At 36.3% G+C, this 72089-nt stretch overlaps 1 protein-coding gene across 4 annotated transcripts; it reads left to right on the top strand.

Moving 5' to 3' along the window:
• Window positions 1-31864: 31864 nt before the first annotated feature.
• On the top strand, window positions 31865-58905 carry GABRA6 (gamma-aminobutyric acid type A receptor subunit alpha6). 4 transcript variants are annotated; one of them, XM_049829331.1, is made up of 10 exons: window positions 31867-32218; window positions 32464-32582; window positions 32922-32989; window positions 34317-34537; window positions 34644-34726; window positions 35337-35480; window positions 35912-36064; window positions 40437-40696; window positions 51932-52192; window positions 57053-58905. In XM_049829331.1, exons 1-10 carry the CDS (start codon window positions 32181-32183, stop codon window positions 57101-57103), a joined length of 1398 nt encoding a protein of 465 aa, XP_049685288.1. In that variant the 5' UTR covers window positions 31867-32180; the 3' UTR covers window positions 57104-58905. The 4 variants fall into 4 exon arrangements, with proteins under 4 accessions (XP_049685290.1, XP_049685288.1, XP_049685287.1 ...); XM_049829332.1 differs by lacking the exon at window positions 35912-36064 and adding an exon at window positions 36145-36297 and having other exon boundaries at window positions 31870-32218; XM_049829333.1 differs by lacking the exons at window positions 35912-36064; window positions 51932-52192 and adding an exon at window positions 36145-36297 and having other exon boundaries at window positions 31865-32218.
• Window positions 58906-72089: the final 13184 nt, after the last annotated feature.

Here is a 72089-nt window from a genome sequence, read left to right as displayed (position 1 = left end):
ATAAATAAAGAATGAATGAAAGAATGTTTCATTTGTTTATATGTCCATTATAAAGACTGGGTAACATGAAAAATAAATTGGAAATTCTCACTCATGAGAAACAAATACATACATAATTGATATTATTGATACTGGTGGTTACTGGAATTGAAACCACTGATTACAATCCATTTACATTAGTAAGCAGATAGAAATTCATCAGTTGTTTCAGAGGTCCAAGAACCTCAAAATCAGAGTTATAAGGGCGTATTTCATGCTCTAATAAGCCCAGGAAGTCTCATCCCTCAGTCAGCCTACAGAACAGGAAGAACTATTTCTTCAACACACATCTGGAATGTATGGGTTCAGCAGCCTGTTAGGAGAACTTAATTATGGAAGACTGGCCAACAATCTCATGCAGCCAGAGTAATAAAACATTATTAAGTTTTCAAAACACAGAAAATACTGCAACTGATGCTATTCTGGACTTTGGTGGTCATTTAGAGACTAATCATCCTGACCAATTTCTTTCAACATCAGCAAACAGGCAGCACTCCCCATCTTCCGTGCTTAAGAAGGGTTTCTTTCCCTCAAAATAAGAAATCCATTGGCCAGCAAAAAAAACTTAGAAAAATAAGATTGAAAAATCAAAGGTTTCTAAAGACCAGAATACTAAAAGTTCCAAATCTGTGATAGTACTAGAAAGAGACAACTTCATTGCAGTGATCAGGTGAAGGTGGAAATAGGATTAATAAAAAAAAAAGCAAAGGAGATTGTAAATAATATAAATTAAAAGTTATGAGGCATGGAAAATTGATCAGATAAAGTAGAGATAGTGTCTTTAGCCCAGAAAATCTTAAGACATTTGAACATATTATTATTTTTCAAATTTGATTTTAGGATTAGTGGTACAGAAAACCTTTAATAAGTTCTATTCTTCATGTTTCAACACGAAATATAGCCTTCTCAATCTATTCTATCTCAATTTGAATTTAGGATACTCTCACAGACAGCTAGACTGCTAAGATTAAGTCAATTCAGTCATTTTTAATTTGGAATAAATTTCAAAGGGTTTTTTTCCTCCTAGGTACAATCAGCCTTAACATGCTGTTTTAAATAATTTACTGTAATTTTCATGAAAAGTAGAAAACCCATATAAAGGAGAAAAAATAGCTGTAGTATATAAACAATACCAAATTATATAATTCACAGCATAATAATTAGGGATACAATAAAAAAAAGTACAAACAGTAATGCTTTATATGAAAAAACAAACAAACAAACCAAAACAAAACAAAACCCCAAAACCCAGGATAAGTTGTTGCAGAAGAAGATAACAAAATAATTTGTTGACAATTAATTATTTGGAAGGATGCTAAGGAAAGCTTACCAAGGATAAATATTGCAAAAAGCAGAAAACCTAGAAGAAAAAAAAACCCAAACCCACAAACAAACAAAAATCCCCAAAGAGTGCTAAAGGAGAGGAAGCAGAGGAAATCTCTTGTCTGCTAGTGTTAATTTTCTAATAAATCATGGAAAACTGGAGAAACTCCAGAAGATTAGAAGAGAGCCAATGTTGTGCCTATACTAAAAATGCCAAGAGGGATGAATCAGGTAACCACAGGCCAGATGTCCAACTTCAGTTCTTGGCAAAATAGCAGAAAGCTGCTGCAACAGTCTGACAAATTAAACTGTAGAAAAAAACTTAATTCCCAGCTACATGATTTTAGAGACAACTGGTCTGGACAAAAAGCTTGATTTTAGTTTTTCAAAAAATTACAAATTTTGTTGATGAAGGTAATTGTCTACATGTAATGAACTTAATTTTTGTGGGGCATCAAAAAATGAGTACAATTCAGTATTGTACTCCATCCACACAAAAATGTAGCTGGTTGGTCTGGAGGGTTAGCCCTTGAATTCCTGGGGTTTCCTGCTTTGAAAGAATGATATAGTTACAGTGGAGCTGAAAGATTGGAGTAGCCCTACAGATACCTGTGTCTGGCTGTCTATGCTTAACATCTGCCTGTCCAACTGGTGAGCAAACTTGTAAGAAATGAAAGGAGTTGGCTTCTGATCCCTTTTTCAAAATAAATAATAAAAAAATTTGCATAGAAAATTATTTGATCAGAATATTTCTGATTCAGAGCTTTTTTCAGAATATTTTTGACTAACTTGAAACAGGAAGGAGGAGGAGACTTCTGCAGGCACCACTGAAAACTCCAAGGAGAATTCTGCATCCAGCTTCAATATATGTATTACAAAAAAGTTTAAATATTTTTGGCCTATCCTGTCCAGGGCAAAATGGAGCAAATTACTTACAGAATAGATAAATTAAGTGTCTGTCTAGCTGCTTGTCTTGAAATAGACTGAGAGGGAGTTTGCTTGTTGTATTTAAGTATTCACTCACAATGAGAGAGGCACTAAGTACAAAAGAGTTATTTAACAGGGCAAGGACTAATGGAAACCAATAGCTAAAAGCTACAGACAGATAAACACTAGCTGGAAATAAGTCACAGTTATCATGGGGATGGTTCATAGCATAGGATAATTCAGGCTGGAAGAGACCTCAGTGTTCATTTAGCCCAATCTCCTGCTAAAAGAAGGGTCAGCTCTGATGCCAGAGAGGATCAGTCAGGGCTTTTTCCAGTCAGGTCTTGAAAACTTACAAAGGTGGAGACTGCAAAACCTCCTTGGGCAACCTGTTCCATTGCTATTAATTACTATCGGGGTTGAGCATAGAGGTAAAGATGTACTTTAGCTATACATTATTTTCTGAATTGAAAAAATGTCTATGAAAAAAGTATTGGAGTCATTCAAGAATGAAAATAAAATGCTACTTCTAAGAAAGTAGCAGCTGAAAAATAAAGATAGTAAGTATATCTCTAAATGGTATAGTAATTTTACTTTACTCTCATTCTTTCCTCCTAATACAAACATATAAGCATCCTAGAGTAATCTGGGACATCAGCTCTTCATAAGGTGATATAAACTCTTCGCTAAGATCAGATATTCGACTTTTTTGACAGACAATGATGATCAAATAACATTAGATACTGAAGACAACACTGATGTATAGGGGAACTATATTATCATCCATGACTTTCTAAATTGTCTTGAGACAATTTTTTTTGCTTTATACCATACAATTTGCCTTTTCAATAGTAACTGAGACAATCTGACATAAGGAGGCCTTAGTCACCAGTGAATTTTTGGTTGAAAACAAAAAAATGTGTTCCCATACTGTTGAAAAAAATGTAAGCAAAGCACAATCAAGGATATTGAATGCATCACTCTGTAGCCTATCAGTATTCATGAAGTCAGCAATGTGAGCAGCACAGGCTATTAAATAATTTTGACGTAAATTCTTAAGACACAAAGGGGAAGAATATAAGCAGCTCAAAGGATGTGAACTACTCCTATTCCTCTGACAATATAAAATATAACACTATATTTTGTAACAGTAAATAGTTTCTTACAAAGATCTGTCCTTTTTTCAGTATGAGGTTTTGGGATTGATTGGGGGCTTTTTTTGTTTAGTGTTTTGTGGGTTTTTTTTACTCCTCCCTCTTAGTGCCAGAAGCATGTCCCGTAGTAGATACCACCAGAAAAAAATCAAGGGATAGCTCTAGACATATAATGAAGAGTCAAAAGTGTCGGGGGGGGGGAGGGAGGGGGGGGAGAGAAAACCCCCAAAACACTATAGCTTCAAAAAAGATGAAATTTTCAATCCATTACTCATTCCAATCAAACTTTGAAGGCATTACAGATGTACTGCTTCATGTGTCTTACTTCAAAATGAAAGAATCTTAAATTGTGAATCATTTAGTGCTACTTACTTTGTGCAGCCTATGAGATGTCTGCCACTTGAAACTGCCCACGACTTTAATAATCAATAGGAGAATGCAGCCAATCAAATTTCACCCCATGATAGTTTCCAAGGTAACCAACAAAGATACTGACATGGACTGCATGCAGTGGAAAAAAAATGCACAAAAAACGCTGCCGCATTTCCACTTTTTTCAATACTTTGGAATGTATATTATAAAATACTACAAAATCTAAATCAGTATTGACAAAACCAGTAGCAAGAAACAAAGAAGAATTAAAAGACAGTGATGAAGCACTTTTGTCTTCAGTGACTCGGGCTACAGAGCCTTCTTGAAGCTCTGCTTCTCATAAACTACAGTATTGACCCCACCCTTCACTGGTGAACCATGGAAAATGAGAGCAGCATTTCATTACCTCAGTTAGGACACCTTCTCTCTTTTACCCTGTAAATACTTTATTAAATTGATATTTGTTTGTCAGTGTTCTATGCAGAAGTGAACCACCTATGTCATGATGCAGTATAAGACACTGATTTTTACACAAGTTACCAGCCAAAAGAACCACCAAACCCAAACAAAAAAGATCAATAGTATTTCGGTGTAAAGGAGTCATCAAATTACTCATTAGAAAAGCTCTCCCTCCCGGTCTCTTTTCTCATCCCATCCTGTCATTCAAAGCAGAATATGGAGGGGTAAAATACTGGGGTTTTTTGCTTGTTCCCCTCCATCCCGCCCCTTGATGCTGACACCAGAATTTCAGGTCCTAGTTTCTTTTAGTTAAAGTACCTCCGAAAATTGTGATCTTGGCAAAATGAATCTCCGAGAGCCAAACTGAGCTTCTATTACTTAAAGACTTAAAAAGGGGATTTAGCAATACACAGGTTCTGTGACAATAGCACCAAGCATCATGCATACTTATATTGGGACCCTTTTCAATGGTTATGATTAAGAATAAAGCGCTTATACCCAATAATGGGCTCTGATACAGGAAGGTTTTCCTGAGAAGCATCTTGACATAGCCTCTCTAATTTTGAAGTTTTCCTGATCAGAGATTGTCAGTCATGTTTCTTAGTACAAAGCCACATAGTGGATAGACATCACATTCCCCAGAATCTAATATGATCCCAAGGCTTGGTTTTTCTTGTGAATTCATCAAAAACTGAATCGTTGATCTCCAGAAAAGAGGAATGCATTCTGCATCAGGAAAAAGCTGTTTTGTCTACGAGGGTGCCTTCTACAAAAAACTGCAACCAACCAATCAACCAACAAAAAAACCCCACACCCAAAGAACAACAACAACAAAAAAACAAAACAGAAAAACCCAAACCAATACACAAACACACACACCAGACTCTAGTCAGTGGAACTATTTCTCTCTGCCCTCTGACTATCATATCTTACAGAGCAATTCTGTGGTGGTTACAACAGAATATTTCTTGTTTATGAAGACAAATCCTTCATGAAGGCATTTAATTATCTTCTATTTTATAAAGTACTGAATGACACAAGCTGTTTGGTGATGCTTGTGAAACTGACTCTTCAAGCTCACAGATTGATCTGAGTGGTTTGAAATACTAGACTCACATGATTTTTAATGATTTTAGTCAAACTGTTTAGGTTATTAAATTTAACAACTGTGCAGTAGTTGCTAAATATTTTTAAATGCAATAATACTTTTCAATTATTGGAAAATTTAATGCTAGCACTCTCTAAGATAACCAAATATATAAGCATTAGAGTAGATCAGAAGTTGGCAATCAAGTTCTAATTTTAATTAGATGTACTTCATATTAAATCTTGCTGTAAGATAAAATGGCTAATGTAAGATAAAAAGAACATAACCCTAATTCATTTATATTCTGCAAGCCTTGAGAAAAAGAGGCACAGTAGAATCAACTTCCTACATTATTTAATAAACAGCTCTGTAAATAAAATGAAGGCCAAATTTTGAAAGCAAGGTGCAGGCAATGAGACTGCAATAACCTTTGTTTGCACATGCAGACAGGATAACTACATGCTTAGCCATCTGTCTGCAGAAATAACAGCTTTTATTCTTTGACTCAGAAAATACAGTTTTGAAATTGTATCATGAAACTTCATAGAATACAATAAAAAGTGAGATTTATTTTTATAGTCCTTATACTATATAGTAGTAAACAATAACAACATTTCTTGGAAATATAAAGATGCAATTCTTCAGCTTGCCCATTTGCTTTACATTTTCCCATCTATTCAGACTGCATGGGAGGGAGGAAAAATGTGTTTATTAAGAATTTGTATGAGAACAGATTGACCCAAATGTCTGTTACCAAAATAGATTATATTAGCTAGAATGGAGCGTGTTGCTTCCATGCAACCGGCAACAGCCTTATGAAAATGTCAACTCTTATATATACATTCTGATGCAGGATAAGTCAAATTCTTTTTCAAGTCTGTAAAACAAATACATTAGAAATACTGTGCTTTGTACTATAAGCACAGAGTATAACTTGCCTAGAAATACTATTCCTGCAATCAGATTCTTTCAACACTTGAGTTTTATTTATCACTCTTGGTAGACTACCAAAATGAACCAACAAGTTTCAGACAGTCCTCTCAAGTGATTAAACATTAAGATTAGCAGATAGGCAGCTGCTATGATCAATAATGTCCTCTGATAGACCAGTCTAGAGCTCCTTGCATCTGGTCAAATCACCACTGAGCACGAGAGTACAGCAGCTCATCTTTGTAGTTTCAGGATAATATATAGTTGTGCTGTAAATTGCAAAGGATAGGACAAGTATTCTGCTCTGAAAACCACTGCACTGCTTACATTTCATCTTGCATATCACAAGGAATCCCTGGGTACCAAAGATGCCAAAACATTTAAGTCTATGAAGACATTAAACCTGAAACATGTTGCAATCTGCTCTAACAAAGATGCTGCAACTTGCTGTATTCCACTTTAATTTTTTTCTTAACCATTTGTCATTTAGGTTTTCATTTAAATGCATCTCTATAAGGGAGCACATAGGGGAGAGAAAGGCCTATTTAAATCTCAATAAGTTACAGCTATTTCACTTCTATCCACAGTCTTCTAATAATTAGCTAACATAAGAGCAGCAAAGCTGTAAGATCTGGGATAGATAAAAAGTTACTGTAGAGTTGAGTATCATCTTATTAATAATGATCTCCAGAATGTTTCATAGTGCCACAGAATCATTGGTAAACTAGGAAATAGTCATTCAATTCATGTTAGAAAAATATAGCAGAGGAAGAAACAAAACAAAGAGAACCTTTTGGGCATAAGCATCTAATAGCAGCCTCCAGAGTTAATAAGGTCACTCACTATCTCTGTGTATCATCCATAAGCTATTTCTCTCGTTAGACTCTCCTTCACACTTTTGTTTGCAATTGGTAAATCATTTACAACTCTACATTTATGTGCAAGTGATCAATATACTGTTATTTCCTTCTAATAAAATCTTTTTCCAAGTCACAATTATTTAATCACCTTTTAATTTGTTTTACATATTTGTATGAAAAAAATTGCTACTGGCTCACTTATGAACTAGTGCTGTTGCTTTATGTGTTCACCTTTTACACCTTTCAGTTAATTTAGCTACATCACTTAAGTTACCTGATACTCCTTTCACTTCCTGAATAGATTATCCCAAAACCTACTGGGAAGCATGCAAGTATTTACTGGGCATGCTCACTTGCTTGCAAATTTATGTGATACCTTTTCTTTAATAATCTTGCAAACAGCATTTCCTTACTAAAACACAAGTATCACGAAGACTTGGATAATGTTGCAGCAATGTTCTGTGTTTTATACGAAATTATATCTTCAGACACCCTTAATGATTAATAAAAAAAAAAGAACTCTCTAGCCTGAAAACTCTACATTAAAGTATGAATATGTTTTTGTAGGTTATAAGCTTCTGGTTTATATATGAATTGATTCATTATAAGAATAGGTGCTTAAAAAAAGAATAAATAGTATTGGCCTGAGACTATACTAGCACTCTGACTAATCTTATCCTTCAGTCATATCTACCTTTTTTACAGTGAAGATTTATATTTATTATGAAGTCATGCATATTTTGCACACAGATTTATCATATTATATGATGCATTTGGAACCCTCTTCCATGCATTCAGTCAGATAATATCAAGAAAAACAAATGGTAATATCAATTGAGACTAGAAAAGAAAAACACCTTCCATTCTCCCCTTCTGTGTTCTGGCATAGCATCATAACAGACGGTTGTATATGAAGATATGTTTCCCATTGTGTTGGTTATACGAGTCATCTGTTAAATGAACCCATCAAAGGATTTGGATGCTTGTTTTAGAATTGAAACATTGATAGTGGGGGCTTTGCTCATCCCTAGTCCATACTACTCTGGAAGCTTAAAGAAGTAGAAAGCTTAGTATATGCATTTAAAACAAAACAAAACAAAAAACAACACCAAGCACTGTAATTTATGTCTCCTCTTCTGTAGGAGTTTGTTACTTGGAAAATTAACAACATACTATTCCTACAAGGAAACAGCTATACTTACTTTGACTTATGATTTGTTAATTTTACAAAATATTAGCATTGGTATTCAGCCAGGAATGTTTAATCTCTGAATGAGAAGGAAAAAGAAAGGAGAAAAAGGAAAGCTGATGAAAGTACTGCAGTTGTGGTTACATTTCTTACAAAATTAATTATGTTAGTGAAAAGTAATAAAAACAGATGTTTCTAACAGGTCACACTGACTAAATGTCACAAACAAACAATTTTAATACCCCCATTGAACAACAGTTTCCAAGATTGAAACTGTTATTAATTTGAGGACTAGTCTTAAAAATGTGATTCTCTTCCAGTAGTGGAGAAGAGAAGTCTGCTCATAGTTTTAACAGATTTCAGCTATTCAACTGCCTTTGGGCCAGATATTTAAAGTGCGTAAAAATGCAGAAGATACATATGGGATTTACAGAAGTGACTAAGTGAAATTTAGTGGGAAGTAGATGCTGCTGTCTAACTTGCCTTTAAATAATTCTGTTAAACATCTGACTCTATCGTCAAAGCACCTAAATAGATTTTCCCTTAGTAAACCCACCTCTTGGTCTTCAGCATTGCTGGACAACATGTCTAGTTGTTATAGATCTTTTCTTTTTGTCTAGCAATGTCCAGGTTTCAGCTGGGATAGAGTTAATCATCTTCCTAGTAGCTGGTACAGTGCTGTGTTTTTGATTTAGGTATGAGAAGAATGTTGATAACACTGATGTTTTCAGTTGTTGCTCAGTAGTGTTCAGACTAAAGTCAAGGATTTTTCAGCTTCTCAAGTGCAGCCCGCAAGAAGGCTGGAGGGGCACAAGAAGTTGGCACAGGACACAGCCAGGGCAGCTGACCCAAAGTGGCCAACGGGGTATTCCATACCATGGGATGTCACATCTAGTATAGGAACTGGGGGTAATGGGGGAGGGGGGATCGCCGCTTGGGGACTAACTGGGCGTCGATCAGCAGGTGGTGAGCAATTGCATTGTGCATCATTTGTATATTCCAATCCTTTTATTATTACTATTGTCATTTTATTAGCATTATCATTATTAGTTTCCTCTTTTCTGTTCTATTTTTACTTCTTTTCCCAACTCTCTCCCCCATCCCACTGGGGGGAGGTCGGGTGGGAAGTGAGTAAGCAGCTGTGTGGTGCTTAGTTGCTGGCTGGGGTTAAACCATGACAAGAAATCACACCAGCTTTGAGATGTTAAGCACCGGTGGGTCATTTGGAAACATTATTTGAAGTAACTAAAAAGTACAGTGTGTCTTGCAACCTGGAAGTCATATTCCATTAAAGTCTATCAAATTAAAAACATTTTCAAATTTTGAATATGTATCATGCATTGTACAAAATGAAGTCTTCATTTAGTTTCACTACTTTCAAAATAAAGTATCTTTTACAATTATTTAATCAACGTTCATATAATCATCACTTTCTACTGATAGTGTTACACTAAATGATGTCTTGGGGCTGGGGTGGGCGGGGGGAGGAAGAGGTGAAACTATCATAACATATCTGAGAGGGAAATTTATTTTCTGATTTCTTAATTCAGATTCAATTTATAGTCTAATAAGAAAGTTATTTTGTTATTATTGGACTTAGTTTTTTGAGAGAAAAATATGTATTAAGGCATCTTTCTTATCAGGCTCTGCCCTGTGAGCTCTGACTGGCTGATGGGATGTGCACAAGGAGAATGGCTTCTGCATTCCTCCCTCTCTGCTGCAAGGACTAGATACCCATCACTCACCTCTTTACTTCCCACTTCAAAGTCTCCTTCAGATCAGAAAATGATAATGTAAAGCAGGAAACAAGTAAGGACACGTGCTCCTACCACAGATTTGATGCAACAGGAAGGACTTTATTTTCCTCATTAACAGTACCCTCTGCCTTGTGTTACATGACCCAGCTGTGGCCAATTACATTGGGATTTTCTGTCTCCAGCCACTGAAAACTTGTTTGAGAGCTTGAGATCTAAAGCTAGGACAAATACAGCTGAAAAAAGCATAAGCATGTACATGGTCACTCAGAGTGAACACTTCATAATAAAATGGTATAAAAAAGAATCAAGTGTGTTACCCAGAAGACCTATTTGCAAGACAGTTAAAATAAACACTTAGCAATGAGTTGTGATTAACAAGCTTACTAATTTTCAAAAAGTCACCTGCCCATCAAGTTTTGATAAAAGAGGTCAAATTTGCTAAAGGGAGTTGAAGTTAAGAGGAAAAGGCAGCAGAAAACTATTTGGAACTCAGTAAGGTGGATTTTTCTTTTTTTTTTCTTTTCTTTTTTTTTTAATATTTTTTAAAAGATTTTTTAGTTTTATAAAAGCAGATTCTAAAATGCATACCCTTCAGGTACTCTAGTTATAATGCACAGCTTTCCCTTCCAAGGATTTTCTTATTCTTCCTTGGAGATAGGGCAAGAAGTCTTTTCTAATGCTCTCTGAAACTCCAGAAGAAAGTGTTAACCATTCAAAGTTAGGTTCTAGCCCTGCACATTCATCCAAAAAGCCCAGTTTTTTCTACTCAGCTTTCTCAACCATAGATACTTCTGGCAGCAACAAATGGAATTTCTGCTTCCAAATAAGTTGCTGGCCATCATTTGAGAAAAGGATGACTATATAGATCTAAGGAAATGTTTGCAGGTTTTGTGTGCTACTTAAGTAATTCCAACAAAAAAATTACTTCCGAGAAGCGGTGAGTCTATTACAGCTTATAAAACCAAATGTGATCAAGTTTTGCTGTCATAGATGAATCTCTGCTGTCAAACTTTCCCATGATCAAGAAAAAGATATCTGCTGTAAAAATGGAAGTAGTAACAATGTTTCAAATAAAAGACCTTAAAACAACCTATTATGCACCAAAGTACTGGAGAAGTCTCCACATACTCACATTCCATGACCCTATCTACTGATGTAGATAAACAGTGTTGTTGTTTACCTCAAATACTCTTGTGATGATATAATTGCAGCAGGAATGTAGTAAATCTCTGCATAATGCTCATCTTGAGCCCATTAATGAGGTTCATTATTAACGTGGCACTTTTAGCAACTTACAAGTGTGCTCCATTCTGCTCATTCCAGGGAGAAAAGTGACACTTGGAATTGGACAGTTTTGAGTTACCACAAACTGGGGAAGGGAAGGATGACAATGAATCAACAATCCAATTGATTGATACAAGAATTGGAATTGTAGTTCTGGAACCCTAGAACTTAGCTTTTTTTTTTTTTTTTTTAACTTTCAAAGTCATTAATATAATGGCAGGATAACTACGTGCACAAAGCATCTGTAGCTTAATGTTTTTGTAGTACTAAAGTAAGAAAATAGACCAGTAGGGGAAGTGTTACCTCATTTTTTCTAAGCAACAAATTTAGAGGTTTTGTAGTGATCAGGAGACTCAAACTGGAATCTTGAACAAAACCTTTCTAAGATGATAGAGTTGAGAACTACAATTTAATTACTGTAGGGTAGTTTTCCCTTAATTTATGATTTATGAACTTATCCCATGTTTGCAGATCTATAACAACTTTAATTGGGGTAAAAAATCTTAAACAAGAAAAAAAATATTTCTTCTCTTAGGCCAAAGTACTTGGTAGCAGTCAATGTGATTAAACAGTTAACTGGCATCTAAGATATGAGTGATATTTAATTTTAATTTCCACATCCAAATACCCTTAAACATTTAGAAACATGTATTAATTAAAGTATTTTTGAAACCTGAAGGCACTCAAATTGTTGCTATTAGTCTTCAGGGTACCTGAAGACAAAACAGTATTCTACACTTAAGAGTGAAAAATTCCTGTGTTCAGGACAGCATATCTTACATATAAAATATTCTAATCAGTTTTAGTTCCTTTATTGTAATGCATTATGTATGCAATTTGGAGGGCAAATCCATGAATTATCAAAAAATAGATATTTATCACATTGATAAATAAGTTTATGTACAATATTTACTTAAATTCCCACTTCACTACACTATAACTCAGGGGCTTAAGCTCAACAAAGCTGTTTTGGTTTGTCTGGGAACAAAGCAAAAGGCTTTAAGCTTGTTTGCAGTAAAAGAAAAAGGGAATTTGGGAAATTGACTTTCATATGATATATTAAGGGTTGATCTGTATTCTCAAAAGGGAAACATTTCAATGGGCTTCAAAACAGGGTATAAACTACTGAACTTTCTAAAAACCTTATTTCCTGGAAAGTTATTTGCAATTCAATTGCTAATAAGTTTGTACATGAGTTCTTCCACTATGCTCCGTTGGAGATAAGAACATTGAGGAAAGGAGGAATTTTGGTATGAGTTTAAACAATTAATATTTTTCCAGTAATTAATTTCTTTGTGATGCATTATGAAAATGCTTCTTTTATTTGGAGGCTAAATTGTTAGTCTGAAAAATACATGCCATTTAAAAAAAATTGAAGAAAATCTTCCACTACCTATCTGGATTTCTTCTTCTCTCCCTCCTCCCCCTTAAAAATTTGGGATTAAACTCTCCATATATATAACAGTAAACAATAAGGATTTACCTTACCACCTCCTGCATTAACTCTGAAAGAAAAGTGAGAATCAGATCACATATCAGATCCTACATAATTCCTTATTTATTAGGCAGAATTATAGTCTCTTCTTTGGATTTTGGTTTGCCAGTTACCCTTTCTAAAATGCAAACTCCAAAACCTTAAAAACTTTTCTTAAAACCTTTTCCCAGCTTCCTGCTTTCTCTTGAATAAGTCATATTGAAGGGTTCATTACTCGATAAATATTTCATAGTAGTTTGTAAGTTTGCTTATAACCACAGAAAAGCTGTGGACAGATTTTCAAAAAAGTTACCTTTCACCCATTGTTAGAAAAATTCAGGAGTACTGAACTTGTGTACACAACCCCTTCACATTATGACTGAGTTTCTGAAGATACTGAGTTAAGCTAGAACACTTTTCTGAAAGTGACTGACCGTTCTCTAACAAAACCAGACCATTTTAGCTTTCAGATTGGACATTTCAAAGCAGAAGACAATTTTGATAATTCAGGTGATAATTATATTATTGAATTCCAAAATAAAAGCAATGCTAGCATCCAATGCTTGCTTTCCTACCCTAACAAGTTTTCTCATAGGTGGGACAGTCATTGTTTTAGGAATGACGAAGACAGAGATTTGTTAGGAGAATTTGCTTATGTTGCAAAGGCTCCTGAATTCTAAGTGTTCTCACATAATGGAGGTGTTCTTTAAATAATGAAAAGTTAATCTGAGTTTTCAAGTCTTCTTTTGTCCCATTAACACGGTTTTAGGTGTTAAAAATCTCTCTCATTTCCCTCAAGAATAAAATTTCAGTACCTAAACTGTATTTTCTGACAAAGCTGACAAATTCATCACTTGCAAGAAGCAAGAAAAGACCCTAAGCCTGAGATACTGAAGCCATGAAAAATCAGTTGAATACATACAAGTATGCGTCACAACCCAGACTGGACAGAGCAGGGAGTCCTCTAACTCGAAATTCCCTCAGGCTAAATTAAGGTGAAAAGACACCAAACAATCAGTTAAAGATTTTATTCATGACAGAAGCAAACTGAACTGGGGAGGCGTGGTAGTAGGTGGCAGTGTTTCTCACAACAGGAATTGGCATAAGACTACTTCTGTAAACCATGCAACCCGTGGTAACCATATACATCAATTCAGGGAATAAGGAGATCCCTCCCGTTGAGTCATGAGGTTCAGAGCAGACCCCCTTGCTTTCTAGACTCCTCCTGAGAGAAGGGCGCAGGGGCAGCTGGATCCACTCTTAATCTCAGACTTGGTCAACCGTTTATGTCTTTAAATGGATGAGGTGTAGGGATTGTGGAAAAGGAAAAGAAAAGACAGAAGACAACAGAGAAAAAGGAAGAGAGAGAGATTTCACCGGTCCTGGGTCCAGCGTTGGTTCAGTCAGATGAGGGGTCCAGTTCCAGTGGGCTTACACACCTGGGGCTTCAGTTTGTGTCCTTTTATCATCCTTGCCCCTCCTTTGGGCAGGCACCCAAACTTGTCAGGCTAATGAGCAGTTTGTGAGCCTTTGGGCTTGGGGGTTTTTGTGGAGTAACTTTTTCCCTGCAGATATGGCTATTGTTTGATCTTTCTATCAGAACAGGGAGCTGTGCACCCTCCAGCACGCCCTCTCCCTCCTGTTGCTGAGGTCTGAGCTGATGGGCTTTTCACCTTGGTTCCTTGCTGTGCAGGGTTTATCTTTAAGCAGAACATTGCCCCACCACAATGTTTGAGATATTAACTCATTTCAGTGTCTCACAGTACGTTCACCTGTATTGAACATAAATGTATCAGCGTGCTGAAAGAAGTATCTGTCTTTATAGGCACTGAAGTATGCATGTTGCATAGGTGTAACTGCAGAAAACAACTACTAAAGATATACCAAAAAGGTCATACATTTTTCTTCTAGTCCACCTGCAACCTTCTTTTAGTTTTAATCATAGTTTTATGCACTATCAGATCTATTCCAAAATATCTGATTTTATTCCTCAGTCATCATTGGCATTATTCAAGAAATGTAGGTATTTTATGCCCTAATCATCACCCAAATAACTGGAAAGACTAGGGGAAAACAAAAAAAACCACCCCCACCCCCAATTCTCTTGGTAGAGTTGTACCAAAAAAGATAAGGTAGTTCCTAAAAGGACTCCACAGATTCCAAGTTAAAACTTTATCATATCATATCTCTAGTGTAGATCAGCTAATGATTTTATTGAACCACTTTTAAGCTCTGTGTTTAATGTTTCATTAAATTGAGTGATTTATTTGTGCTATGATCCTGGAAAAATTTTAAAGACCCACTTCTTCTTGGAAAAATTTGAGATGGTAATAAAATTTAGAAAAAGTAGAAAGATCAGAAAAGCTTACTAAAAACATTTTTGTTAGATTATTTAAATGTTGCTAGCAAGGTAACCACAGAAATGAAACTTCGTTTGCTGAATGACATTACAGGATTTTAGGAATTACGCAAAGACAGTTTCAGGTTTAGATGGGGCAAGTCTTGCAGAGAGGGAGAAAATTGCCCACACATTTAGTATACACTGAATAGCTCCTAGAAATGGGGAATATACAACAGATTTTTATTAGGATACTATTTTGAGACTTCTACATAAAGAGAGATATCTGCTAAAAATAAAATTACTTTCCCTAGTGTATACAACTCTGCTATGTACATAGATGCTGCTGACTGACCCAGTCAGAAGTTCAAGCTGTCAACAATTGCAGGTAGGACTTTCAACATAACATGCACAAATTACTCTGCAAAACCCAAAAATCAATCTATAAAAAGCACCTTGGAGAACAGGAGTACTACACGGGCATTTTCCTTTCATACCTTGCTGATTTGCATAGGGTTCAGTTCTCAACAGTGTTATAAATTTTGTAAATACATAAATTATATAACAAAGGTAATAATTGGACTTGAAAACACAATTCATGCTTTGCATTAGAGAAGGGATGAGCTGTCCTTCTTTACTGAATTCCTGAACAAAGTTCTAGAAAAGCTGTTATACTTCAGTGATATATTACTCAGCTGTTGAATACCAGTTTCTGTGTATTATAACAAGAACAGTTGCTTTTTGAATACCAATTGGTCATTTTAATCTTTTGTCTTCTGTGTTTGCATGAGTGAGATTCTGTAACATTATCTAGAAAGAAATCATCCATCATAACTTAAGTCATTGTCCTTTAAAGGAAAGCCCCATTTTAAGGCTCCTGCTCAGTCAGTAGATATGTAATTCTTAGATTTAAGGCATGGTTATCCTTTCCTTAGGAAATGACATTCTGTACTTCAGAAAGCAAAATCTACAGACTTCATAGCACTTCCATACATAGTCATATTTTTGTATCTGACTAGGGCCAGCTGAGGTAAGCTGTAATATTTGCTGTGAGTTCTTGAAATACAATAGAATTTTAAACTCAATTTTCATGCACATGGAATTTTCTGGCCTTGAAACAGTCTTTATTGCTGAGTATATCAAGAAACACATACACTAAGACAATCTGCATTTCAGTTGGGTATATAACATCCATCTTTTTTGTTAAAATAAACTGCAAAATTCAGCACAAGGCAATTAGAAACAAATATAATTTTCTTCATATCATAACCTTCTTTATACCATTGTTACTGACTTTGGATCAAAATTAACAAATTTGTACGTAATGAATGCAGATGAAAACTTCTTGAAATAAGTAGTAAAATTTTCAGAGTCTGTTCTGATTTAAAAAATAAAATAAAATAAAATCAGGAGCAGACCTCATAATGAGCAAGAGTTACTCATGTAACCATGTTCAGATAAAAGTAAAAATAAGCTGGGAAGTTCAAGCAAGAGTTGAGTCAGATAACTGGGTGGATTCACATGCAGTTGAATGAACTTCTGTATACATACTCAGATAAAAATATTTTAGTAAAATATGGCACAGAGTAAAGGCTGGGCATAAAGATATTCTTCTTGAATAGCACTCTACACTTAGTCAAACTGAGCTTCTGGTCTACCCCAAAAAAGTAAACTTCAAGACCAGCAGCTGCCCTGCTAGGAATTTCTAGTACCTCCAAAACATATGATCAGCAATAATCATGCAGAATAGTCATCTAAATCTCAATTGGTCCAATGAGCTAAAGATGTCAAACCCTACTTTCTTCTTTACTTACAAGAAGGCAGTCAGCACATTGTGGAAAAAGAAATGAGATAACATGACCAGAAAATAATGGCCAGAAAAGGTAAAGTAACTTTGATGAGGGTATGGAAGATAATACACATTTTATTAAGGCAATTTTTAAGCACTAATGTCTCTACTTTTAAAGAATTTACCAGTGGAATTCCACAAGATTTGCTGCTGTAGTCATAACCGAACTGTTAAACTTTACAGACTGTTACTACTGCAATAAATTAAATATTTTTGTAAATGCTTTAATAGGTGCATGTTACTACTAATACAATTAATTAGTGCTATGCACCAAACACAAATTAATAAAAATCAATAATGCCTTAATACTCATGATCAATATATTTCATTTCTATTGCTACTCTCCAAAACCTTGTGCCTATGAATTATAGGGCAGAGGAAGCTGAAAATAGGATTACTAACAATATTTTCAAGAAAAAAAATTCTGATTCTCATGCATATTATCTTAATTGGTTATTGCAGTCGTTTAATATGATGCATAAGATAAAAATTCAGCTGAGTGCTGAAGTAGTCTTACAGTCTCGGTAACCATACGTCATTGCAGGCAATTGTGTAATATAGCCTCCTGCCAGTAGATGGAGATAGGAAAACAAACGAAATTGATGTATAGCAATCATCTTCTGTTCAACTTTCGTTGAACTTTCATTGTTTTGTTAGGTATCTGCATTTGTCAAAACCATTGCAAAACCTAGCTAGATCAGTGTGATCTTTTATTAATGTTATTTCTAAGAATACTTTCTCTCCCTCAGGTACTCGGAGTACATCCCATAAGAATACTTTTGAAACTGCATTGTGATAAAGCGCTGCCAGCTAAAGAAGGCTCATTGCTACTCTGTCATTATTACACTCCATTCCCCTCCTTTCCCATTTTTATCTACAATTTCACATTCTCTGTTTTACTCTGTGACATAGACTATTATTATTTCCTGTTCTTCACAAACAGTGTCAAATGCTGATTATGTAGTTGTATTGCTTACTGGCATTTCAGCTAACTTGTTCAGGCCGCCGGCAGCAATATGTGTGAGGTAGATCAAAGGGAGTGGGGAGGAAGCTTAAGTTTCAAACACAGTAAGAGTTTCACTGATGACAAGACTAACTTTTGATGCAGTACAGGAAGATTGAACCCAAATCACACCTTTCCTCCCATGTCTAGATAGGTTTTGTGTTATACACTGAGAAGATTTGGATTGTTTCTTTACTTTCTGGTAAACAGTATTAATGCACTAATATAAAACAGATACAGATACAAACTGCAAGAAGGGAAATTCCAGCTAGATAAATGGTAATAAAAAGTCATAGGAAGATGGGCCAAACACTGGAACAGACTACCCAGAAAGGCTGTGAAATTCCATCCTTGGAAATACTCCAAACTGAGGGGGATTTGACCTTAAGCAAATTGATTTGACTTTGGAGGTGGATCCAATCTTTGAGCAGGGGACTAGAACAGATGACCTCCAGAGGTCCCTTCCAACTGAAATTATTTTATGATTTTATGAAAGTATATTACTCCTTATCTCAGATATACCAAAAAGAAATGTATAAATATCATGATATTAGCAAAAGGAAAAAGTAAAGCAACTCGGTATTTTTTAAAGTTTTTAGACCATAATAGGAAACAATCAGAACAAGGAGGACCAAGGTCTGAAGATATTACTAACATTTCTTCTCAAGTAAAAAACTAATATTTTTGTCTGTTGATAAGATGTTACTTGTCAGACAACGATAACTGGAATCATTCAGTAGTCTTTGGTTGCTGAAACTGACAGACATTCAACAATACTCCTACAGAAAGAATATTTGACTCGAATTTAGCTGTTAAATCTGCCGTCGATTTAAAAAATACTTTATTGAGGAAAGCTGGCAATTCCCATGAGGTACTTTAATTAATAATTTTCAAAGCTTCAGTAGATAAATGTTACCCTGTCAATAAAGGCTGTCATGCAGTAGCACCACAAGATCCAATTGTGCTAGGCACTGTAGAAACTAAGATTATCAACAGACTTCTGCAAGCTAAATAATCTAAATCAGTAAGGAAGACACATAAGAGAAAGGAAGGATGAGGAAGGCAGTATTATCATTACTCTTGACTAGGAAAAAGCAAAGTTTTTTTTGCAATGGATTTTAACATTTGAATTTATGATGGACAGCAAAATCCAGAAACACAGATATTCTCTGCAAAACTTGCACTTCTTTGTAGCCTTCCAAGAGGGCTTTCCTGATGTGTGGGTAATGGGAGCCCAGATAGTAAGACACAGCAAGTGGCCGCTCTTTCCAGTGCTGTTGGAAGGACAGCAGCCCTAAGACTTAGATCATGCTTCTTGATTTAGCAGACAGTGTGACTGCTGAGGACCTGGGTCAGAAAAACTTCAGAAGCCCACAGACATTCTTCATAGGAAGAAGCCCAAGGTTCTCTGCAGCTGAGACAAAACTTAAAGTGTTCACTTAGAGTATTTTTTTTGACAAACATATTTCAATATGAAATTTTCTTATCATCAGAATTTTTCCATCTGGCTATTACTATAATTTGTCCTTCAACACAAGCGTGGACTTTTATAGAAAGTTGTACACAGAAACAAATTTTAGTAAGACCTGGGCCTTTATGAGACTATCCCATCTTCTTGTCAGCTGTAGTCTTCTCATGAGGCAAGATTTATATATGCTAGATCTCTCATGTATCAGTATTCTTGCATTTATATGAGCTTAAACATACATGCTTGTAGGTTCACACTCAAAAATATTTAATTAGAATAGTAAACGCAAATAAGGACAGTACTAATAATTTCAGATTTTTGGGGTAGCTAAGCTAAACTAGAAGTAGCTGAGGCTTCAAAGACATGAAATGATGTGTCTGCAGAGAGCCATTACATTTGGCTGACATATATAAAGGTGGACAGAACTCATTGGACACAATGAAAGCTGGCAAGAGTTAAGAGTCAGGTAATATAAAATTACTGCTGTAGCATTTTTCAAACACTATTTTTAAAGGAAAGGCTACCTGGGAAAAGTTTAGAGTTTGCTGACAGAGAATGCTATTCACTTAAATTTGGGGTAAGAATTACACAAAAAATAGGCACAGTAATACACTGTACAGATAGTGGAATTGCCTTCTCTGTTGAAAAATTACTGGGCAGAAGCTGTTCTTTATCCAGTCTAGCTCCCATACATGTCATATAGCAAACACAGTATTACAGTCTCATCAGTTCAGAAATTATACACAACCATTTTCATCCACTGATCATCAGTTTCATCCATTGATCTCAAGGCATTTTAAAGGGAATCAGTATTCATCTCCCCATATACTCAAGCACTCAGACTTTAGAAAGCTGAATTTACCTTAGGACCTCAAGGCCACTATGACCCAACACACCGATTAAACTGAAAAGAATAGCTTCTGTATCTTATTATCTACAACTGTAAAGTTTGCATAGACAAATCATGTTTAAGATTCAATTAGAAATACCAATGTTGCCAGAAAGAAAGGGCTGACATGTCTAAATGGAAATACTATGCTTACAACATATAAGAATTAAGCAACATTTTTTTTTTAAATGCTATGAATGCTTTTGTGAGAAATGGAGAAAGGGTAGCTATAAAAATTGAGAAAAACAAATGAAAAGGACACATTACAGCAAAGGAAAAAAAAAATTAGTATATTCACAGAAGCCTGCATGCAGAAAGGAGGACACTGATCCAGAAATAATTATACTGGGAAATAGGATAAAGAGGATAAAAATAGCTGCCATTAAACTGTTATTTTTCCTCCAGTTGTCCTATAACATAATGTTTTTTGTCCACTGCCTAAACTGTTTTGTCTCTTATGTATTACATATATTAATACATATATGAAAAGGTGACAGAGCTGATTAAGATTATATATTTATATGGATATATATAAATATATTACCTACTATATGCAAGACTTAATAAACACAAAGTTGCCAAAATAGTGGAAGAAATGGAAATCTTTTAGGTAAACCAAATATATACTTTCAGATGGATCTAATTTTAAGTTGATAGGTTATTTCACTATGATCAAGTTTGAGGCTATGGAAAGTAAAGTTACCAATGTTGAGGTGGAAGGAGATGAATGTACTGGGAACAGACAGGCACCACCCCATGAAACTGTAGGTTTGATAGCAAGCATTCTAATAAATCTGCTAAACTACAGCCTCACTTGATTGGAAAATAAAATGTCCATGCTTGTGCTACTACTAGCCCCTATACAAATTAACACTGTATAGCCTGTGGATAAAAGCACATGTTGGAGCAGGGGTGGGGGGGATGTTGTTGCAAGTAGACATACCCATTATCGTTGTGTTACTGTCTGTCACATAACACAACTCCTGACTTTTAGACTTTCTTTCTCCAAGGTTCAGAGTAAAGTAGCAACCCAACTCTTTCAGTCACTGTGTACCTGGGGTCTAGAGCTTTTCTGCATAGGAGAGTTCACTGCCATCTCTTCATGTTGTTCAGCAAAACCAAGAATGATGTATTACATCTCTCCCTCCATAAGTCTATACATAAGAGCCAATGTTCAGGACCAGATTTCATAAACTTTGTCCATGTTTCTTTATTTGCAAGAGTCCTGATGATTATAACATAAGATGGGAGAGTTCACTAAGTACAGGGCTGGAATATTTATCTGGAATATCATCTATACACAAAGAACTAACAAAAATTCACTTCAATCCAGCTCTTGACACTGTGTTCATTTATGCATCTTTCTATTTCAAGACAGAAAAGAACAATTTTTCATTAAGATATAAGTGTTAGCAACTTGAGAAGCCCCTGAGTATTATATCTATTATAATAAAATTGTTCTAGAATATATTTAATTCTTTCACCATATATCATGTCAAAGAACATCTGGCAAGTATTTGAAGCAAATAATTTCTCTATCTTCTCTCTGTGTATGTGTGTCTTTCATTTCAGCCCCTTCCAGATCCCCTTTCTAGTAAAGTCTATAAATAACTAGAAAGCACTTATTCTAATTAGTGTTTCTATATTTTATAACCAGTGACAAATTACTGATTCTAAGATACTCATCTGAGAAATATGATTTTATCCACTGTAAAAATAGTAGTAAGAATAGTATATACAGTACCAACAAATCTTTAAAGACAGAAAAAATCTGCAATAAATTACAATTTTGAATGCTGTTGTAAAAAAGGGGCAGATTATTCAAAATTCTTAAGAATTGCGAGACTGTTAAACAGGAAATGATTAAAATATTAATAGATCATATGGCTTTTCTGTGAAATGCATAAAAAATTATTTCAGGTTACATATGTAGCAAATACATGAGCAATCTAATAATCTTTTTGATTCACATAATTTTCTATATACATAATTCAGCATGAAATTTTTGAAATAAACCTGCATCTTTAATTCAGAATTTCATTGGAAGAGGGTACTTGTTATACTGGAAATAATTTGCATGTTTCTGTTGTGTTATGGTGTTTGTTTGGGGTCCATCCCCCCCCCCCCCCGCCAGTTCACACTGTTTGGGTTGTTTTTTTTTAAATATATACATATAAATAATGTTTACATTTTATATTAGGAGAAGGTGAAAAAACAGATATAAATTTGTGTCCTAAAACTGTATTATATTAGGTTTCATTTGAAGCCTTCAAATACATGTGTCAATTGACCGAGATAGCTAGCTAGCTCCTGTTTATAGTGAGGCATTTAAGGACAATCATTACAGAAGGATACAGCAAAGTAAATGAAAGTTTTATGTTCTCCAACAGGCCTAACAACATTTGTTAGAAAAGAAGTAAATGCAGCAGCTTGGATGTAAATATATAGTGATTTAACCGCAACATAAGAAAGGACATATAGATTTTTGCAGTACAAGCAATTAATAGTTTAGTGCATTCATTTGCTAGTCTGAAATGTTTGCAAACAGGTAAGCAAAATATTTGAGTATAAAAATACCTCAGAAGGATACTTACAAAAAGCAGCTACATTTTTCAAGATATTTGGAAGGTTAATCTTTTACAGTACTGTAACTTTGATGATGCTCCAATATAAGATTGATGTAAAATAACATGTACATTTCAATACTATTATGATTAATATGCAGATTAGGGGAATACAAAGGTTGAGAGAGAGAAAAAGCTGGTAGCTCCACAGGTAAAATCTGTGATAGTTACCATTTGTATTGTTCTTAATATGTCAGGAAAGTTGAGAATAAAACATTTTTCTTATTCTTTTTACTAATACAGAGCACAAAACATACATCTTACTGGTTTCTATAAGGCAACCATATAATCTTTCCTAATAACTTCAAGCAACTGTTGAGAATGAACCTAATTAAGGAACACTTAACTGGTTTATCTCTGTTTAAGCAGTCAACAAGAGGGAAAGATTCTCATGTCAGAAGGTGTGTTTTATGCAAGCATACAAAGTAATCATCTCCAACATAGGGGGTGAAAGAAATTTCAGTATTATGAAACAAAGGAAAATAAGGAGAAAACTAAGGTTTACCAAATAATCCACAAGTAATAATTTGAGAAATAGTACTTCTTCCCTCCCCCCCCCCCCCCCCCCCCTTTTTTTTTTCCTGGGAGGGCATGGGGAAGAAGGAAGGGAAAGACTAACAGTTATAACTACATGAAAATTATTTGCAACACTAAAAGGGACAACTAAAACTTTTAATTTCATATTTTTATCTTAACAGATTTCTTATAAGTTGTGCTCTATAGTACAATATTAAAAGACAGTTTAACTTGAGACCACCAAACAACTTACATGAGGTGTTTGCTTTCTGTTTAACTGAGTTCACAGCTAATAGCGCGTTCTTAAATGTACAAAAATACAAGCGCATGACTTTGGAACGCATGCATTTAAATTATGTATTTCAATTATATAACTGTTTCTGAGAGAATATATAAAACAGAGACAAATATAGATGAATTAATTTTACTCAAGTGCTTAGGTGAGTATCTACAGGGAAGTGACATAAATCCAATCTCTGATCACAGTCAAGGAGTGTGAGCTAGAGGGGATAATACTGGTTATCAATGTATTCCACAGTTACTCTAGAGTGAAATATTAATGTGTTTAGTATAATAAAATAAATATTTAAGACATTCAGGATCTAACACGTATTCATCTTATTCAAAGCTACTGCAATAAGTTAGCACTTCTACATTAGTCCCTTAGCTAACATACAACCAAAAATCAGTGAACTGTAGGATTCTGAGAGAAAAATATGGATTCTCTAGACACATAAGAAGCCATCCAGGCAACATAGTGGTTTAAGTGACTCTGAGTAAGAGGCAAACAAGCTCTCTCTCTCTCCCCCCCACTCTCCTCTTTTTGTTGTGTTTTACTCTTGTGTAAAAGCAAACACTGCCTGCCCCACCCCCCCCCCGGCCCTGCCAATTAAATAAGAAGTTCATTATTTCACCTTCCTTCAGGTCTAAAATGAGTTGAAGGTTTTTAATCATACTTTTGGAAGAAAACTCAAGTATAGAAATATCCATATCTGAGAAGTAAGTTTAGAAGAAAGTTAACTTTATCCAAAAATTATGTGAAAACAAATTAAATTAAATTTAACCCTAAATCTCTACAACAAAATAAACCTCATTAGGTAATAGTTGGTAAAGACTTATTAAACACACATACGAAAAGTGGGTTTGTTCATTTAGTTTGATTTCTAAATGTGTACTCTTAAGGGAATATGCTCAAGGAGAGAATATTAACTAGCCTATCACAATCTTTTGAATCACTTGTCTAACTTCTGTATCTTGTGCAGGCTTACATATTTTTATCCAGACAGCTTTATCTTTAAATCAAAGGCAATGATATTAACATGACTACGCTCTGCCTGTAAATCCTTGATAGTCTACCATCTACGTGACGGAATAGAAACCCATTTATCAGCTACCACACAACTAATAAAAGTCCAGCAAGGATTTACTGGGCTTTTTTCACTGTGCATTTGGGCTTAGCATTCTCTCTAGACAATGTAGAAAAGGACTGACCTCCAAAAAAAGCAGAAATCTTGAGACTTAAGAATCTGTGTCCACTGATTCCTGAAATGTGAAGAATGACAGACTAGAAACCATCTGTCTCTTGTCAAAGAGTTCCTGTTCACTGTGAAGAAAGAATCACTACTATCATTACTATTATATAATCACTGTAACTGTAATTAGTTAATATTGTTGAATTCACTAAGCTTCACACCAATTCAGGTGCAGTGAACCTGCAGTTGCCAGGGCCTCCTACCCCAGGTGCTGCTGCTGGAGAAGTGTTTCCTTCTCACCTGGAGCTTGCACCTTACACCTGTGCTGGAAACATACCCAAATGATCATAGGACCAATGTGTGCTAGGTTGACAGTCACACACAGGGAACTTGCTTCTTCTAGATTAGGACTGGGACACTTGCCAATGCAGTCAAGATGGCAAAGTTTATGCAAGATTCAGAAAAATAGAGAATATACAGTAGAACCTGTTTCTCTCCTACTATAACTGTCTGTCCTGAGACAAAGGATACTATTCTCTTCCTGATAAATTAATGCTAAGCCTTATTATTTAGTTGTGAATGGCTCTGTAAAGGTTACCTATATTGAAATAATAATGGATGATTAACAGCAAGTACAGTTAACGTAATCTAGTGAATCAGATTTTTGGTTTCCGTATAGTATCTCTGAGGTACAAGAGAACATCCTCTTTTAAAACAGGTCTATCTTTCAAACACACACTACTGAAATAGCATAAGAAATTTGAGAATCTGACTACGTAGATAAGGCCATCTGGAGAACCAGCAAGGTTTCAAAAAGTAAAGCATTCTTTCCCTTATTCACTTACAGAAAGATCACTCAGCCATCAGCTCTACTGTTGGTGGCTGTGCTTAAAAAAAGGTAACTGAAGCACAGGATGACACAGACTTAAATAGTATTGTTACCACTCCCTGATTCCTTTCCCTCTGCAACTGAGAATAGGAAACGGTTGCTGCCATTAACTAAGAGCCCTCTTGTCAGTCGATATTGAAAGGTGGCTGGTATGGCAGATGGCAATAATGCTAACAAAAGAAAAGGTCTTTTGAATACTGAAGCAAGGGAGAGTTACACAGCTTATTCCTATGTCGTTCCTACCATGTCTGTTTTGCAGCGTGTCATGTCTATACAGCAGGGAAGGAGCCTATGGGCTTCAGTGGTTTAGGTTAGTTGTAGATGGCAGGTGTATGAGACATCTAGAGAGAGCCATCAGCTTCCATAGAATGATTCATGGATGCTTTGCATTTCCCAGAAAGCTTTAATCATTATTATGACAGATAGAAATCGCTAAGAAAATCACAAAACCACACAATACTTGTATTGATTTATACACTACACAGCCAGTTCCATCTGTACTTTGAAATGTCATTTATATACCTGCATGGTAGATGGAACAAGTACTAACAACTGAACAGCAGTCTGTCCCATGTCCTTCAAAAATATTTAAAGAAGAATTTGTTTAATTTGCTGCCCAGTAGATCTGCCAAAAGCAAGCTTCCTTTACTGAAGTGTTTATGCTAGACTGCACATTGAAGAATGTCTGAGAATCAACCTGAGATTTGGAACCATTTGTTATGGTTTCTGTCTGTTTGGACCTTTGATTTTCCTGGACATAAAAGCAAACTCAAGTTCAATCTCCTATGCATGCAGGCTGAAATATTTAAGCATTTATTATGGAAAAATAAGAATGTATGTTTGTATATGTGTTTGCAGGTGCATAACTCAAATTTGTTTGTATGAATTAGCAAACAATTTTTCACTATGGTCAAGCTTTGTACAGGCCAAGAATGAGTAGGGCAAATGCACCTTTGCCATAGTGTGCTCCCTCAGTTTTGAAAGCTGCTCTGTCCTGTGCCAGCTCCCTGTGTTGCAAGGTACCAATAGGCAATCTGTGAGCAGATGACTCATCCACACTCAATATTTTCAGTGGAGGGTGGGGTGAGCAGCATAGGTAGCAATATGTGAATACCTTCTCCCTGAAGATTTCTGAAGGCAGAGGAAATATACTGAAAGAGTAAACAGAGTAAATAAACACTGTCCTGTGACAGAATGATGACCATCAAGGAATAGCAATCTGGCATGCATCTCACACAGAATTGTACAAGAAAATCTATTTTTCCTATATCTCCACTGTATATCATCTACAAAATTAATTTATTCACTGGGAAATAAATAGAGCTGGTAAAAAACCAAAAACAACAGGGCACTTTTTAAAGAAAGTTTCCCTATGTCCCTTCAATTAATTTAGTAATCACATCCACATCATAAAAGCTTATTTCTTCTTACCTAGTATGTATATGCTGAAATAAAAGACATGGAGGGGGGGGGAACACATCTCTGTCAGGGGCTGAACAGTTAGCATGTATCAGATTAACTGCAAATACTGGAGACTTAACTGCAGTCTTGTAGCCTTTGTGCAAAATTTGACATATTTTAACTTGCTAGGTGCCACAGAAACTTTTGTCAGAATATCTGTTTTCATTTCAAAATTCCTCAGTTTCAAGAAGAAAACAAACACATTTCTCAAGAAGTTTTCAGCTGTTGCAAAACTCATCTATTTTTCAGCAATAGTATTCCCAAATGAATTAGAAATATCATCTTTCATCACAGTGCTAATGACATCCTACAAGGTGATAAAATTAGCAGCTGGAAAGTGTAATCTTGCCACCACACTTCTCAATTTGCCATTCACTTCTTCCAAGCTGTTGTCCAGTTCATGCCACTTTCTCAACAAATTTCCAAATCGTTTGTTTGCTTAAATGCCCAAAGCATATGTTGCTGACAAGCCTTTTATAAGATAAATATTTCATTATCCCCACGAGAGCTTTGTCTCCCAAGAAGCTTCTCTTCTTGTCTCTATGATCACTATTCCCTTGTAAAGCTTGCTCAGATCACTTATAAAATTATGATTTCCAAATCATTTTCTCAGCTATGTTTATTCTCAAACTGGCCTGATAACCACAGTCTCATTAAAATTTGCTGGTGGTTTGATCTTTTCTGATAAAGGAATATGTACATTTGATAGTGTGAGCATTTCTCTTCATAATGAGAAAATAAATACAAGAGTACACAACTTCTTGGTTCAAAGAATTTCAAAACTGCTGAGAAAAGGAATATAACTGTTTCACTCCTGAAAGTTCCAAATTCCAGTACCTAAAGGGGCCTACAAGAAAGCTGTAGAGGACTTTTTACAAGGGCATATAGTGATAGGACACGGGGTAATGGTTTTAAACTGAAAGAGGGTAGATTTAGATTACGTATAAGGAAGATATTCTTTACTGTGAGGGTGATGAGGCACTGGAACAGGTTGCCCAGGGAGGTTGTGGATGCCCTATCCCTGGAAGTGCTGCAGGTCAGGTTGGATGGGGTTTTGAGCAACCTGGTGTAGTGGAAGGTGTCCCTGCCCTTGGCGGGGCGGGGGGGGGAGGTGGGTTTGGAACTAGATGATCTTTAAGGTCCCTTCCATTCTAAGAACCCAAACCATTCTATGATTCTATGAATTCCACAAAAAAATAAAATATTAGCTGAAAGTTCAAAATAGATTAGATTAAAATATCTATCCAAAGCTTATTTCAGTTTATGATACCATCTAGCTCTGTGACAGACAGTAAAGTCCCTTCTACCACCTTTACCATGCAAAGGCTGATTTTAGCATTTTAGAAGGCAGGCTGGAATATTTTGAATGGATTTGAGATCTTTTTGCCTGTCTCTGACTCTTCTCTGCAAATTCTTTACAAAAAATATTATCATGTCATTTTCCTGCAGGGAAATCCCAGACTGAAATTATATGACTCATTCAAACCCTACAGTCCACTTGCCCAAGTTATCTGCCTTGCCATCAGAGATCCATGCTCTCATGCAAGAATTGCTAGACTAGACTCAGAAGTGAGATAATAATAGACAAGGGAGTCCAAAGAGTGTTCAAACTGATGCACATGTATGCCTTCCTCTAGCTGCTTCTATACACATACTACACTAAACTGGATTTGCTCTAAACTCTCATTGATTCACTGCACTTGGACTCACACTCAGCTCCAACTTGCAACTTGCACTCCTTTATTTACAGCATTCATTAATTAATTCCAACAGAGCAAAGCCCAGTGCTGTGTAGCAGTATGAAAGCTAGCTCAGGGACTGAAAAGGGAATAGCTGTGTAGCACAGAATCCAATGCTAATTTACTTTTTTACTCCTGTAAATTATCCTTTTCAGCAGGGCAAGCTGGCATCAAGAGGTGTGCACTATGCTCCTTACAGTAGCAATACTAAGGATAACTGAACATGTCACTGCTAGACCTTGTTTAACTGTTGGCTGGGATTAAACACAACTGTCCTGTTTGAGGGCAAGCGTCATTATCTATATTTTTATTTTGAAGGCAAATACTGAATTGTTTATCTGTCCAAATCACCCTTTAGCTTGCCTTATCTTAAGTGAAAAACATAACCAGAGCACAGTGAACTCCTAGAACATTTAAATTCATAGTGTTTCTGTTCCCTGTTTTCTTCACAAAGCACCTATTTTTCAGTCTAAATAAGTTGTGAAGTAGGCTTCCATGGCTGGGAATGTATCTAACCCCAAATTTCTTAAATTCTGTGCTTACATAGATGCTCTATCTATAACATCATCACAGATGTCCCAGAACAGCTGCTGCACTGGAGGTCCAACCTGGTCCAAAAAGTAAATGTATTAATCTTCTCCCCAGATTCCAGGGGGAAAACCCCAAATATTTTATTTCTCTGACTCACATCCTAGTCTATGCCTAGTGAATGAGACAGACTGTTGTCTTTTTACACAATAGGAGTCTAATTTGGAACAGGGTTCTATTGAACAAAAGGCAGTTGTAAATTATATGATTAACAGAAAATGTGTTCTTGTTTAATTCACAACAAAGCGAAGTGAAGTAAAGGAAGTAAGGAGTGGTTGGTGGCCCAATATAGCACTGGGCTTTTAATGCCCAGGAGATGCTTATTAAAAGAAGCTACTAAAATAAACCTTTTTAAAGAAGACAAATTGGATGTGTGCAGTTAAGTGGGGGGGATGCCAATTGGACAAGGCATGTGCTTAATTCTAAAAAGTGTGCTCCTTTTGCACATTTTGTGAATGAAATTAGAATGCTTTTGCTAATATTTTGCCAAGACTTCTTTTTCCTTTCATTTGAAAAGGACATTATTCCAAGAGGAGGCGTAAGGTAAGCCACAGAACACAGATCTCTTAGCAGTGAATGAAGTGATCCAATGGAGTCAGAAAAAGAAATTAAAAAAACTTTAAAATGTGTTTATGTATTTATTACGAATGGAAGCATATTTGCAAAAATGGGCATCAGTGGCATTTATATGCTAAATGCAGTTTTAGTGTTCGGAGTGATGCACACAAAAGCCTAAAACATGTCAGTAAGATCAAACATATTTGAAAAATGGGGTAAAGTTTCAAATTGGTAGGTTTTTACATCAGGACCAGATAGAAGAACATAATCCCCAGAAGGTTCTGATTTGTTGATTTCCCTTTTCTCCTTTTCTCTTTTCTACCTAGTAGTTCATACAAGCCTTTGATTTTTTCATAGATGCAGCTATTGTCTGTGAATAAATTCATGTAGATAGATGGTTCTGAGTATCAACAAAAATACTGAGCTATACTAGCTCATGATGAATTCACAGAGATCACATCTTTGGTGTATTCATAGAGCCTCTCAGGAGTCTGGGTTCACAGCTGTTGAAAGGCAGAGCTAGAGCTCTGGCTGTGTGCAACCAGCCCATCTATGTGGATTATATGATGCTACTGCCCATGACAACAGGGAAAGGGACTCAATGACAGAGGATACCCTGTATTTTTAATCACATTCTTATATTCTTTTGGTTTTGTAGCATCACAGTCTCTCTTAGACACAAAACGAGCACAGAACCCCAGTGTTGGACTTCATCTAGTCTTACTGTTGAATACATGGTTCTCCTAGTTTCATGCAATTACTTACTTTCCATTGCTTGATAGTTAAATACATTTGCTTAGAAGCTAGTAATGCAAATGTGGTTTATGCAACAAAATTTTATGAAAACAATTAATTTGCTTTGGTCTAGTTATTTGTTCCTCTGTATTACCACGAGGACAGAAAATTGACCCAACTGCTTTATTTACAGAGTTGCTAAATGACACAGGTGCTACATCATTCATTGGCTTTGTAAGAAGTAGTAAGGTCACAGGAAAAGCTGGAGCAGCCTGAGCTTGTTTTCCTTTAAGGCTGACTATGTTAACACACTTAGTGAAGGAGGGGACAATAATGATCCAGTCAGTACTTATCAGGACAAAATTAGTAACGATATACAATCCCAGTGGTTTAAAAGTAAGGAGCTCCGATTCTAACAAAAGTCCTAGTAATGCCCTGGTTTAAAGTCTGAGTGAAATCTGTGTATGTAACCCTCCAAAACAGCTTAGTATTAAAAAAAAATTAAAATCCAAAAACCTGAAACAGTACCAACTTTTACAGTTTGATGTTCGTATATTAAGATGTTTAGATAGTCAAACCCTCTATACAGTTTTGAAGGACTGATCATGAGGAAATCCATTAAGAAAGGTCAAAAAACCCAGTAAATTGAAAACTGTAGGGTTTGTTTGGTTTTGGTTGGGGTTTTTTTTTCAAAGTTCTAATGATGCAGAAGCTGCATAATAATCTCCCTGTGAACCATAAACATAATAAAAGCTGAGGCCATTTCTAACATAATCTCTATCAGCAAGATGCCAGCGCTTTTCCAGATTTCCTAACGGGTCCCTGCTAATTCCATGCCAAAACTAGCAGTGGATTTCTTCCTTTTAATCTCCCCTAATGCCTTATTCGATTATTGTCACTGCTCTCCGACCGCGCACCGTCCCTTCAAACCCTAATTCCTCCCCTGGAACAGTCGGATGAGGCTGAACGGCGGTGGCGAATCCAAAGGACACACAGGGCCACAGACAGCCCCCGCCTCCCCACCGCGGGCAGAGGGCTGCCGAGGACCACGGGGAAGGGGGTGAGCCGGCCGGACTCTCCGATCTCCTCACCCGGCGGAGCCCCTGGCCAAGAGGGAAAGGAAGGATGAGCACCGACGCTTGCTCCAGTTGACGGGTCTGAGGGCACCTCACCACGTCCTCGCACGTACCTGAGGCATGGCTCTGCTCATCGCCTGGGCATGCATCGCTGTGAGGTGAGTGAGCTGCCCCCCCCTCGACCCCCCGGCCCCTAGCCCCACCGGCCCCCAAAGCCTCCCTCGAGCCCCTCCGCAGCCCGGAGGAGCCGGCGAGGGGGGGCCGAGCCCTCTTCCCTCCTCCGCGCTCCTCTGGGGGCCGGTTTCTCCACAGGGGCGAGTCCGGCGGGAGGGCTGAGGCGCGGGCACGGGGGCGCGAGGGCTGAGGCGAGGGGGCTGACGGCGGGACCCGCATCTCCTCGCAGCATAGAGAAGGCGCTGGGGGGCCAGGGCGACGCGGGGGACCTCTACTCGGAAAACATCACTCGGATCCTCGACAAGCTGTTGGACGGCTACGACAACAGGCTCCGGCCGGGATTTGGAGGTAGAGGGAAACTCCCGTCCCCTCGGGGAGCCTGAGAGCACGCGGCTCGGTGAGGGAAGGCGAGCGGGAGCTCTCTGGCTCCCGGTGGAGGGGCTCGCCTCAGCGGGCGCGGGGAGGAGGGTCCCGCCCCGGACGCGGCGGGAGGGAGGCGGTGGAACCCGAGAGGCGGACGGCGAAGGAGGAAAGTTTCCCGTGCCCGCCAGCCCCCAGCCCGCCGGCTCTGGCGGGGCGGCCCCGCTGCTGCGCTCGCACCGCGGCCCCGAGGGAACCCGCCGCGGGGAGCCGCGCCCCGCCGGCCCTGAGCCCGCTCCGCTCCCAGCTCGTCTCCGTGTCCCGCAGGCGCCGTGACAGAAGTAAAAACGGACATCTACGTGACCAGCTTTGGGCCGGTGTCCGACGTGGAGATGGTAAGGGCCCAGCTTGCCACCCCTGCTCTCCTTTCCTGGGATTCATTACGGTGGCATCCGAGTTGACCGTCATTAAAGCAGATTACGAGGCTTAATCTTTTTGACAATCTCTAGGGCCCAGCAGAGCTGTTTGGCTGGAGCTGCATATAGCTATTTCCCCAGCAGAGTCAGCTGGGGCAGCCCCCGGCCCAGGGCTCTTCCTGGCCCAGGGCTGCTCCTGGCCCAGGCCCGAGGCTGGGCACAGAGGGCAATGCTAGCCTGGGGTGAGGGCACGGATGGGAGGTTAAAGATGCCTCTTTAACTTCGTTAAGAGGATTGTAAGCATCAGTGGCCCAACACATAGGTTTGCAGGAAGGCTGCGTGGTAGGAGACAACCTAATGAGCAGCTGCAGGGGAACTGTGCCATTTATGAGACAGCTACGGCTTGTCGTGCTGGGTGCCCCCAAATTCGGGTAGCTGCGGACTTGGATGGAACTCCATCAATTACAGCAGCCGCCCCAGGAAGATGTTAAGCTATCAGAGTGAGGATAGCATTGCTGTTCTCATTCTGGAAATTGACTTTGATTGCTATTTTTGCCCTGGTACACTTCCTCCGATACCTGCTCACCTGAGCCTGCAGTCCAGTTTACAGGCAAGGAACTGTGCGCCCCAATATACAACCGAAAGTTTTTCTGCCTCTCTTCATCAGTCAATCTAAGATAAGGCATAACCTTGCCTTCTTACAGAATTTGCCTCTAGTCAAGGTTTATCTCCATTTGCTAAGCAACTTGTGTAGAGAAATCATTCTGAAGGTTTGTGAGAATATTACTAAGAATCCTTAAGAAAAATAACTTACATTAATATTAACTTGACACTGTAATCCTACTGTGATGTGACTCACTCACATCAGTCCTTTCTTTGTGAATATCCAAAGTAAGCTGCAAAAGAGGCACTGAGCATGTCTTTTTGTTCCTGGCAATTAAACATTGATAGTTTGTTTTTGCACTTTGAAAGGATGCTAAATTAGACATTTGTATTTCCTTAGACCTCAGTCACTTTGAATTAAATTATCTCTGACAGGGCTACGAGGTTTTTTGCCTTACTTGTGTCAAATTCTATGTTCACTGATTAATTTGTAACTATTCTTTAAATAATAAGAAAATAGGATATGTTTTCATAGACTACTTTTTTTTTAGTAACTACTTAATGGTAATAGGATTAAGTGTTTAAGCAGTAGATGAAATGCCATTGACATGTGCATTAGGTGCTTTCATGGAGTTACTGTTTATACAGCAACTTGGGACTGCTGCCCTCCCCCATAAATCAACCACCTATTTATTTTCCATAGGAGTACACAATGGATGTCTTCTTTCGGCAGACGTGGACTGATGAGAGGTTGAAGTTTAGTGGGCCAACTGAAATTTTGAGATTGAACAATTTAATGGTCAGTAAAATTTGGACACCAGATACATTTTTTAGAAATGGGAAAAAATCAATTGCTCATAATATGACAACTCCTAACAAACTTTTCAGAATTATGCAGAATGGAACTATTCTTTACACAATGAGGTAAGAGACTGTTCTTCTGCTTTTGGCTGACCTTTATTTTTGATTCTTTCAGCAGTGTTCCTGCATACCATTTTTTTTCATTGTCATCTACTATAATGTATTCTAGACTAACCATTAATGCTGATTGTCCTATGCGGTTGGTGAACTTCCCTATGGATGGACATGCTTGTCCATTGAAGTTTGGAAGCTGTAAGTTTTTCTGTATCTTTCAGTTTTTTATAGTAATAAATTTGGTCTACATGTATGTGAGAAGATCAGAATTGAGATCCTAGGACACTACTTAATGACATAGCTGAAATTTTTTATTATATATTTTATACTAGAATCTTACTTTCTCCTCTGAGACTCAGCCCATTCATAAGGACACGGATTTATTCACTGAAGGGTGACAGTTGAAGCATATTTTATTGTTTATTATTCTTACACATCTAGTAGTCAAAGTGGGTCCTTCAACAAGTTATAAAAGCTGTGGTACATTTATTATATTACTTCTAGTTTTGCAAATATTTAGTTGATCTGTGGTAATCCATTTTGAAAATATTTAGTTGATGTGTGGTAAACAATGTATGTGTTTTATAGCAAGTTCAGAAACAAAAGCTAGTGCCTAACAGGTCCCAACTCAACCATTCTTTTATTGTTTTTTTTTTTGCATTTTGTCATTAATGAGGTTAGGAACTTGCTGGAGCAGGATGCATGTTTCTATGGGTATTTGCGCCACAAAAGGGATCATGCTACTTATTTTTTCAATTGCTTATAAATTACATAATTAATAATAGTAATTTTTCCCTCTGTAACTCAGATGCTTATCCAAAAAGTGAAATAATTTATACATGGAAAAAAGGACCCCTGCATTCAGTCGAAGTACCACAGGAGTCTTCCAGTCTCCTCCAGTATGACCTTATAGGACAAACTGTATCTAGTGAAACAATTAAATCTAACACAGGTAAGATGTAGTAGCCATGTGGGAACTATTGACATTATCAAACACATCTTTAAAATAAATTACAGGTTTTTTTCATATAGAACCAAATTAGTTTAATTATCTTTTGCCATTTTAAAATCTAAAATCCTTGGAAAGAATCTAACCATTGTGTCTTGAAAGATAGCTTTTCAATACAGTCCCTTTAAGCATACATGTTTTCATGCAATTCTTGAGAATTCCCTGTCTCCCTGCCCCAGTAAAAACAATACATAAAATGAATATTATTCTCCTCTGTTTCCATATGGTCACTTTACCTATTTTTAATCAGCTTATTTTTATTACGCACTAGGAGGCCTGTAAGTGCTTTCGTCAGAACATAGTAAGTTGGGTTTAAGTGAATATGTTTACTCATATGTTGCCAAAATAATGCTGACGTACTTATATCTTAACAGGTGAATACGTAATCATGACAGTTTATTTCCACTTGCAAAGGAAGATGGGCTACTTCATGATACAGATATATACTCCATGCATTATGACAGTCATTCTTTCTCAGGTGTCTTTCTGGATTAACAAGGAGTCTGTTCCAGCCAGAACAGTTTTTGGTATGCTGCATTACGGTCTTTGAACAGCTCAGCATCACATATACCATTCATTCATTACTTTCATTGCTTGTTTGTTTTAGGCGAATATTCACTTCAGCTGCTCTATTTCCATCTTCAAAGGAAAATAGGCTACTATCTCATTCAGACATACATTCCATGCATCATGACTGTAGTCCTGTCTCAAGTTGTGTTCTGGATCAACAAAGAATCTGTTCCAGCAAGAACCGTGGCTGGTATTCATGTTTTGTTCTTTTATCATTTACTTCATTCACTGTATTGAATCCATTGCATCAAACAGCTACTGTAATCCAGTGGGGATTGGCAAAGACAGCTAGTAGGTTTCAGTGAACAAATGTAAATACTAAAATTAAAGGAAGTAATATTCAATCTGCCCATGAGAGTCAAAATGCTTTACTCAGAATGTTTGGTTAGCCAGACTTGTTTGTGATGTTTTTATTCCCCTGAGTATTTTGTTGTATGCAGGAAGGGACAGTTTCAGAGTAAATGTCAACCTCTCCATTTTTTAAAGAGGAATTTTTCTATTCATTTATTCTTTTGTGAAACCAATCTGAGTTAAAGCTTTAAAAAAAAAATATCATATGGGATGGAATTAATCTCATCTGACATAAGGTACCTCACCTAGCACTCATTCTGAAGTGCTCTCTTGCCCTTGTCTACAAAGGTACCTAAACAACTAGCAAGGACTTTAGATGGATAAAGTTAGGTGAGATGAATCCTGTCCCTAGCAGAGGTTGGAGTTGTAATGTGAAAGGTGTGTCCATATGGCACAGCAGGGCCCTTTTTAATTTCCAGTGGTTTGTATTAATGCTCCCAAAGCTGTGAGTTTTGTCTCCTTAATTTTTAGTGTGTGCTCTGCTATTAAAATTGACACACGCCTCCTGCTTCAATGTTGATAAGCTCTGAAACTGCACTCATTGTTAAGGGGTAAATCTGCACTGAATTGTTGTTTCTAGAAAAACTCATAAAAATACTAAGTAAAAATAATAAAACTTGTAGAAAACTTCATGAATCCACTACCCATACATACATGTTTTGCAACCCTATCTATCTTCTCTTATCCCAGTATTTCTATAAAAAAATTCCCTTTGTGAGACTTGTCTTCAGTAACAGAAAGGCAGTTATATGTTCCCTAAGCATAAATGCTGCAAGTCTTATAATTCAAACTGAGTCTATAATTGTAGTTAGGAGGCTACAGAACTTGTATGATTTGATTTCAGTCAATTGACATTTCCTACCTGCATGGAATGGTATTCATAAAAGCATTGCAAACTTTTAGGAGTGCTAAGTGAACACAACTTCCTCAGGTGCCTCTGAAGGAAGACTGACACTTTTGTTCTTGAAATCCCCATTGGGAATTGGGATACAGTTTGGCATCATTAAGCACTTACAAGTATTATTTTCTGGCAATTGGGATTTATTTAAGTGCTTAAAAATATTAAAATATCAGGCAATAGATTTTCAAGGATGTTTATTGCAATTGAAGCATAAAATATATATAGGAGGTTTGTATACCAAATATGATGCTACCTGATTTGGCTTTATGTTGCATCTCTGGACTATACAGTCATATCCTCTACATTTGGAGTAAAACATATTTGCTACCTAGTGGGCAGTGGAAGTCAATTCTATATGCTTGAAGTAATGTGCAAATAAGTCTTTAGCTGATTCAGTAATAATTACATAGAGATCCAAACCCTGGAGTAAATATAGAATTAAAAACAGAAAATATTTTATGAAAATAGTAAAATAGACACTTTTCTCAGTATTGTGGAAAATTAGTCATGTTGGTGTTTTAAAAGAATATTTCAATCCTTATTCTATTCTTACTTCTCCCAGGCACAGCCTCAATTCATAGTCCTTACTAATTCAAAATCCCATGGATTCTGAATACCTTCATCTAAGTAAAAGAGGGCAAAGTCCTTATGACAAAAAAAACTTTCAGGCCCCAATAAAAAAGAAAAGGTTTAAAATGGAGAAAGTTTAAAATAGAAAAGTTAGTCTCCTTTCTGCATCATAATGCAAATACTTGAATTATAAATTTTTACTTATACTTTGAAGTTCCCAAACTGTAAGTTTGAGAGAAGAGGAATTAATAGTGGAAGAATAACAATGGTGTGCCCAAAACAGCTTCTCAGAACAAATTCATTTGGCAACTATTTACCTCCAATATGGATGCCAGTTATCCTTTGCAGGTAATAATACAATAAATACTCTGAACATTTTGCAAAGATAAATTAATGGTCATAAGCACCTATTCTTTACAGACCTGCAAGTGAAAAAGGGGAGACAGAAATACTTGAAGAGGCGCTCTTGGCGTTCTTTTGCTAGTATGAATTCCTTATTTTATGTGAAGCTATGTATGTAGATATGCATATATGTATATATGTGTGAAGTTTTCTGAAGCATGGCATTATCAGAAATTACTTAGAATAAGAAACATGGTTATTGGAGGCCTAATTTTAAGTATGCTCTGAATCCATATATCCATGGCTATTATTTCACATTTTTATGTGCCTTTATCTAATCTTTTACTTCTGGCAAAATGTTCATCAGTTATTTTGCAGAAAGATAGTAGTCAGCTTCTACCTTCCTAGCAGGTCACCCTGGAAATTTTAAATTAATATCTAGTCATTAAATTTTATTTATAATAAAATCTCAGATAGGGAAAGGTGTTTGGGGTTTTTTTGTTGTTTCATTTTTAATAAGAAAAGATAACATATTTCAGTCTTTCCATTATGTAACAGATTCTTCAAAACTTACCAAGAGGTGTTCAAAGTAGAAAGACAAGGGTAAACAATCATCAGTTACACAGGTTACCAACTGTAATTTGGCATTCAGTTTGATAAAGTAGTTTTCCACAGTGCAGAGCATTTCATCAATATTCACTCCACATTGAGAGAAGTCTTATCTATATCTGTAATAGAATAGGAGTCCTATTCCTAAGTTTAAATTCCTGCTGCAGTAAGTTTTTATTCAGACACAGAATATATCATTTTTATTACTAACTAGCACATGGACAGATTCTAATCTAATCACACATCATATTGAAAAGTTCATTCTGGACCTTTGAAATTGAAATATATCTCAGCATATTTGTATTCATATTATAAAATGAGTCTGGCGTGTTTGGGAGAAGTAGAGATCCTACATACTTTTATACCATCTCCTATTCGCATTTCATTAAAACATGTTAAGTAATGACATTGGGATGTAGTTAACCTCAGACAGCTGGCAAGCTACATCATGTGAAAGAGTTGCAAAAAACCTCTGAAAATAATCAAGTCACCCTGTCTTGGTGCTGCAGTATGCAATGACACTGCATCCTTTCCATTGAGCATCATTCATAGCATATTGATTCATCATCATGACATTATAACATCTTTTACTTTCCCACCTACCCTTTCCCAACTGCAGAAAAAAGCAGAAAAGGGTATTCTCCACCTTACTGTCTTTAAATACCTGCAGTTTTCACATTCTAGCAGGCATAGTTATAAGTAAACATGAGTCACAGAGGCTTGTATGTTAATGAATGAGTTTGTGCTTGCACTTTTTGCTTGTATCGGGCAGCAGTGGGAAGTAAGTATATTTGCTACATTATTAACACTGTACAGTCCAAACCAGAAAGAATGAATTAATGAATTCACATGAAGAACACTATGGAGCCCATAAGCTACATGACCAGATTTGTTACGTGAAAATACATAAGCAGCTCTCGAGAAGTAGCTTTTCTGTCCTTCCATATTTGTAACTATGAGCCCTTTCAAGTCAAGATACTGTTAGTGAATCTTAAACACTGTATCCAGTGATTAAAGTCAACAGCACAGAGGACCAAACTCTTATTACTTGAAATATTTGGATTATAGCCTACCACTGATTTTAATGCACAATTCCATTGATTCAGTGAGGGTTCTGTAAGCCATGATCTGACTTGTGCAACAACAGGAGAAAGAGAGGATCACTGTTTGGAAATGACAGTATGCTAATCTAGATTTCTGCCAAACATTCCACATACTAACCCCTCAAGTAAATTGTCTCTCATGGTTTCAGCCTGAATTTTGTTTTACCCATGTTTATCACAATTCTAAGAAGCTGCACCATGTGGTATATAGTTATCTTAACCTTCACTCTGTTCAAAGTATTAAGGAAGTTTGTTCAGAGCTTTTAGATGCTGAAGCCAGTATACATGAATTATTTAAGAATACAAAAGATTCAGCAGTCTTGTTGGTTAGCTGATACACAGGATGACAGCTAAAACCAAAAAGGAGTTGTTTTATTTTTAATATATGAATTTAAGAGTAGCAGGGTTGAAGCAAAATTCTAATGCCCCCATTTTCTTTCTTTTATTTTCAAGGAATCACTACAGTTCTAACAATGACCACTTTAAGCATCAGTGCACGCCATTCTTTGCCCAAGGTGTCCTATGCTACCGCCATGGATTGGTTCATAGCTGTGTGCTTTGCCTTTGTCTTCTCTGCACTTATTGAATTTGCAGCTGTCAACTACTTTACCAATCTTCAGACTCAGAGAGCAATGAGGAAGGCAGCCAGGGCAGCAGCACTGGCAGCAGCACTATCAGCAGCAACTGTACCGGCAGAGGACGAGATTGTCTCGGTAATTGCTTGCTTTTCTGATAATAAGCATCATATAGGAAGAGGCAGCTGAAGTAGTGAATGAAAAACAATATTAAAGTGATCTTAACCTGAAACAGATTATGTAACTAAATCATGCCTATGTATCGAAGACATTGTTCTTATTTCAGAAAATGAAAAGACTTCATTTACTCATACTGTTTACTTAAATTTGAGGTATGATTTTCTAGAGAGATGTTTATTTGGTAAGACATTTAAGGAAAGCCATTAGACTGTTACCCATAGTACTTCTCTTGAGCAATGCTGTAGGCAGTGTGGTCAGGCAGCTGTGGTTTTCTCAGTAAGTCTGCAGAATTTGTAGGCCACTGTATGATGGAATGAACATGGGCATTGGCCAGATGATTATGGGATCACTGTAGTACACTGGTACATACCATAAGTGGGTCATCTGGAAGAAGAGGAATTAGCCTTTACATAAACTTGGCATCTGTTACTTTCATAAAAATCTGTGTTGGTGGAAGCTTGGGGAAAAAGTGTAAAGATTAAGGATAGATTTTAGTACATGCAAAAGACAGGAAGGCTTTCTAGTATCAAAAAACTATGTCAGAATTGCCTGTAAATATTATTCCTTACGTCTTGGGCTAAGTAATGAATACTATCTCACAGCATATGTTAATATATTTATCACTATAGCTCTCCTGTTTTCAAGATCAGTTTTACTACCACCACATTTCCCATTTTGAGAGGAATAACAGAATTTGAATGATCTTCTGCAAAACCTTTGAGTCTGTAGTTGAATAAGGAAGTCAATCTAAGAGCTTTTGAATATCAGGGCAACATCTTACCCACCATATAGTAATTTTTCCACATTTATTTGTAAACAGCAGTTAAAATTACAACATTTAGGTACATTAAAAACGTTAAGTTCATAATTGGTAAGTTCCATGTAATAGTGAACCAAAGCTCCACAGCATCTTGTTACTGGTCCTCATTGGAACTAATCAACAAATGTTCTTCACTTCAATTGGGAAGCATTGTGCTTGGAAGCTATATTGTATTTTGCTTATAATTTTTATTAATATTGAAAAAAACTGAAGACATTGCAAGATATAATAAAATGAAGAAATGCATTTTATTTTCACTAAATATATAAATGCAAAAAGAAGCAGATCTTTATACATTTACACTCAGAACCACTCAGAACTAGCCTTTTTTTTTTAAACCACAGTTATATAAAGAAAATACAAAAGAAAGTGCAAAAACTTAAAAGGAGCTTGGAAGCAAATATTTGCAGAATCTCGCACTGATTTTGAAGTGACAGCAGAAAGGCTGATTTAGTTTTGCAATGTTCATATCTACATTTATTTTAACTAGTAAACTTTTATAATTATATTTAAACCTTACAAAAAACAGTGAGAGGGAAAAAAAGCATGCATTTGCCAATATTTAGGCCATACTTCCCCCTTTTCCAATATTGTGGTATTTGACTGAGAAGTACTCTGGACTGAATGAGCGGAACATTGTAACAGTAAAATAGTGTAAAATAAGAAAAATACTGTTAAGACTGAAGGAACTTTAAAATGTACTAAAGCTTCATTTTTATTCTTTTGTTGACTTTTTTTTTTGAGGGCAAGCTGTCAGAAAAAAAGCCAAAGAGATCACTTGGCTTTATGTAGCATGAAGAAAATATTGATAGCTGCTATATAACAAAGAGGAACAACAGCTCTGATCTTTCCTACACATGCACTTCCTTATTCAAGTTTGAGTTACTCATGGGGAGGTTTCCAAGAAGGGGGGAAAAAAAAAAAGCTACCTTTTTTTGATTGAAGTCCCTGCTGAGTGATATGAAAACAGTTTGGCCTACTCTGCCTGTGCTACTGCTGGTGAATTCACAGCAGATGCTACAAAGCCACCTCCATCACCCTCCCTTCCCCAATCTCTCGAAGACAACTGTTTCAAAGAATAACCCTCTGCATATGCCCAGATATACTAGAACATATTCCTGATGATTGTGGCTCCTCCAGTACTTGTGGGTGAGATTTACATGGTGTCTGTATCATTGCAGACCAAGCTAAACACAAACTACAAAATTGCTGTTGAAAAAATTAATAAAAGAAAAAGAAATTAAAAGAGTTCAAATTTCTTATCAAGAGCTTCAGCCACAAACAAGCACGGAGCCAAACTGAAGACATGCCTTCCTCATTTTGTAAATATTTACTTGTTCGCTTTTCCAAGGAAAAAACAGCAAAAACTAAGCATCTAGGAATAAAATTACCATCTGGGAAGCACACTGCAATCACTTCCTCAAGACAGTTGTTTACAACTAGCTAACAACATACAGATTGAGAAGAGTAGTAAACCCCATAATTTCAAGGTCCCAAGGTAAACTCAGTCTCTAAAATAACCCACAGTGTTCACAAAATTCAGTAGTCCTGATCTTGTTCAAAGCTCATATTGTCCAAGACAGTAACAACTCCTGTAAGTCCACTACTTTTTTCACAGGACCAGTTCTCTATGAGAACGCACCTCTGCAGTAATAGAAAAAGCAAAATCAATGAGATCATAAAAATGAAGGGTACTTTACAGTTGAAGGAAAGATGATGTAGTCAAAATGGTTTCTAGAAAAATTAACTGTTGGATTTAAAAGGTCCCATTCCAGAAAGGCATGCTGGCAAAAAGGAGTAATTACAGGATAACAGTTTTTAAGAAGCTTTTCTTTTTCTTTTTCTTTTTTCTTTTCTTTCTTTTTTTTGTGTGGTGAAGGTAAGAGGGAAAGAACTTTTGTGTGCTGTCACATAGATGGATGTACTGCAGTCAGTGATATAATTTCAGCTGAAACAGACCTGAACTAGCTAATTTGAATGCTAACAGCATAGTTAGCACAGGCTGATTGCGTGAGTATATGACCATTTCCTCAGGATTATCATCCTCTACTGAGCTTTGTACTTCTACAGCTACATTAATGGTCTTAGGGCAGTTATGTTTAAATAAGGCACACAGCATAACACTCAATGTAGATTTAGGAGCTGTTTCTGAGATCCTGATTTCCCCTTTGTTGCCCCATACCCCCCAGCTTGTTCCATTTGTTTGCCTCTAAATTCTTTCATCACTTTTCTTTCCAGATTTTTCTTTTTTTGGTTGTTACAATGCCCAATTCTTATTCTTTACCCCTTGCGTAATTTATCTTACCTCTCCTGCTCTTCTTTTTGCCTTTTCTCCCCATTTAGTCCATCTATCTTCTTAAAATGTTTTCTAATTCACTAGGAAAAAATATCTATTAGAATCCACGTCTTATACCTTAAAATGTTTTTTAACTGTCTACTTTATTTGATTTAAAAAAAATAATTAAAATCTTTCCCTTCTCTCATACCCTGGGCTTTGGTACCTTGTCTTTTCTAATCTGTGATTATTATTTTTTTATTTCTTTTTGCTCTTTTAGATAGGATAGTAAAGCTTTTCATCCACTTGTAATGCTAGTATTTTTATTTGTGATGTGTAAGTGCAGGAAAGTTGTCAGAATTTTAGCTATAGGAAAGAGCAGGTATAGGACGAAGAGTAGTGGAACAGTGCGTCAAAAATGCTTACTGTCTTCTGCATTTATAGAAGTCAGATGGTGTTTTTACATTGAGAAAAATTCTGAAGATTGTAAAGGTTTACTTATTTTTCGGAGTCCATTTATAAAAATAAAAGTGAAAAAGTGAGATGTACTTCCTTGAAAATTTTCATGGCTATACAACTTCCAATGGAACTCTGCTACCAGTAGCAACATTAAGAGTAACAACATAGATTATATGTTTTTAATAATCTATTATCTTAAATTGCCTGAAGAGTGGCTAAAGAACATTGTGGTGGGAATAACCTTAGGCTGGCTGAACTAGTACTTTCTGTATGACAGGAGATACATTCTCCTGCTTTGCATAAGAGAAGCCCTGGAAGACAGTTTTGGTATAAATGAAAATTCAAAGGAGTTATAAAACAGCCATTTAGAAGCTTTTGCTGCTTGAGTGAGGGCCTAAACTCATCAAGATAAATGTATTTACAGAATATATTCCTTTTTTTTTATTCCAAATTAACTGTTTCCTTAAAAAAAAATCAAAAATCTTCAAAATCCTATCAAAAAGCCTTCTTCTCCCTTCAGTGTAGTTAATGTTATCTAAAATCTTGCTTTATTCAAATGAAGAAATCTTTTTTCTCATGGCTTTTTATATTGTAGCTGAAAAACCTGTACACTTGGAAAAGAAAGATGGCAGAAGACCAAATTCTGCTCTACTGTACTAATGAAAGTAGGAAAAACTCTGCTCAAGTCATTGGACTACACTGGTTTCAGTAAGAGAGACAATGGTCTGACTATGTGCTCAGTTAACTGATGACAGCCCAGCATGCCTGTTCTGGTTCCAGGAAAGCCACTCTATTTACCTCAGTTAACTGAGAGCAGAATTTGGCTGGCTCTCTTTGTCAGCTGCAGGCAATCCCTGTGTGAAATACAGAAGTATGGGTGTTCCACTCCAAAGTATGATGGCAACAAGCTGAGTAGTCATCTGGACCCTGACAGAAACCTGTTTTTACTCACATGGTGACCAAGCTAGTTCTAGCATGTCAAAACCAAATGCTATATATATACATATATATAAAAAAATATTATGGCAGTTAGCTTTTTAATCCACTCCAAATGTGTATTTTCTATATCAATCATATTGTTTCATCATTATGGCTTCCTTTATCCAGGAATATCCCAATACTGGAATTTGCAGGGGAAGGGAAATTGGTGATACTGTCTGGAGTGCACCAGTTGAACTAATGCTCTGCAAGATAGCGAATACACGCCATGGGTCAAAAGACATCCTTTCCATGTGAGACTACATGTAGAAGACAAAAGATTGCTACAGGGTGGTAGCTTGATTACAGTTATGTTCTAAAAGACCTGTTGTTTCAACAGAAAACAGCACAGAGCAGTGAACTACAACTGGGAGACCTTCCTTCTCCCTACAAATAACCTCGTCCCTGTGTTTCAAAATAACATGGTTTGGGCAGAAAAGGATTCTCATTCTCTTTAACAACCCTGCCCAACTGCAGAGCAGCCATATGTCACTTCAGTATAGAAGATTTAGTTTTCTATAATTATGTCAGAATATATTTGGTATGTTTAATGAGTATCCCAGTGTAACTGAAAGGAGAGCACTTCTATTTGGATTATCAACAACCCTTCATGAGATCATCCTGGAAACAGCTACATGCATTAAAGTCTTGACTGAGAACACAGCACTTTCAGTCGAATTAGGGAGACCTTCCTGCTCCTGCACAATTGCAAATTATCAAGTAGACTATTAAAAACAGACAACAACTTTCAACTATATTGACTTTTTGTTATCTCAGCAAGGAAAGTAGATGCTGATTATTCGGTTCTGCCCGAGTTAAATATTTGACTGACAAAGCCAATGCAGGGCAGTAAGGAAGGTTTAGAAGTAGCTGATATCATACACCAAAACAGAAAAATTCAAGATGAATTGGAGTTAGACATTTTTTTGTTCAACATTGAAGTCTAATCCCAGTAACTTTTTTGCAGGGGGGCAGTGAGAACAAAATCAAGTAAGTTAAATTATAGAAAAAAAACCTTAACAAGCCTCTCTAGTGCTGTTTGTGTAATTCTGTCTCATTTAGACACTCAAAGAAGTAGTTTCTATACACTGCAAAAATGTAGCAAAGTAAATGTAGAGACAGGGATTGTTCTGGACTGACACTGAATGTGACTTTGAACATTTAAATCTGTTTAACATAAACATGTATTTTGACAGAGGCTCTGTGCTAATTACATGATTTTTCTGATATGCTACATATAAATGTTAGGAAGACACTCTACTACAGTACATTCACACTGAAAAGAATGACTAGGGTTCCAGTCTCTGCTCTTCTTAGTGCTTACCTGTTTTATATGACAGCAATTTTAATACAATGGTCATGGTATATTTTTCAAAGTTATGCTTTCTGCCTCTAATGGCTCTTTAGATGTTCCATGCAAAGTAAAACAACTTTAAAGTAATAAGGTAACAGCCTCTCCCCCTAACCACCTTTACCTGATGGTTAGGCTGTATTTTAAGAGAGGTGAATTTCAATCCCTGAAGGTCAAGAAAGAATTTGAACATGGCTTTCCCATGCTCCAACTGAGTCATTTAACCCAAGTGATTTAACCCTTTTACTAGGGTAAAGCACAAAGAAAACAAATTTGCATGTTATTCCTCATAATATTTCTAGGAAAGGAAACTTAGAATTCCTAGAGAGATGCCTGAATTTAGGACTGTTAATGACTTCCAAACTATATTCAGCTTTTAATTATGCAGAACACTGTTTATAGATGTTAGCAATAAACATTTTTTGAATCAGATCCCACAGATGAGATATGCAAAGAAATGTCTAAATTGTAGGTTATAATGAACCTCTGGCAAGAGATGGATACTTAAACTGCCAGGACTGTAAAGATTGAGGTACCTTAGTGCATCCCCACCAGGAGGTCTTACATAATGGGGTGAACTTTTCCTGCTCCAAGGGGCTGCGTATGGGTTGTTCAGTAGCTAAGCAGAGTTTTTACAGATCATAGTGTTGAATGTAGGGGCTAAACTATGCTTAACTCCCTCTTTGGGAGCTAAGTCACGAGCATGTGATTTTATGTGTATAATATGAATGATTGAAATTACTGAAACTGTATCTACTACTGAGATGGGCAGGGAAAATGTTATATATTTAATTTAGTATTCTGCCTTGTACAGACATTGAGTTTTGGTCCTAGTTTTTTTTTTTTTGTTTCTGGGTTTTTTTGTGTGTTTTGTGATCTCAGCAAAGTTCAATATCTTTAATCCAATAAATTATAAAGAGAAGGAGGAATAACACATTTTTTGTCTAAACATTTAGAGTTTATTCTCATGGACCTCTTTTTACTGCATTGCCTGCAGGAAAAATGGACATAAGCGAGTAGAAGAGAGAGAAGTAAGGCCATACAGATATGAACTTGTTTAAAGTTAGCCAGAATCGGAGTGCATACATAAGATACTCATATTACTGCTTGGTCATAAACAAAACTGATAGTGAGAATATGTATTTGCAGTACAAAGGAACAGAGAACAGTAGAGAATTTTACAGATATGAATTGCAGAAATCTCTTGAGGAAAAGAAACGTAAAACCAAAGCACATTCATAAATCACAGTTAGCATCCATATAAAAATCAGAAAAAGCATACAAAGAATTCCGTTTACTCTAAGGTTATATGTGCTGTATTTTTTTAAATCTGGAAGGCAAGCAATTGGCTGAGAGCCTCCTGAGATATTCTGAGCATAAGCAAATTCTAGTGATACTGATGAGAGTTTTGACAGCAGCACCTTTATAGACGAGTCTGCTTTGTGAGCTTTCTAGGGGATCAGAGAGCTGAGCTGCAGAAGCCAGACTGTACTTTACTAGCTCATAGACATACCAGTCAATGTCTAGTCCAGTTCTATGGTATCTCATGTTAAAAAAGTGATCTTGCAATCTGTTCTGTGTCACTGGGTAGTCATACGTAGTGACAAGTTTAATTGCCTGATGGGACTAACATTCCATATGAGTGCAAGAGGACTGCTCTGAATCAGGATTCAGTAACTTAACAGAAGTCATAATTTCATTATGACACAGTGTGCCATGCCTCAGGCTTCTTCTTGTTGCTCTTGCTACTTGTAAAATAATCCTTACTATTTGAGTGATTTGCTGTGTGAACTACGCAAAATAGGCTATTCATCCCTGTTTTCTGTCTGTGTTTTGCTAAAGTTTCACGATGATGTCATTGTAGGTAATCTATCAAAAGGAAATGTAGTAGATGAATGACTGTAAGCTGCTGTTCAGAACTCAACTGTAATAAGAAACTATATGGTTTCCTCTCACTGCCTCCTCCTCTTAGTTTAGCAATGAATTCCAATGAAAAACATGAGTTGTGGTTCTGGGGCAGCAAGTCTGGTCTACAGTCAGCTACCACACTGAGAAACATCTTCATTACACATCTGAGATAAATTTGGACTTAGAATTCCATATCCTGGCTAGTGGTATACAAGAAAATAGTCCTCACCCTGACTTGCTGTATGTGCACACGAGGGTGTTAAAGACAGTCTAAAGAACTAGGGGAATTTCTTAATGATTTATATCAACTCTAAACCACCTCCTCAGCAGGTAAAGAGCATGACAAAAAACTGTGGCTTTACTGAGACAGTAAAATGCACTGGTCCTTCCTGAATATTGGAATAGGCTATTTTAGGTCATGAGAAGTTATTAATATCACTCCATTGATAGAAATGGACCTAAACTGGCCCCAAAATGGGAGCATAATCAAGTTAGTGTATTCCTCAAGTTCTGAGGATACATACTGACTCCAGATCTTCCCGTCCCCAACTTCAGATGAAATCACATTGAGATAATCCTCCTTCTATAGCATCCTTATATATCCTCCTTATATATCTCCTTCTATAGGAATGAGATTTAATAAATATTATAAATAAAATAACAACCAGGATTACACTTTTCCAAGTGCCTATTCAGATGATCACAATGATTTTAATACCTCTACATTCTAAATATGTTCAGTACTGAACATCAGCCACAGACATTATGCTACATCTGTTCTGCCTACTATTAACACCATCACCTCAGTACAATAACTCCCGATTCATGCTTGAATGATCCAGAGCACAATTTGATCCACCTTATACCAGAACACTGCATATAAAAAGGGCTAAGATTCATATTAGCACTGATATATTTAGGAACCACTCATTCTCCACAAAAGGTTAAGCTATCTTGCAGTAAAGTGAAAAACAAGCTACCTTACGACTTCTACAATTCAGTTCAAAGCAGGGCATACAGGCAAAACTGAAGAGCAACTTGAATCAAAGCAGTAGCCCAGGCTCTGTCAGTCAGTCTGTTTATAGAGTGGGATTATTGTTATTATGATTAGTGCAAGTGGACATGGATAACCCTCTTTCTGTTTCTGTGACACATCTGTAGATCACCCTCCATTTAAATCTGTCTGTTGTTTGCTGTGTTACTGGAAAATACAAAAACAAACATCTGCGTTCCAGATAGGCACAGCCCCAGAACATGAATGCCATTTAATAACCATTCAAAACATAACAAGTTGGAAGTGTTGATGGGTTGGAGGGAAAGAAAAAGGGCAATAGATAAAATAGGTACATATACAGGAAAAGAACTTTTTTTCTTCTTTTTTTTCATTTTTTTTTGCAAATAAGATGTTGTTCTCTCCACCTTTTACTTAGACTAAAATCAGCTGTGAGGACTCCATCTCTCCCTGATCTTGGCCGGATACCAGTCCGTTCATCCATGAGCAGACCCTGGCATCATGTTGTAGCAATGTCACTTGTTCTCATACTCTGGCAGTGACACTGACCACTAAAACCATAATTCCTGTTATAACTCTGTTTTAAGTTATACATGAGATACCAGGTGTTAGGCTAGTCTTTTTTCTAGAAATTGTGTACCAAGTACAAATATAGGTAGTGTATTTCAGCAAATGCTTCTTTTCCTTTTAACGACCCAGTCATTTATCTGATTGACTAAAATCTGTTTCCATACATAGAAATTCCGCAAGATAAATCCCCAAAATGCTGACAGTGGGCTACATTTAAGTGAATGATTATCACTAAATCATTCCCAAAGAATGACTTTGGAAATTGCATATCTAACAGAATTTAGCTACCTTAAAACCATTCAAATGTTACTATTCTGTTTTACAATAGATATATATGCTGTTGTATTGTAAGTTGTTTACATTGTCTAACTTCCTCATCAGCTTCAGGCATTCGGCCATCTAGTTCTGCTGACCAAAAAAGTTGTTTATTCAAACCCAAGCATAGCTGCATATATTGTGCAATTTTGTGCACAAGATTTTTCATCAATAATCTGGAAATTAGTTTTGCAGTCCTTTACTGATGAAGCTTTAGACTCAACTAAAATGTTGTATGCTAGCATTGCTTTTTAGAGTCAAAGGTATTTCTATTGCTCCCTATTAACAGAAAACTTGAGTACTTCATATCAAAACAATAAAAACCAACTTGACACTCTAGGCACTCTTCTGTATTTTCTCAGCTATCAGACAAATCTTATGGCTGCTGCCATGCATTGACATTACTAATGGTAGTCCTGGGTAGTGGCAGTAGCAACAAGATTTTTGAAAATTTCCTCCCATTTGATACTACTGTGAAAGTGGGTATCTGATATCCATTCGAGCAGGCTTAGAGCCTGTGGTAGGTCCTATTCCTAAGTCATTGCTGCAAGGAAGAAATCTATTACTTCTACTCTTATAAAAGTAAAAAAAAAAAAAAGGCAACTTGGCCACAAATAAAACAGGTGTAGATAATGAATATACATGACAGCCTAGCAACTAACAGGTAAACTCTAAACGTTCCTGAGGTCTGGCTAAATTTTTAAGAGTTTTCATACAGCTTTCTGAAGAGTAATTGGACCTGGCTATGAAGATTGCACAAAATATAGGAATAATGTGGTTTCATTTTACCATAAATGAAAGCAAAATAGTCCCATTACAGTTAGGATGAGTATTTGTCTTCAGTAGTATACATGAAACTGCTGTGGGAATCATGAGAGATATTTGAGAATGAAATTTCATCCTAGAAAAAACTACAGGACAATTTAGCATTCATGTCTTCAGCACCTGTAAAGTTAGTCTATTTCCTTTTGTGCAGCACTTTTCTAGTTCATCAGCAGCTAGTTTGGGGGCTAATAAGAGTGTGACAGCTTGACTCCATTCAGCGAGTGTTTACCAGAACTCATCAATGGGTTCACACAGTGAAGACTGCACTTGAGCCAGCCTGTATGTGCTATTTTGTTTAAACTTGATTCATATCTACGTAAACTTCAGTCATACCAATATATTGCAATTTAGATACACCATTAACTTATTTTCTTTTCTTTTTAGCTCCATCTTTTCTTTTTCTTTCTCTCTTTTAGCTTCTGTTTATTAGCATGTTAAAAATACGGAAAGCGCATACACTTTTATGTTTTTGCAGCAAAGCTTTAAGGCCACAAATGTGCCTCTGTATATTTGCATTATTTCTGTGATTTCCTTAGGTTGCTCTATAGCAGAGCAGCAGCAATAAAATCAGAAAGTTGAGTAAAAAGGTGGAGAGAAGCCTAATGATCACAAAACCTAAGGTTCTGTATCCAAAAATCACCCTTTTTTTTTTTCTCCTTTTTTCTTTTTTTCCTCCACAGCATTCTGACTCCAACTGTAACCTGAAGAAGCGAGTAAACTCCGTAGCATCTCAGGCAGATCAGTCTCCTGAAGCCAGCATAATATCAAATAGTGCATCTCAGTGTCAAACAGCATCTGTTCCTCCACCAGCCCCACCACCACTACCACCTATTGGAGGCACAAGTAAAATAGACCAGTATTCTAGGATCCTCTTTCCAGTGGCATTTGCAGGATTCAACCTGGTATACTGGGTCGTTTATCTTTCAAAAGACACTATGGAAGTGAGTGGTAGAATTTCTGAATACTTGCTTATAATTTGTAATATGTTTACTTGACCAATATTATTTTAATTGTTCATTTACTCTTGCAACTCCACTTAATCAGCCCTTTCTGAGGGAAGTTACTGATAATAGCTTTCTCTAAAAAAAAATCAGCTGTGGCTTCCAGTAGTAGTGGCACTCAGTACAAGGCAGAAAGGCTATTTGAAGATGAGAAATGTAAACACTTATCTCTATGCCTTGTTGCACTGTGCAGAACACATTGTGTAAGATAACATATGACGCCATTCTCAGCAAACAAACTAATCTTAAATCTTCCATTTCTTAATCTTCCTATCTGCAGTAAGGAATGGTAGAATTATCTGTTGAAGCAATGCACTGAAGGAGATAAGAACTGTAATATCTCCTAAGGTTTGCTCAATGAGGTAATAAGATAACAGTCTCCCCCAAAAAACTTTCTTATTCATTCTAAACATTTATCCGTAGTGTGAAGAATTGACAACTGCAGTATACAGTTTGTGAATCAGGAGTCCCTGTTTTTATACATTTTAACACTGTTTTTTCCTGTTTTTTTCACATAGCTGAACTGTTTTATGCAGATAAAGCTGCTAAATTCTTTGCTTACGTTTGTTTGAATCAGGCAGAGACTGATCATGTCTTTAGATATCCATGAGGTCCAGAAGAGATGTGTGCCCTGCAAATTGAGCATGTCTAGAATAATCAGTCAGTGATTAGTCATTAAACTTTAAGTCTTTAATGCTTTAATTCTCTAATTTTTCCCTTTTGCCTAAATACAGCTAATGGTGTCCCATTTCCTCGGTAAAAAATATATTCATTTGCCTCGTTGCCATAGCGTTTTTGAATCTCACTGTACATTGCAGTCAATATGATTGGTACATTTAGCTTTATTTAGGACAGCTAGAGAGATAATGATGGTATTTAGATAGTACTGAATGCACAAAGTCCCTACATCAATAAAAACAGAGGCTGGCAATCTGGTATGAGTGGTGAGCAGATTTTACCTTTATTTCCTAGATTAGAGGTAAAGCTGGCCAAAGGAAATCTCATGGACAGCCAAGAGATGTTGCAGTTCGAAGTAACAAGACAGTGCTGATCAGCTGATTGGTGGCATCTTGCCTCTGCTTCAAGCAGAGGCTACTAGCCCCTAATTTTGCTGAATTTTTACTACTAGTATGATCTGGAAAATGCTGTCTCTCAAAGACAGAGTGTGCTGCCAAGCAGCTTATATGAAATCAGGAGGGCAGGAAGATAGGAGGCACTATCTCTTACAAATGTTCCTGCAGATGTCTCTCTCAAGAGGTCACAGCTGCTAACTCCTGGCCACTCAAAATCTGCCCAATGCTAAATTTAACATTTGTGCCAGAGTTACTGATCCTGCTATTAAAATATTGACTATGTGCACAAATTACTTGTCTCAATCAGAGAAGGGAAGTATCAAAAAAGCTCATGTATAATCATTACAGCTTCTGTTTAGAGGCCAGTTCCTCAGCTTATGTAGCTTGCCATAACTCCAGTGATTTCATTCAACTATTCACATTTTGGATCTAGAAATATTTGGAACATAGTTGCCATTTCCCTTGGTAGTGATGAAATATTTACACTGAACCTTGCATATTAATAGTTATATTAGAACTAGGCTTTTAAAATACTTCTAAAGTCTTGGACATCGTGCTGACTATAAATATTTTTAAAATGCCACTTTTGCAAGCTCACAAACTCAGAAATTATTCTGTAGTAGCCTTATAGAATGACAGAAATCCAACAGCAAGATTTATAAAACAGAACAGTATTGACAGCTGGTAAACAGTTATGTAAAATGTTGATCAAGCTCTTCTTCTTAAATTACATTTTCCTGTTTGTCTACTCACTTGTAAATAATAATGATGGTGATATACATTGCTAGGTTTCTCATTCAATATGTTTTATCACTTTACCAGTTATTACTTTCAATGAAATCCAGGATTGTTTTTGCTTTAAAAATACGTTAAAAATATATAAGTCTTTCCATCCAAGCAGAGGAGATACAAAAGTTAGGTGAGCAAAGCATGGCAATGCTTCAAGGCCAGTTCAACTCAATCACAGGCTCCGGCCCAAAAGATTCAATATTGGTACAGTATTACTCAGTTAAGAAATGTAATTTCTTTTAGAAAGTACACATTGTGCAGTATTTCAGGTATATTAGCTTCTCTTTTTTGAGTTGTTACTCTGAGTTCATTTGGCTTTTGTTTAAAAAAACAAAATGGGAAAAAAACCCCAACTAATCAGTTCATTGAAATAACCAAATTTCCTGTGCACAAGTTCTTGTAGTGCAGCTTTCTAGGGTTTTCATTAGTGTAGTTTGAAGTCCAGAACATTATTCACCAAAGTTTGTCATTGTGGAGATTCCTAAACCGAACAGCTATGTACTGTCTTTGGATGGTGCATATGGAATAAATCAAGAAGCATTTCATGAATCTGTTTGTAAAGGCATGCTATTGGCACTGGAATCAAAGGTAATTTTCTTCTGGCCAGACTCTTCCTTTGACTTGGAAGGAAGTGCAAGAATTGTTTTTTACTTCATGTTCTGGATTCAGAGCATTGGCTAGAATGAGCTGCCTTGTTAATGTAATGACATAGAGTTGCATGAAATGAGGAGCGCTCTCCTAAGCTGTTTGGTAGTATTTCTCTGCACTACTAAGCAGTTTTCTAATGGCTTAAGTAATGGGCCATATGTTACAGAAATGAAGAAGACATTCTTCTGTATTGTATCTGATAATACTTAAAAGAACCTTGAGGCCTGAGTACTTGCCAAAGTGCTCCTTGGAGTACCTTTTTCTTTCCTGTCCATTTAGACATTTTCTTTTTGGAAGACTTCAGGTTAATCACCCTTTCTTTTACTATACATGTAAACTAAGAGTATATTAATTACAGAGAAATTTTAGGATTTGGAAGTCTGTATAATGAAGAAGGTGTTTCTAATAAAATGTATGCCTTTAAACATTTGAATATTCTTTTTCAGAGCAGCCAGGACTGGGCAGATAGCAAGAGTATCTTAGACTGAACTCTGTATTTGTACTTTCATTTATAAAGAATCAAGTCCAGCTCAGCAAACTAGGAAGTTTAGTAGCAAACTTTCATTGTAAAATTAATCTTTTGCTACTTTTCTAAGCAAAATGGCAGCATTCTCTGAATGAAAAAAGGAAAAAAAAGGAAAAAAAAATTCCAAGTTGAAATTAAGGGCTTCAACTGAGTGCTTTCTATATGTGGATGGGGATAAAATTATATTCTGGCCTTAATATTTAAATAAATGATTCTATCCTCCACTGGAACAAGTGGGAAAACATTCTTATTCAGTAGCAGCCATCCACCATGCAACCTGAAAATAAAAGATATTTCAGTGTAAACTGGAGTAGCAATAGCATTGCAGGACAACAGTTATATTGGTAGAAGTATAGAAGTGAAGCTAATGTAGTTCTCTGCCTGCATTTTGCTAGACAGCATGTTGTTAGAACCTAATATAACCAAAGGACAACATCAAAGTAGAAAAAAGGAGGTACTTGAAAATATGTATATGAAAGAATCCCCAGCTGAAATAAGAGATGCCAGGTTTTGGACCACAGAAAATGCTGATACTTGTATGATAAGCCCCTCTGTCTCTCAAAAGGTTTTATAACTGTGATGCTTAACTATAGCCATATCACTGTGCCATTTATAATATGAAAAAATAAAGCATTAAATTTACTCTACGAGGATTTACTCCCTCACTACGTAAGGACAGTTTGTAATTAATTTGGATGGAAGGTTTGAAGATGTGACATCCCCATGATTTATACATGCAAAATGGAACAAGCACGTTTCTATGGTGCATGTTCTTATGTTGAATACAGTAATATCTGCCATCCACAAAAAGCTGTATACAGTAACAAACAATACACATTTGTCTAGATTAGCCAAATAGAGAAGTTCTTGAAAGGAGAACAAACCTATCTGACAAATGAGAAGAAGTTGTCCTAGCTTTTTATTTTGTCATACAGCATTTTTTGGCTTTGTTTTTGGTTTTAAATCTTGCTAAGTCCTTGAGCTGAATACTAATTTATGACAGTGACCTTGGTAGGTGAATTGCATGCTTAGTTTATTTTAAAAATTGCTTGATTTAGAATGCAAAGAGTGCCCTTTTAATGAGAAGAATACAAGTACTTAGCCTACCTTTGCCATATCATTTGCAAGCATATGCTGTTCTCACATCTTCTTACACATCTTCTGTCTAAAGTAACCTGTCTTAGTTTTTATATGAAACATTGTACTACAGTTTTAATGTAATGAAACACAGAATGATGGAGTGAATCAAACTAAAGAAGGATATGATGTTAAAAGTTTTGATGATAAACTGCAGAAAAACAAGCGGAGGCCAGCTTTTACATTTGGGAGCAGAGGAAGGTACAAAGTCACTGAATGTGCTGAATCCTGGATATTACTTGGATGCAGAGAACATAATATGATAGGAGAAGATGAGATGTTAATGATGTCACATAGGAAGAAACAATAACAGAAAGAAACAAGAACTGGAAAATTATTAGCTTCAGTATGTTAATATTCATAAAGCTTGCAGTGTGTATTGTTAACATCATGTTTCAGTTTCGAGACTGGAAAAATAAAGTTCAGGAGAAAACAGTCATTTCCATACATACTTACAGTTGAGCTTTGATGATCCAGGTAATGAACATCAAATTCTAAGAGGATTCTTCCTTGTAGTGCAGTTCTATTTTGAGTCTGCTGTGGCAGTTAGAAATCAGGTGGGTTTTGTTCATTAACTTAGTTGTTAACAAACCATAGCTTAAACTTCTCTCTAAACTTTTCTTCCAGTTTTTTGAACCTACTACAATGCATCTTCGAAATGACCATCAGTCCAACTGAAGAACAGCTCAAGGTTTCAAAGAAATCACTGAAGGTCGTGTAGGGTTGAAGTGACTTCAAAGGATTTGTCTATCCACAGGTGCTCTCAATTTTCAAACAGGGAATATTTATATTGGACATCACCTGGAAACAAACTCTGGACAAATCAAAAAGATAGAAACTGCACAGGGTTCTAACAATACTTTCTTAAGATTTCTTACGTTTATTCTACTATAAAAGTTCTTGTTAAATTATTTTGTTCAATTGTCAAAGAATGTGCATTTGTTCTAATTCTGATATAAACAACTGAATGTTTACATTGATATAAAACATCAATAACAGGATTATTTTTTTAAAATACAAGGAGGATTGCTAAAATAAGCCTGATTCTGAACTGGTATAACTTGGCACGGTTTCACTGAAAAGGTTAGGAGCTGCACTGATTTCCAGCACTTGAAATTGACCCAAAATAATGTTAAGAAATCCTATGAAAGGGAGCTGCAATCCCATCATGTTTTTGTAACCCTTTCATAGAAAAGATGAATGATGTATTCTGATTTTCCTTAATTTCATTTTCATCCCCTTTAATTTGAGATAATATTTATAAAGAACAAGATACAAGAAAAAAGGAAATAGAAACTATTTTTTACGTACTTTAGCTGGTTAGTTATGATAGTGTAATTCTTTTGGTTGAGAATGACCATGAAAGTACAACCAGACTAATTACAAGCAATTTCTTGGCAGGATCTAGAAACGCAGGACTGAGATATCAGGGAGTTTCCAAGGTCTAAAGCTGAATAGACAGAAAGATGCAGCTACCCATCAAGCTAAATGTAAGCCTCCAGCTCTAGGGAACTTCCTGGAAGCAAGTCTTGAATACCTTGCTAGGGAACAAGCTGCATTTTATCAGCTGATTCTACTGAATTGCCTGTAGCATACTCGCTAGAACTTTTTTTCCAGAGGCAAAGTAGTGCCAGCATATTCAGAGTTTAAAGGTAATAATATTTTAATTTATTTGTCACTGTCAACACAGTCACAGGATTTCTTTCTCGTGTTTCATAGTAATCTGTTATTTTATTGTATATTCACTCTTCATCTCCATAATCCTTCTTAAGAATGTAATTAGGAAAGATATGCCTAATCAAATGAAACCCAAGCCAGCTTTGTTGCAGGTGTAATGGACACTGGTGGAAGTCAAAAGCATACACAGAAGTTCCACATGCAGCCAAATAAAAATTAAGGACTCCTATCTTGAAATTAATTTCAGTACATTGAATTAAATTAGTTTTAACAGAAATGTGAAATGCTGCATTGGTTCAGGAAATTCAGGGTCTTTTGCTTTGTCTAAACAAACATCTTAAGTCACTGTGAGAAAATATTTTTGGGCTGATTAATTGATTCTAGTAGGTTGACAACTGCTTTATTGGCACTGGAGCAGTATTAACTGTCTGATGACCTAGTTCCAGCTGTTTTCCTCCTCCGATTTCAAGAGGAGTATATAGCTTTTACTAGTGTGATAGCTGGGCTGAACATAAGAGATCACTTTTTGTACTCGCTGATCTTTACTTCTGAAGAGCTTAGTTAAGTAAATTTGAGTCAATAGTAGCTACAGTTTGCACAGAGATGTCATGTCTGCAGTTTGCTTTTCCTGACTGGCTGCAGGCTGACACACTTGGATGTATATGTAACTGCACTGAGTTCTTTCTTCATTTTGCTTTGAAACTAAAATTGTGACAGTTTTTCCCATTTTCAGCCTTTATATACTATTTTTTTAAAAAAATTAAAACATGGACACTGGGCAAGTATTTTATAATTTGTAAATAATCTTATTTTGCAAAAAGCAAATTGTGCTGTAGGGACCTAGAGGTTATTTTTCAGTATAACTATACTCATTTGTTCTTCACTGTCTAGTTTTCTATTTTGAGTACATTAATATCTATAAGAGATTTCAGAGTACTTTAAAATTGGTTTATGCACAAAATGAAAATGTTTAAAAGCTACGGGAAAACAAATGACACTGAAGAAGTCAAATTTTATATCTGATCTTTGTTTGAAAGAAATCTAAGTATGAATTTTACAGCAAATGCAGAGAGTTACTAAATAGTCACTATTTCCTTGGAGTGTAGTATTTCAATGTGCAAAATAGCGGAAACTTCCTGATTAGGAAGCTATACCAGCCCCTTAAAAATGTATTAGCAGCTGCTATTTAACAGCATATTTCAACATGACCACAGACTGCTTATCTTTTTCAAAGGAGGTTTTCATGTGGAAAAGATAGAGAAGGAATGGTTCTCCACATCTGTTTCAATGGTAGGAAGGGAATATGTATTTTCCTATTAAATGCTTTGTAGAGACCCAGGTATAATCAATAATAATGTTAATAATGTCAAGTTATATCTTAGAATAAATGTAATTACTTACAATTAATGTCAGTTCTTAACAGTCCTGGTTATGGTCAAACACTAACCAAACAAGCAATACAGTAAAAAGAGCACATAAATAGAAAATGTTTATATATATATATGTATATATTTATATATGCATATATACATACATATTTCTGTAGAATATATAAATAATACATATTTGTCTATTTAATACAAATTTAAAGGAAATTAGGGGAAGTGGGTTTCTTCCAGTATTTTTGACTGTATTGCAATAGGAAGAGCAGGAGGTAAAGTTGCTGTAAGATGGAAATTTGTATGTGCAAAACGGAACACTGCGGGGGAGAAGACGGGCAGTTACCTTGAGCTATCGCACTCTGGTAATACATTATTCAACATTGACCTAACTTTCTATGTATCCCAGTAGAAAGAATGCTCTGGTTTTAGCCCGCAAACCCCTCAAAGGGACAGAGTGTAGCTTAAATTCATCTTTAGCCTGTTCTGCTTGATCAGAAGTGCAAGAAATAGAAGAACTAAGAACACAGTTACAGAATTATGCCATAGTACAGTAGAAACCTCAGTTACATATGAGTCTTTATTATTATTGATCTGGGTTTTTCTCCCCCTCACCCCAATTATTTTTTCATAATTTCTAAACCAAATAAAAATCCAGCAGTTTTAAGGTATAGAGACTATGCAATGGCACACTAGATTAGCCCTGAGAACATCCACTACAGTGTTCAAAGGACAGTCACCAGAAGCTAAAGCAAGAGTTGGATAAACCCCAGAAATATGAAGATGAAAGTCCTCAGCACTCTCTTGATATAGCATACTGTCCAGTGTTTTGATGCATCCTGTCATGTTACTAACTCAAGGCCTTTCTCTTATACATATGCAAACAAAATTCAGAGGTGACTTTGTCATTGCTTAGTTCATTACATTCTTGTTTCTCTTCCAGTTCATGACAAGAAGAGCATTCCTCATCTGCCTTCTTTATAGAAGTCATTCTTGCAGGATTTTCCTCTAATCAGTAAGCAATCAAAGTCTTTCAACTCTCCACATAAATGCTGTCTGTCACCTGGCTTTATGGAGAAACCTGTGAAGAAAAAAGTCCTTATCCACAGGCAGAATGGGTAGAGACTTGGAGAGTTAAGTATTCTGTTCTGCATCACTACTTCAACAAAATCATCACTCAGCCATGGCTGGAGTGGTGCTTGCGTACAAAAAATAAAGATCCATGGTTCATTTCCAGACAGCAGTTTGAAGCAAGTGATAGCAATTGAGTGTAAGCAAAGTATATTGGAAGTAGAAGTTAGTGACACAGCACGAATGAGACTCAGCCATGCTATCTGAGATGCAGAAAAAACAGCAAAAAAACTATTCTTAATCTTGTCCAAAATCAAAATATATGCAATCTTTCAAACACAGATGAGGAAAAAACCCTAACTTATTTATTTAATGTAGTTATATAAAAGACAACAAGTGATTGCGGAACTTCATAAACCACATAACATACATTTTTGCTAAATCACTTTGCAACACATTTGAGTTGTTACCAAAGAGATCATTAGTTCATGAAAACATGATCTGACCTCAATTATGAGTAGATTATTTTTTACTCCATAAATAAGAGTAATCTCTAATAGTTTTAAGGTACTAAATTCTTTACACACCTTAAGGAGCAAATAAGCCTTCTTTAGGCCATATATAGTTACACATTCAAGTACTGCTGCAAAGGTATTTCTCCCCACCTCACAACTGCTTTGTTTATGATAGTGTTTTCATAGAGCAGATAGAAATATTTTGTAATTTAAAACTGAATAAAACTAACAATCTAAAACTCTTTACTGGAATACTTTTGTCTACTATTCCTGTACATTAAAAAAGCTTCATTACTAAACCGCCAGCTTTGCTTTGGTTAAAGTTAGGAAATATCAACTGTTAGAAGTTGACTTTTCTAAGGACTGTAAATTCAGCGTGCTGATTTAAAGTACATGGAGACATGGTGTTCCAAATAGAGATGTGGGGAATAGTTAGAAGATCTAAAAGTGGGTTCTCAGCAAAGAAGTCACAGGTTCTGTCTGCATGTGAAACAAATCATAGTAAAAGACAAATACTAAAGCTCAAACTATGCTCTTTATTGTCTGCTTTCATCATTTTAATGTCTACCAAGTGATCTGACTCAACTATTAGTTAAGTCAATGCATAACATTTGCAATCTCATTAAGAAATTATATTAAAGAATTGCTAGTTCCATAGATGAGTCTATGGGAAAGGTTGGATTGTGATGGTGAGACAGATTAGAACTGATCAGAAATAGACTAGTTCTTCTACCCAAAGATTTGAATTTCACTGGATTGAACTTATTTTAAAAGGCAGAAATATCTTTGTATGAACAAGAAGATAGGTTTTGGTCAATAAATGTAATCAATATGCATTCTCAAGTTTTAGTAACCTATACATTCCTTATGGACTAAAACTTGGTGTACTTCTGCCCCTGCCCTCCTTACATGAGTAAAAGCTTGTTTCCTTTCTGATCCAGTCTTCACATAAAAACCAACATTAATTGCTTGGTACAAGATGTCTGCTTGCATCTCAAATCTATTCAAAAGTAAAAATAAGTTTTCTTTTTAAGCTTCATCAGTTTTAAGTTTTACCCATGTATACTTATTTTGAAACACTCCTTAGCCTTCTTACTTGCTTTCCTACAGATTTTTGTGAACTAAATGAATCTACTTGGAGAGGGGCCTTCTAGAACTGAGCAGCAAACAACTATCTGAATAACTAAAGTTTATAAGGTGTTACTGAGTGACACCAGATCAGCTACACAGCCCTGAAGGAACAGCTGAATAAGTATTAATAAAGAGTAGTTTTAGTGTTATGAATACGTACATGAGAAACCCAGAGTGCAGCCTCTGAATTACCTACTGATCTATTGAATTGATTCCTGTACTACATGCTGCCAAGAGCAGTATTTCACTTTTGTTAAGTAATTTAATTCAAAACAGAAAAAAAGAAAACATTATAACAATAGTAAAGCAGAAAACAAAATTGCATTAAATCTCTCAATGCAAGCAAAAGCCTGTGAGCAGAGTGGTATGTGATCAGTGTATGGTGTCTTCCATGAATGAAACAGATTCCACTAATGGCAGCCAGGGCTCAGAACATGGACTGAGGGCAAGAAATTACCTTATCTTTGTATCTGTAAAATGCAGACCTAGCATGGAGAAGCAGTACATTTAACATTACCTTTGGATTTTTCTGAATCTTACTTCATTTAGTTACATTTTAGGTAGTTTTTTTTTTAAAGGAGTAAACTGCTGAATCACTCACAAGTAGACCTTAATAACACTGATCATGGTCTCTGTAAAATAATTCAAAGCATTTCACAGTGCAGCAACCATAGAATTCTTGTTCTCAGATTACTACTTCCCAGTTTAAGAAATAATGAGCACATCACCTGTATAGTCTTGGGTTTGAAATCATCCAGACATTTATACTTCAAGTATAATCTGTCTACAGATTATACTACATCTGTATCCCCCCAAAAAAGTCCTTTTCTGGTAAGATGGACAGAGCCTTTGCTGACAGAAGTCAGTGTATGTGTCTGACAGCTGCAGTCAGACTTCATGATTTTAATAGTAACTAAAGTTTTTTTCAGGTAGGTTTTAAAATCAATATGACAAAGCAGTAAGTTTTGCCCTTAGTACTTTAAGGGCTGTATTCTGATATTACTTCGAACACCATAAAAGTGGAGTAATTCTACTGAAACAGATTGAATAAGACCAAAGTGAAAGGAAATAACAGACTAACTGGTGCCATATCTAAGAAACTGTTTTAACCAGCCGATGTGATTGCTCAGTTGTAATAGTACTATATTACCTAAATTTAATATGGACCAACAAAAAATTACATAAATCCATTTACCCTAGATTGAGATGCCTTAAAAAGACTAGCTAAAGAAAAGTACAGTGTCTACAACTTTCAGTAATTACATGAATTAAGGCAAATGTATCCTTAAATGCTATACTTAGGAATACCTATAATAGTACTTTTAAAGAATGAAAACAAAACCCAAACCATCATTTATGTGCCCTATGAAGGCAACATGAGGAGATTATAACAGTGAATAAAGGACAAAACCCTCAGGGGTGCAGGAACTTAGAAGCCAGAAAGACCACAGATGTCTTTATAAGAAGCTCTATATACAGTGTACCTATTTGCACTTCTATTCTGCAGGCATACAAAATTTCTGTATCAGAAAATCACTTTCTGTGTTTGAGATCTATTCATTAACAGCTCTTTACAGAGCAGTCACAGGAGTATTATTGTGTGCTTGAAATAAATTAAAACCACTGGATAAGTGTGCTCTATTCAGGACCAATAAGCAGCAAGCAAAGTGAGTTTAAAACTCTAATTCCAGCCGTACTAGAAGTTAAGATCCACATGACTCCAACATCCTACCTTTATTTTAAGATTGGAAAGTAATTTATACACTCATAAGGTATTGTTTCACTGGGGGCTGATCAAGGAGTCATGACTTTTATTAGTGAGCACCTTAATTTTCTGAAATCATCAGGAAAATATTCAGGTCAGTGATGTGCAAGCTAACACTTTTTTTCTCTACAAGTTCCATTTAGAGGTGCAGTAATCTCAAAACATCTCCCATGATACCCTCCAAAGGAAAAAATAATTCCTGGAGACACTAAATTGAAAAAAGTAATTGGAAACTGTTCTGATTTTAGTACTAAAAGGAGAAGGCAAAACTGGATTTTGTTACATGTTTCTGCAAGGGACAGTTTGGCCATTAAGATTATTCAAATAAATGTAATTTGTAATAGTTTCTGAGAAGGCATGCTGACAATAACAGACAAACTAAGATCCACACTCACCATCTGAACCATATTGCTTATTGGCCACGCTACTCGTATTGCCTTAAAGGCTGAAGAGATGGTAAAAGTGTTAGCATGATTACAGAGAAAATATGGATCAAAGAGCAATTTTTATTTATGGTGTTGAAGGACAGTGGGCCTTCTAGTTCATTCCCATTACTGGAACAGCAAAAATTGAGTGATACTTGGACTTGAGTGCAATCCAAACACTTGCTGCTGAATGCACTTTAGCTGGCATTCGTGAAAGCCAAAGTGTCACATGAAAATTAGCACCAACAAAATCGGTAAGCAAACAGCACTCAAGTCAGCACAACTCTGCTTTACATTGTTTTCAGGGAAAAAAAAATGTTTCATTCTAGAGAGTAAAAAATTTCATCAGAAATTGTCAGGGAACAGTTTTCCTCTGTCAGTTCTCATATTATTCTGCATACATTTCTAGATAGTTAAATAAAAACTCGATAGGTTAAGTCAATATGTGGTCACCAGTAGTGACACCATTGATGTGTCATCCTCACTTCAGCTGTTATTAATACAGATGCTTTCCTTACATGGAACACAGGTTCTTCTGTCTAGGAGAAATTCTGAGTAAGGTTTTTATTTCCATGAAGTGCAGCTCAGTTTACATCTGAATGAAGGGACTGCACAAAGGCTCCAGTAGAAAAAAAAAAAGGCGGGGGGGGGGGGGGGCTGTCGATCAGACTCACAGCAAAACTGGTTCTTGCACTAGAAAGCTTAAATGTAGAACTGGCCAGAAAAATGATCCTGCCTTCCCTCCCTGTGAAATTTTGATCATCATAGATTAAACCAGGGCATTCATATAAGTTATTTTGTGATTTTATTAAAACCAAAACATTAGTTTTCCAAATCATCTTTTTTCTTCATTTTAATCCTTCTGGCTAAACTGTTTTAGGTTTGGGTCTAAACTGTATCCCCACCCCCACACACACCTTTCCTAAAGAAGTTAGATGATTTTTCCACTGAAAAAATCCCCAAAAGACTCTCCAGTGGACAAAAATTTTGTTTGTTGAAGAGACCAATTTTCCATTGAAAAACAGTTTCAACAGAAATTCATCAGAATTTAGTTACCTGTAATGTATCCCAGATAGAAGAGTTGGAAAAGTAAAAGTGGTGACATTCAAGGAAGTTACTTCTTTCCTAATGATTGTATAAAGATCAGTTCTCAGTGGAGTTAGTGATAAAATGCAGGACACGCATCCAGAATAGTATCCCTAGGATGGCACACCTTTTATTATGAAGAACTTCAGAGAGTACAAACTCCTTTACTTTGAGAGGAGATGCTTTCACTCTTTCTTGTGAGAATGCAACAGTTGCTGCTGTAAATCTGAAGATGAAACAAAGATTGACAGCACTCTCAATATTCAATACAGTCCCCACATACCAGACTTAGTGCACCAACTGCAATGCAAAAATGGACGTGGCACACTTAGAGGACCATAACAGCCATCCCAGATACTGCCCGAGATACAGGTACAAAATACATTCAAGATTGTCAAGAGACTTTCAGAAAGGGCACAAGCTGAGTGAAAAAAGTACCATGAACTTGCCAGGAATGTAATCTGGCTGATCTAAGGATAACATGAGGCAGTGCAGATATTCACACACAGCAGTAAGGAATTATGACCTAATTGCAGAGAATGGTTATAACCTGACTTATATAGCCAAAAGTCTTCTGTTCCAGACACTCCCTGGAAGGGGGTGCATGCTCCATTATTGGTGATGATCTGCTGCTAGTTGGGACAAGGGGCATGCATCTGCGACTCTCTCACAACTGTGAAAGAAAGCAGCCTCGACTATTTCAGCCATTAAATTATCTTGCTGAGTCTGCCTAAAAGTTTCTTCTTGTCTTAGAAGGTGTCCAGGAACATCCTAGTCCTGTGGAATTGACTGGTTCACAGATTCTTTGGTTGCTGGAGATCACAGCAGTTGGATATTTTTTGTTTTTCTGGTTCATTGAGATAAAAATGATAAAAGAATAGCAAACTCCACTTGTAACTCATTGAGTTCTATGGGATACACATTGCTGTGGCTTTTATGACAAGACTGTAGCCATCACCTGCTATCATCCATTCAAGCCCATGGCAGTCAGTCTCAACATTTCTTTCTCATTTGTATAAAGTGTGGTTCCCACAATCTCATTTTCATTATTTCAAACAGGACTCACTAATTTTCTTCCAAAATAGCAGGGCTGTTTTCTTTCATAGTGCCAAAACCCCAAACTTGCTTTGTACAATTACTTCTCTGTTTTTTTGATATTAAATGTCTTTCTACACATGGCTGAGTAACACAAATTGCTACTTTATGACACTTTTGTCAACTGCTGAATACTAGCATATATCCTGATGGCTATTCTAAAGGTAGAAAGAAAGTATTCCAGAATATGATGCTATCCATGTAGCTAAGGGCAGGCAAGTGATCACCATATGCCTAAATCCCACAGTCCTTTTTGGGCACACAATTCAGTCAAACCATTATTTTACTATAAGTGCTATAGACACATGTTTTTGCAGGATAAGCTAAGTTAACAATAATTACTTTGAGATCTTAAACAGGCCTTTCATCATCTTACTACTAATTTAAACCCATTTTGTATTCAAGGCTATTAGCATGGTTTTAATAGTACATATTTGTCACATAAACAGTATTTCATGTCCACCTTAGAATGCACAGCTTAGGAAAGACAATTTACCTCTTTGGTATTATTTAAATACAGTACTGTTTTCCTTGGGGAGAGTGAGATGAGTCCTTAACTTTTTATGGCACATACAGTATGGAAAAAAAAAATTAGCATCATTTATTTAATCTCTGTCACAATCTCAACTGTAAAAACATGCATTATCTGCTACCAGAAACTGTATCATATGGTACCCATGATACTGCCAATTAACTTTTCTCCATTAGCACCATACATCCTCAGTTTTCATACTGTTTCAGTCCTTACCTTTACTCTATCTCATAGCAAGTTCTAAACAGGAGATAGGCAACTTAAAAGAGGATAATAGGTAAAGGCATTTCAAGTTTTCAGAAAGTAGGAAGAGGCCACTTCTAAATCCCAAGATTCTGAACAAGTGCCAATCCAGTGCGTATCTATTCACAGAAAAGGAGAAGTCTGTGAAAGTCACATAGTGATCAGATCCAAATACAGACTTTTATAGTAAATCATATTAATTCACTATTACATAACATTGTACATGTCTCAGATCAAGTGGATGTTGTCACTTTGTCTTACAATACAGTACAAGTGGCTCAAAGGTACTTTTCCACAACAGTTTCTTCAGGAGTTCATTTCTAGCTTTTAACTTTTAAATCTTTTGATTAACATGCTTCTGATATCCCTGTAATTTATAGAACTTTCATTTACCTTACAGACACATTTGTGTTCATCTGTTGTTTCAGTGTACACAATTAAGCACCTGTAATGCATGGTTTATTGACTAAAATGCCAGTTGTTTTCCTGGAACCCAGACAGTCTTTCAGGTCAATAAGAGAGTTGGTGCACTTAAGTAATAAAACGATGCTAGAGTTGTTTTCCGTACTGGATGTGCCAGGCGAATACACAGATTAATTAACCTCATGACAAAGTAATTATGCAGAAAATGTAGTATTTAAAGGAGATGTTTCCAGTCAGAACAGTTGCACAGGCAAATATGCTGAGAAGCCTCTAAAACACCTCATCATGCTACAGCTGGATTAACAATTGTAATTAAACTCTCCAATACTGTTTATCTACATATTTTATATATGAAAAGTGTGGACTAATCTGTGGTGAACAGGCTGAGGAGAAGAGAGCTGAAAGAAAAAAGAGTACTTCTCAACAAAAAGCAAAAATTTAAATGCATAATATTTTTTTGTAAAAAAACCCTGCTTACAAGATCGTCAGAAACATGTTTGTAAATTTTAAATATACCAAGGCTATCTAGTTTTACTACTGTGATTGTTATACAATGCAGGATATAAAAGTGTGTTCAAGTACATCGTGAAGTATTGATGAATCAAAAGTTCAGCACTAAGATATCATCTGATTTTCAGTCTTGTTGAGCTCCCAGTCAGTCATCACATTGGATTGAGATAAATTTGGTCTAAATAACATGATTAACTCTACTTGGTCTCTTTATGACCAGTATTTTCTCACTGGAAGTATTTAGAAAAATTTCAAAATGGAATTGTCATTTTCTGTTGCTAAGAGCAAAGTGGCTTACTTCAGAAAGAGCCTTGGGTAACTTACTGGCTGCAAATGTCACTCTGAGGAAGGCCTAAGGAAACATTTCCTTAAATGTGTCTTTTATACCGTATTTTGATCTGCTTGGCATCCATTCTGCAAATTTCTTAACCAAACTGCTTGATACTTTAGGCGTAATTGTCATTCTACAGAAAGCATTTTTTTATCTACAGTTTATCAGCACTTTTTAAGTTGAACTTATCCTAGTTAAATTATTAGTACCATAACAGCTTAACCCTGCAGTTCATTACTAACCAAAACCAGTTCTATCAAGTAAACCTGTCTAATTTAATAAAAATATCAGGTATTTCTTTTCCTTTCTAAACATGACTTAAACTGCTATAGCCTTTGTGGTGATGGGATACTTTCTAAACATAGGCATATTTATAGTCAATTCACTTGAACTGCAAAACTTACTGGACACAACATTTTTCCTGCTTCTGTTGAGGGACAACCTAAAATGTCTCCATAGTGCTAACGAACCGGCAGAAAATTAATTTTCTGCAGCCACCATCTTCTACATCTTTAAGCAGAAGTTAAACATGGGACATTTCATTCCCAGTTTGGGGACATAAGGACAGTGAAAATAGAGTATTTTCAAGTTAATTCCTTAATTAATAGAGTAATTTCAAGTTACTTGAGTATAATGGAGGTGGGGGGACACACACACGGACAACAACATGACAGGAAATGGTGGGAGGATGTGGGTATATCATACACACAAAATAAAACAAACAAACAAACAAAACCAACCAAACACCAAAAACAAACAGACCAAGTTCATAAAAGCCTGATCTGGGGATTAATACCATTGTGGAATAACTTCTTATTTTACCATCTCACATAATGCTTCTGAAGGGTGACTTTCCCCACCGTTGTAGGAATGGAGCAGGCAATGAGCTGTATGATAATCCTAAACTAACTGTGAAGACCCCCATGGCGGTATTGTTCTGCCATTTGGAATGAGGCAAAGAAAGAGAGTACAAAATCCAGTATTTCTGTTTCTATTAGATTAGCTGTAAGGAAGGAATTCTTCCCTGTGAGGGTGATGAGGCACTGGAACAGGTTGCCCAGGGAGGCTGTGGCTGCCCCATCCCTGGCAGTGCTGCAGGCCAGGTTGGATGGGGCTTGGAGCAACCTGGTCTAGGGGAAGGTGTCCCTGCCCAAGGCAGGGGGGTTGGAACTAGATGATCTCTAAAGTCTCTTCCAACCCAAACCATTCTAGGAGTCTATGATTCTAACCAAATCAGCCTGTATTCAAAATTTCCAAGCCAAACAAAGACTATTTGTGAAAATAATTCTCAATCAATTCTGAAGCATTCTAAGCAATTCAGGTTACTAAACTTTACTCTGAGTTTTGTGGAGAGAATAGTGTTCCTGCTTTAGGCTTGTTGGTCATATTTCTATCCCATTACTTCCTTGCAAGATGTGCAAAATTTGCAGTTGCCTACTAGAAGCTAAAAGCTGGTATGAAAGTCCTACTTTAATTTAACAGGAAACAGTGTTCACAGAGCTCAGGGGGTGTCACTCATTTTGCTAAATATAAAAAAGGTGCTTGTTAACACAAGAAGACAATTATGGAAACTCATATATAAACATATCTTTCAGACAAATTTTTACTTTGTGGCCTTATTAAAACAATGTTAGGTACTACTATTACTAGTAAAGGGGTGCAAAGACTGAGGGGTGGGTGAGCACCTAACTGCTAGTTCCATTCAGCAGTTCTGAGATTTAACTGCCAAACTTTTGAAGGATTAGAAGCAGCAAATTTATTTTGTAAATTCATTGATAAATTCTAACGTAATATAGGCCACTTTCACTGTATCTTTAAAACAGGGGATTTTCCAAAGGCTTCAGCAACCTCATATCCCATTCACTTATTTCTGTAGAGCGTGAGAACTCCATATGGAGTTGGAAGAGGCTGAGTGTATAGTTCAACATCTTGTTTCCAATGGCACACAGAAAATTGTGAAAGTTTTCAAACATAAATTCTGCATGCTATTGAGTTACTTTTAAGTAATTATAATCTCATAATCCCCTCTAGTGTTTCTGTTTCTTTCTCCACCTGATGTAGCTTTTATGTAATTCTGAAAACTTGCATTTCTGTTAAACCTTTTTTAAGATGAGACTATCAATGAGAATACAATGTTCTATGCAAGATTATACATGTATTAAATATAATAGTAGTAATTTGAACATATTGTAATGACAGGTAGCACCAGATGGTGCAGTTGTAGGTAGCATTACTAGTTCATTTTCGGTTATGAATGATCTATTTACTTTTACAAAATAAAAATGTAATTGTTTGTTTTGCAGTCCAGATTCTACTGGTCACTTGTTTCAAAAGAAAATGGAAGTGTTCTCTGATTTTTTTGTCTCTACCTTTTTAGTGGTTGTAGTCTTGGTATGGAGTTACACACCTCTTCCCCCCTCCCCCAAGCCAATAAACTAATGCTTGTACTATACTTCTTGATTAAAAAAAAGCTATGCCTGCGTTCTGTTGATGAACATCTGTTCAAGACAGTTTTATGCAAATTCACGTTTCTTGTTCAATTTGCTGGGTGGGCTCAACATCACTGAATTCTTTTCCCCATGGGAATACTGCACCTATTGATATTCAAATAGGCTTGCATTGTTCACCCAGCACCCCATTCAGCATATACAAATACTGAGTTTTCTTCAACCACTACCACACCTGTAGCTGCAATGAATGAGAATAAGCAGTACCTTTTGTAAAAATGGCATTGATATCCCTATAAATCAGATGTAGGAATGCAAATTAGTATCTATTTTGGAAACAAGGGGCTTTAGAAACATAAAAGTTGAAAAATTTAGGTCCAAAGTGCCTGCCACTTTTTCCTAATATGTATCTTTAAAGAATGCTTAAAATTAGAGCAATCATTTTAAAACATTAATTCTTTTTGGTTGTGTCCTTTTTTACAACAGTAATTGTTTTTAGTAATAGTTTTTTCAGAAGACTTTTCAAGGTAAACTACTTAATTTTACATCATTCCCGTGAGGTGACTGCAGATGTGTTGGGTTTTTTGTTTTGTTTTGTTGTTGTTTGGTTTTTTAACTGCCGAGAAACCTAAGATGGCAGGGTCACCAGCTCAATATGACGTTCAGCACCAGATGCACTGGAAAATTCTAATTCTCATTAATTTCTGTTAAGGTTGTATGTACAACCCAGCTGACATAAGCCATTCAAAATTACAGACTACTTTTAAAGATCTCAATGCAACTTTCCAAGGTCAGATGAGTCAAGACAGAACAAAAATGAGAATTCATAAGTTTCCTCCTCTGTGGCATGTTTTATAATAACTGATAGGCTAGCAATAACCATACAAGGAACTTTAAGTGCTGTACAATTGCAAAAGACTACATTTTGCAGAAGGATAAAGTCCACCTGCTCTTCTTTTAGCTGGAATTTTCCAACCTATTTTTGTGTATTCAGCAAAACCTGAATTCCTATTTTAAAGAGGCAAAGGATAGCA

The sequence above is a fragment of the Accipiter gentilis genome, chromosome 26, assembly GCF_929443795.1.
Source record: "Accipiter gentilis chromosome 26, bAccGen1.1, whole genome shotgun sequence".
In the NCBI taxonomy this organism is placed as follows: Eukaryota; Metazoa; Chordata; class Aves; order Accipitriformes; family Accipitridae; genus Astur; species Astur gentilis.
Note: the sequence above shows the minus strand (reverse complement) of the source record. Positions and strands in the feature narration are given on the sequence as shown.

Bases quoted from the DNA above. Each gene is read 5' to 3' on its own strand.
- GABRA6 (XM_049829330.1), top strand. From the start codon at position 32,181: ATGGCTCTGCTCATCGCCTGGGCATGCATCGCTGTGAG. The intron at 32,583-32,921 runs GTAGAGGGAAAC...CGTGTCCCGCAG, and splicing joins GCTCCGGCCGGGATTTGGAG to GCGCCGTGACAGAAGTAAAA. The intron at 34,727-35,336 runs GTAAGTTTTTCT...TCTGTAACTCAG, and splicing joins TCCATTGAAGTTTGGAAGCT to ATGCTTATCCAAAAAGTGAA.